The 72,089-nt window shown below is 45.1% G+C and overlaps 1 pseudogene across 1 annotated transcript; it reads left to right on the top strand.

The window, feature by feature from the left end:
* Positions 1–38,488: 38,488 nt before the first annotated feature.
* Positions 38,489–54,986, top strand: LOC147085043 (NACHT, LRR and PYD domains-containing protein 3-like; annotated as a pseudogene). Its single transcript, XR_015075905.1, has 5 exons — positions 38,489–38,554; positions 43,583–45,356; positions 48,226–48,312; positions 48,454–48,621; positions 52,846–54,986. The product of XR_015075905.1 is annotated as an NACHT, LRR and PYD domains-containing protein 3-like (transcript).
* The last annotated feature ends 17,103 nt before the right edge of the window (positions 54,987–72,089 follow it).

Here is a 72,089-nt window from a genome sequence, read left to right as displayed (position 1 = left end):
TGTCCATCCAAAATGCATCACCTCGCACTTTTCAGGGTTAAATTCCATTTGCCACTTTTGCGCCCAACTGACCAACCCGTCTATATCGTCCTGTAGCCTGAGGCTTTGCTCCTTGCAATTTACCACCCCACCAATTATTGTGTCATCTGCAAACTTACTGATCATCCCTTTTACATTCTCATCCAAATCATTTATGTAGATCACAAACAACAAGGGACCCAGCACCGATCCCTGAGGTACCCCACTGGACACAGGCTTCCAGTCACAAAAGCAACCTTCGACCATCACCCTCTGCCTCCTGCCACTCAGCCAGTTTAGGATCCAACGCGCCAAGGCACCCTGGATCCCATGGGCTCTTACCTTCTTGACCAGTCTCCTATGCGGGACTTTGTCAAAAGCTTTACTGAAGTCCATGTAAACCACATCCACAGCATTTCCCTCATCCACCACCCCAGTCACCCCCTCGAAAAAGTCAATCAGATTTGTCAGACATGATTTACCCTTGACAAAGCCATGCTGACTATCCCCGATTAATCCTTGCCTCTCCAAGTGGAGACAAATTTTGTCCCTCTGAATTTTTTCCAATAATTTCCCGACCACAGATGTTAGGCTCACTGGCCTGTAATTCCCTGGTTTGTCCCTGCTACCCTTCTTGTATAATGGTACTACATTAGCTGTTCTCCAGTCCTCTGGTACATCCACTGTGGCCAGAGAGGTTCTGAAAATTTGTGTCAGAGCCCCTGCAATCTCCTCCTTTGCCTCCCACAGCAGCCTGGGATACATCTCGTCCGAGCCTGGGGATTTATCCACTTTTTGGCCTGCTAAAACCGCTAGCACCTCCTCCCTCTCGATGCTAATATGTTCAAGTATGTCACAGTCCCCTTGCCCGATTTGTATGTCTGCATCGTCTTTCTCCATAGTGAACACAGATGCTAAAAATTAATTTAAAACCCCGCCTACATCATCTGGCTCTACACACAGATTGCCACTTTGGTCCCTAATGGGCCCTACCCTTTCCCTGGTTATCCTCTTGCCCTTAATATACTTATAAAACATCTTAGGATTTTCCTTTATTTTGCTCACCAGTGTTATTTCATGGCCCCTCCTCGCCCTCCTAATTTCTTTTTTAAGCATGCCCCTGCACTTTTTATACTCCTCTCGGGCTTCTTCCGTCTTTAGTCTTTTGTCACTGCCAAAAGCCCCCCTTTTATTTCTAATGCATTTTTGTATATCCCTTGTCATCCAAGGTTCCCTTTGCTTGTTGGCCCCACCCTTGACCTTTACAGGAACTTGTTGGCGCTGTAATCTCTATTTCCCTTCTGAAAGTCTCCCACTGTTTTGATGTGGATTTTCCTATAAGTAGCTGCTCCCAGTCCACTTTGGCCAGATCCTGCCTTATCGTATTAAAATCGGCCTTCCGCCAATTTAGAACCCTTATTTCCGTGCCGTCTTTGTCTTTTTCCATGACCACCTTAAATTTCACCGAATTATGGTCACTGTCGCCAAAATGCTCTCCTACTGATACTTCCACCACTTGCACGGCTACATTCCCCAGAATTAGGTGCAGTACCGCCCACTCTCTTGTAGGACTTTATACATGTTGGCTCAAAAAGCTCTCCTGGATGCACTTTAAGAATTCTGCACCCTGTAAGCCTTTCACACTCTGACTATCCCAATTTATATTGGGGAAGTTGAAATCCCCCACTATTATTACCCTATTATTTTCACACTTCTCCGAGATTTGCCTACATATCTGTTCCTCTATCTCCCCCTGACTTTTTGGGGGCCTATAGTACACTCCCAGCAAAGTGCTTGCCCCCTTTTTGTTTTTAAGTTCTACCCTTCTGGTTATAATCATTATATTCTTTAACTTCACCATGAAAATCAATTTACAAGCGGAGAATAGTAACAGTTAGTCAAGCAAACTAAGCATGGGTCTTTTGGTGCCGCCTGAACGAAGGAAAAACTTATATTTATACATTGTTTTCTTATCAAACTAGAGCAGGCATTGCCTAATATGCTAGTCCAGTGACACACGTCTCCATTTTCTTCAACATACATCAACAACGTTAGAAGCACATAAAAATCGTGGCCTTGCTGTGGTAACATATCCAAGGCCACAAACACCAGCTGTGGCTGAGTGAAATCCGTCTCTCCCTCTCTCTCTCCAATGATACCAACCACATGTTCTCCCTATATCGAATGAACTAAACATGAACCCCTTTCAGAAGCTGAATTAACCGAGTTCCATATGCCAACAGCCAAGCATCACAATTGTCACTGCTGCACTTTCTCAGGACTGCACCCTTGGTTAGGTACATTCATAAATGACTTTCTCTCTGTCATAAGTTCAGCAATCGATCAATTATCTGTCAATTCAACAGTGCTCTGCTCCATTTACAACTTCATCAATAATGAAGCAGCCCATGGCTGCCTAATTCACTACTAGAACATTTTCCAGGCTTACAAAAGGCAGGTATCATTTGTGCCATGTCAGTGCCGGGCAATTACCAGGTCCAACAGGAAAAGGCACAGCTCTTTCGTGACCGGTGGGCGCCGCGGGGTCTGGAGTGCGTACTCGATTTAAGGGGCCAAATTTTAATTTGATTTATCGGGTTTATTTTAAGGGTTTATTTGTTTAAGGGTTCTTTTGGGTTTTAAAATAAAGAGGAACAGGAAAAGGCACAACAAATCGCTCCATCATTTTGGGCAACAACATTACTTCCTGCCACCTCATCAACATCCTGGAAGTGCCCATTGACCAGAAGATAAACGGCACCAGCTGTGTCAACAATGCAGGTGAACGGCAGAGACTGGGTTCTCCATGCTAAGTGTCTCTCTTCCTGATCGACTGAAAGCCTCTTCACTAGGCCTCACGTTAGGAATGTGATGGAATAATCACCACTTGTCTTAAATGGATGCACCCACAACACCACTCAGAAAGCTCAGCGTCACCAAGGACAAAATATTTTATGTGATTCTAAGTCCATAATATAAATGGACGGGTCACATTGTCTGCATGCCCGATACAAGACTCCCAAAACAAGCGCTCTACTCGGGGCTCCCATAGCAAGAGAGCCCCAGGTGGGCAGAGGAAATGCTTCAAGGACACCCTCAAAGCCTCCTTAATAAAGTGGAACATCCCCACTGACACCTGGGAATCCCTGGCCCAAGACCGCACAAAGTAGAGGAGAAGCATCCGGGAAGGCACCGAACATCTCGAGTCTCTTCGCCGGGTGCAAGCAGAAGCCAAGCGCAAGCAGCGCAAGGAGCACCCACCCGCCCCTTCAACCACCGTCTGCCCCACCTGTGACAGAGACTGTAGGTCCCGCATTGGATTAATCAGCCACCTGCGAGCTCATTTTTAATGTGGAAGCAAGTCATCCTCAGTTCCGAGGGACTGCCTAAGAAGAAGAAGAATGATAATATAAACCCCGTCCACCAACAGTGCAGTCTGTCTTATCCACTGCAAATCACCAAGCTTAACCTGACATCACCGCTCAGACCTGCTCTCTCTATCACTGATAAGGATACGAGCAGAAATGTCGTGAGATACCCGCTGCTCCATAAGACCCCTTCAAATCACAGGCTATCCTGACCTGGACACAGATCAAGGTTACTTCATCGTTGCTGACTCAAAATCCTGCGATTGCATTGTTAACACAATCCGAGCAGCATCGTCACACAGCTTTGCTGCGGTTCAAAAAGGACAACCAGAAACTACTTGAGGCAGCGAGAGACAAAAGATAAAACCATCGGGTAGAATGAGAAACAATGGATTTTTTAATATGGAGATGTGTGAGCAAAAAGAAAGGAATATTGAAGAGAAACATGAGGCAGCTGATCACGTGATAGTGTAGGTACCATTTTCCCAATCGGTAACTGCATTCGGTGAAGTTAATATAAGAGGGACTCTGTAGGTTATGGGGGATTATGTGGACATTTAGTGTGAGGCTGGAGTACTTTGAATAGCTTTGATGTGTCCTTTGTGGTGAATGGGGAATCAGACTTGTAGCAGAATGGAGAGGGAAGCAGGCAAGATAATCAGGAATAGAACAGGTAGAAGGGAAAGGACAGGAAGCATCAGATATAGAGCCGGAGGGCGAATGAATGCAGGGGTTGAATCAGCAACTGCGCAGGAGAAGCGGAAGGTAAAGGGGAGAATTAGGATTGTAACAGGTGGGGAAGGGAAGGGAAAATCAGGAACAGAATAGGTGGGGAACCGAACATGAAGCACTGGAAGGAGCGGCACGGAGAAGGAGGAAGGGGAATGAGACATAGAGGAGTCGGGAGATATTTTATGAAGTTTATATTTATGTTAAATGCAAATTATAATTAGGAAATTGGTTTACTTTTAAGAGTTACTCAGTCTCATAATGAATTGAATTTGCTGCCCGCTATTTTAAGTGAAATTAAATGTAAATTTACAGCACTACCAATAACAGTTAACTGGCCAATGATACAAACGTTCACTTGTTTACCGCACACATTTGCTGATTCAGTTCCAGTAAGTGAAACATGGAGCCTGATACACCTGGGTGTGAACAACCTGATCAAGGCCCACACTGTTACTCATTAACTGGAGATTGTCTCCCGGATTTTATAATCGTTGCTTTGTTGCTAATAAATGAGCATCATTGGAAACTGACCGGTAACTAGTCATGTGACAGGAATTGGGAACTCCGTGTCAATCCAGATCAGGTGAACATTGTAAAAAGCCGGATACCCAGATTAATAGATCCGAGATCCTAATGATTTACATTTACACAGAGTTGGAATCGGGTCAAAGAAACAGCTAATGATCGAAAGGGAAGGTAATTGCAAAACATTAACGTGTTAACTCCGAGAGCTCACTCTGACCTTCCCTCTGATATTTGATCCCAATAAACTAACAGCGATCTTTGTCCCTGGCAATCTCTGCCCTTTTATACTCCGATAATAGTGAATATTTATGGTGAGTCATCAAATCGAGTTGTGACACGAAAGTGATTCCGGCTACAGAACGCGGTCTCTCCGCGGGGTCTTCTGAACCACAGGTGGAAGAGCTGGGGGGGAGACATAGTTGTTGTTGTCGCAATTAATATTAATGACTTTGGTTAAAAGATCAGTATTTCATCAGAACAATTCAATTCGAATAAAACCGTGTGTGATTCAGATCGAGCCCTGCACCAGAGAACAGGGCGGGCAGCGATTGTACTGATCAGGCTGAAGGTCGGCTTTATGATTGTGATGTGGAACTGATCTTTACTCAGGGTATGTTCAGTAACCTGCAGAACACACAACATTAACTTACCCGGAATCTCTGGAACCAGAATCAGGAGCCGCAGCACAAATAAGGACCTGGAATATACTAAGCACAATTATAGTGCTTTAATAAACCGGACTGGACTCATCATCTTGTTTTTTTGTGTAATTTTTCAATGATATTGAAATGCTGTAGAATCCATTTTGAGTAAGGTAAGAAAGGATTGTTTATTTCAGAAATTAACTTAATGGAAGCAGTGCCACTTAACAGATTAAAACCTCAAAATGGAAACTCCCATGCTAAAATTATACTACTGTAAACAGTATTAAAACATATATTTCCCATTTGTGACACGGATATGAGCCAAAACGTAGATCGAGACCCTTCCACATAACACAGTTATCATAACCATCACCGAAATCCAAAGTTTCCAGCCACGGGAGATTCACCTTTGACCCGCATTGACCTCAGGATGCTGGGGCTCCTTGGTGCTAAACCGAGTCAAATATCGTCTTGTTGTCGAGGGGATTAACGGTCACCTCTGCTTTGGTCTTTAACTCTTGTATCTGCGACCAAGTCGGGATCCGAGGATTTCAGGCACCACCCGAACTGAGCATCCCTGAGCAGGTTATTGGTGAGTGAATGTTGTTTGATGGCGCTATTGATGAGTTCATCCCTCACTTTGCTGATCATTGTGAGGTGGCTGGTAGGGCGCTAATTGGTTGGATTCTATCTGTTCTTCATTTTGTAGGTAGGACCTTGCTGGTCATCCAATATACATCCCTAAAGAGCAAGAATTCCAGTTGTACAGACAAACAACCATGGTCAGCATATGAGATAAGAAGCAGATTCAATCTAAAGGAAGTGACTCTCACTATTATCAATAAAAGCAGTAATCCAGAGGACTGGGAGAAATATAGAAACCAACAAAGGACACAAAGTAAATATTAAGATCTGAAAAAGGGAAATAGAACAAAAACTTGCAATTAATATAAAAACAAATAGTAAAAACTTATATAAATATATTAAGATTAAGAGGGTGTCTGAGGAAGATGTGTCCCATAAAAGAGAAACACAGATGATATGGTAATAGCTAACTAGCTCACAGCAGATTTATATAACTGATACTTTACGCTGGTTTCTACAATAGATGAAGAGGACAAATAATAGTGATAGAATGGAAAACAACATTAAATCAATGAGGGACTTACTGTATATATAACTGTAAAACTGTTGATGGAGAAAATAATGGGACTTAGGATAAATAAATCACTGGGAGCTGATGATTTCCACCAAAGGTTATTAAAGAGTGAGGGTGGAAAATGCAGAAGCGTTAGTTAGAATCTTTCACAGCTTTATTGATTCGGGAATTGTACTGTTAGACTGGAAATTGCTATCGTCACTCCAATATTTAAGATGGATGAGATAGAAAAATAGGTAACTACATGCATGCTAGTTTAATGTCGGTTGAGGAGAACCTACTAGAATTGGTCATTAAGGATAGAGTAAAATGAGCTGATCAGAGAGAGCATTCATGGCTTTATTAAAGCTCAGCCATGTCTGACTAATCTAGTTGAATATATTGAAGATATCACTAATAAGATGCCTAGGGATGTTATCAACGTGGGCCTGAAGTAGGCATTTGATAAGGGAACTCACATAAGGGTCCATCATTGGCAAAGATCAGAGCGCTTGGAAATGGAGGCATTCTTTTGGCTTGGATTAGAAATTGTTAGGGAATTAGGAGAACGAGTGGGGCTCAATGGTATGTAAACAGATTGACAGGTTACAAAAGCCTGGCATATATTCACTTCAGTATCGAGTGTTCAGGGCAATCTGACATAGGTGTTTAAAACGTTGAAAATCTTCGATAGGGTAGATAGAGAGAAAGGATTTCCTCTGATCTGGGAATCAAGACCGAGGGGGTATAACTGGACTTTAGAATGAGACCCTGACCGAGTGAAACTACAAAATAGACAAAGTACCACAAGTGGAATTTTTAACGGGAAGATGTGTGGTGAAACAAAAAGAATATTAAAGAAAACATTATCCAGCTGGGTAATGCTGCTGAATTATTGTCGGTATCATTTCTGGACAAGAGCTGGAAAGTGGGATTAAGCTCGATAACACTTTTTCCGTCGGCACACACACGATGGGTTCATCTGTGCCACAAATGTCTATGATCCTATTATATGATTTCTCGAGTTTGTAACAACAAACGGTGAAGATAGCATGGGATGGGTTTGGGGATTATGTGTATATTAGTGTGACGCTGGAGCACATTGAACAGCTTTGATGTATCCGGTGAGGTGGATGGGGAAATCAGACATGCAGCAGGAGGGGGAGCTAATCAGACTTGGGGCAGCTGGAAAGTAAAGTAGGGGGTGGAGAACACATAGCTTGAGGGCGAACTGATGTGGGATTGATCGGGCATGGAGCAGGAGAGAAGGAAGTGCAAGGGTAACAATAGGTTCGCAGCAGGTGGGGAAAGTAATAAAGGATTTGGGAACAGTTGGGGTGGAGGAAGGTTGTAGAGTTGGAGGGGGTTAAAGATGCAGGGGGCATTCAGGCATGGAGCAGGTGGGGTGGAAAATCTATCTGGAGAATTGAAGTTACGGCAGAATCAGAAATAGAGCTGGGGAGAAACAGATGTGGAGCCGGGGTGGGGGCTGAGGGAGTGGCGTCATGGGTGAGGTGGACGCAGACAGGTAAATGGCAAGGAATTTAGACATGGAGCAGGGGAAACTGTAAACAGACTGGGAGCGGCAGCTCAGAGAAGCAGGAAGGGGAACGAGACACGGAGCAGGGGGAGCTGTAAACAGACTGGGAGCGGCAGCACAGAGAAGCAGGAAGGGGAATGAGACACGGAGCAGGGGGAGCTGTAAACAGGCTGTGAGCGGCAGCACAGAGAAGCAGGAAGGGGAATGAGACACGGAGCAGGGGGAGCTGTAAACAGACTGGGAGCGGCAGCACAGAGAAGCAGGAAGGGGAACGAGACAAGGAGCAGGGGGATCTGTAAACAGACTGTGAGCGGCAGCACAGAGAAGCAGGAAGGGGAATGAGACACGGAGCAGGGGGAGCTGTAAACAGACTGTGAGCAGCAGCACAGAGAAGCAGGAAGGGGAATGAGACACGGAGCAGGGGGAGCTGTAAACAGACTGGGAGCGGCAGCACAGAGAAGCAGGAAGGGGAACGAGACACAGAGCATTTGCAAGAGGTAGCCTGAACTTTTACTCCTTATATTTAATACAAATACTAATTACCAAATGAGTTTAATGTGCAGAGTTTCCCATTCTCATAATAAATATAATCCGAAACTGCTAAAAGAAAGATTAAAATAAAATGTGAAATTACATCACGAGCACTAAAAGTTAACAGGGCAGTGTAGAAGACACCTCACTTGTTTAGCGCCCACATTGGCTGATTCAGTTCCAGTTACTGAAACCTGGAGCCTGATACTGACGGGTCTGACCATCCTGATCAATGACCAGACTGTTACTCATTAACTAGAGACTGTTTCTTGCAGATTCTCATCAGCGATCTTTGTCCCTTGGTATCTTTGGCCTTTTCTGGTCCGATAATAAACTGGTTTTATGGTGAGCAATGAAATCTAATTGAAGTTCTGAAACTGATTCCCGCTACAGGACAAGGTTTCACTGTCGGTTCTTCTGAACCGCAGATGGAAGAGCTGTGGGGAAATGTAGTCATTGTTACCACACAGAGGGTTAATGACTTTAATTAAAAGGTCAGCAATTTATCAGATCAATTCAAACTGAATGGAACCGTGTGTGGTTCTGATCGAGCCCTGTACCAGAGCACAGGGCGGGGAGGGATTGTACTGATCAGGCTGAAGGCGGTGTTTATAACTGTGAGGTGTAACTGATCTTTACCCAGGGTGTGTTCATTAACCTGCAGAACTCACAGCACTAACTTACCCGGACTCTCTGGAACCAGAATCAGGAGCCGCAGCACAAGGTAAGGATCCGAAACATACTGAGTAAAATTATTGTATTCTAAAATAGCGAAATCGCCGTTTATTTTACCAGTATTTCAAAGATAGAGACAAGTTAACATCACAATAGTGGACAAGTAACAGCGGATGTATTTCCAGAAATTAATTTACTGGGAGTTGTGCGATTTAACAGAATAAAACTTCCAAATGCAATTTCACACGCTAAATTGCTGCTGCTGTAAATAGTATTCAAGCACATTGATCAGGTAAAACACACTTAGGAACAAAGAGTCAGAGGTCGATGTCATGAAGCATAGAATCCTTCAGCTCAGAGGGCCCATCAATCCTGTGCCAGAACATTAAATGAGCAATCCAATTAGTCCGACTCCACTGCTCTCTCCCCTGAGCCCTACAACTTTCTCTACTTTTATTATTTATACAATTCCATTTTAAAAGTTACTATTGCATTTTCTTCTACCATCCTTTCAGGCATTGCATTCCAGTAACATCGTAACTCGATGCCTAAAAATCTCTCCTCATCTCTTTTGCCAATTGCATTAAATCTGTGACTTCTTTATACCGACCCTTTTGTCAGTCGATACAGTTTCTCCTTATTTATTCTATGAAAATAGCAAAACGTTTCATGATTTTAACGCCTCCATTAAATCTCGTCTTAACCTTCGCTGATTTAATGGAGAACAATTCCACCTCCTCCAGTCTCTTCATGTAACTGAAATCCCTCATTTTTGTTTCCATTCTAATAAATCTCTTCTGCACCCTCTGCAAGTCTCTGACAGCCTTCCTAAAGTGTGGTGTCCAGAATTGGACACAATGCTCTAGGTGAGGCCGAGCCACTGTTTGGTAAAGGTTTAGCATAATTTTCTTGCTTTGCACTCTCTGGGCACGACAGTGGCAGATGGAGATCAGCGTGGGAATGTGTCATGTCACTCACGTTGGACCTAAAAAGGAATGATCAGAGAATGTTCTAAATGGTCAGAAGTTAGGAACTGTGGATGAGCAGAGAGAACTCTGGATTCAAGTACATAAATCGCTAGAAGCTAGTTGATGGATACCACAAATAAGTAAAAGTCTAATGGAATGTTGGGCTTTATCTCGAGGGCTGGAATACAAAGGGGTAGAAGTTCTGTTCCAGCTGTACAGAGATATGGTTAGACCCATTTAGAGAACCACACCTCGGCAACAATATCTTGGCTTTGGAGGTGGTGCAGCTCAGATTCACCAGAATGATACTGGGGCTAAAAGCTTTAAATTATGAGGTTGGGTTGCATAGACGAAGCTTTTATTCCCTTGATTATACAATTTTAAGGGGTGATCTAATTGAGGGGTTTAAGATGATCAAAGTAATTGCTAGCATAGAAAGAGTTAATCTATGTCCTTTGGCGGACCAGTCCAGCAAAAGCGGCATAACCTTAAACGCAGAGCAAGGCCGTTCAGGGGTGATGTTAGAAAGCATTTCCTCAGACACACTGTAGTGGAAATCTGGAACACTCGCCCTCAAGAAGCTGTTGAGTTTCGGTCAATTGAAAATTACAAAACTGTGATTGATAGATTTGTGTTAGGCAATTGTATTAGGCTTACAGAACCAAGGCGGGTAGATGGAGTTAAGATACAGCTCAGCCATGTTCAAATTGAATGGAGGAACGAGCTCGAGTGAATGAGGGGCCTACTTCTGTTCCTATATTCCTATATTCCTCTATTATAAAGCTAATGGTCTCGTTTACTTCTCTAAAAGCTTTATCGTCCTGTCCTGCCACCTTCAAAGATTTCTCTATGCGTACTCCCAAGTTATTTTTTTCCTGAAACCCAGTTAAAATTGTAACATTTAGTTAATATTGCCTCATTCTTCCTTCCAAAGTGCATCACTTCACACTTCGCTGCATTAAATTTCACTTGCCATGCGTCTGCCCATTTCACCAGAGTGTCTATCTCCTCCTGAAGTCTGCCGCTAGCCTCCTCATGGTTTATGACTTTTCTGAGATTCGTGTCTTCAACATACTTTTAAATTGTGCCCTGTATACCTAGGTCCATGTCACTAAAATATATCAAAAAGAACAGCGGTCCTAATACTGACCCCTGGGAACACTGTAAACTTCCCTCCAGTGTGAACAATATCAGTTCACAACTACTGTCTGTTTTCTGTCCCTTCGCCAATTTAGTATCCACGCTGCCACTGCTCCTTTAATATCATTGGCTCCAATTTTGTTAACCAGTCTATTATGATATACTTTATTAAACGCCTTCTGAAAGTCCATATACAGAACATCAACTTCACCACCTTCATCAACCCTCTCCTATTTCATCCATTAGCTCATTCAAGTCAGCCAGGTTTGAATTGCCTTTACAAAAAATCCATTTTATCTGTTGCTAATGAACCCATGTTTTTCCAAGTGACAGTTAATTTTGTTTCAGAAATGTTGACCCGAGGAGTTTCCTCAACCCCGATGTTAAGCTGAGTCGCCTGTAGTTATTTTATTCATCACTCTCCTTTTTTGAACAGGGAAGTAACGTTTGCAGTCCTCCCTTCCTCTGGCACCTTTCCCATAACCAAAGATTGGAAGATTGTGGCAGAGCGGGTGGCATTTCTACTTTGAGCCCTGACAACCGATTTAGTCCATCATCCTAATCGATGTATATCCTGTCCAATTTCTCTACACTTCCTCCTTTACTGTACAATTGGCAGCATCCTCTCCTTTAGTGAATACGGAGGCAAAGTGTTAATTTACTACCTCAGTCATGTCCTCTGCTTCCACAAGATGATTGTCTTTTCAGTCCTTAATCGGCCCCACCTTTCCTTGGACTATTCTTTCACTATTTATATGTTGATAAAAGGCATTAGTGTTCCCTATTATGTTACCACTAATCATTTCTCATACATTGTCTTTGCACCTCTGTTGCTGTTGTGTGTTTATTACACTAGTGGCAGCGTTAGTGCAACAGCAATTTACAAAGACTCAAACTGGTACTGAATTAACTGAATCGCTTTTACGTTTCCACAGTGGGGAAAGGAAAGGCTGCTGATTGATAGTTTCAATGGACGCACGTGTGCGGGCACACACACAAATGGAGAATTATGATTGTAAAACAGCAGTCACATCCACCACTTGTATATTCATGGTGTTTTCTGAGATCCCAGAACTACCAGCTGCTGTACTGATGGGGGAGGAGGGACTTGATATCATGTTAAAAAGGCAATGTTCTCCTCATTTTAATATTTCCGTCTAACCCTCCTTTAATAAAATATTTGTTACAGAGCATCAGAGCCTGGGAACGCCTGTCACCACCATGGCTGAAGGTTCAGACAAGGGAGAAGTTCGAACATCTTCAACACGAATGAGAATGGACACAGGTTGGTTCAGATAATACTTTAAAATACAACTTCTATCCTGGCAAAAGGTCCAGATCTAGTGCCTGAACCTGCAGCTCACACAAGTAGATGGAGTAGGACAGGGTCTGAATAAAAAGAGGGAAGTGAGTGACCACCTAGAGGGATACCGCAGTCCCAGGTGGAAGGAACCCCTGAGTAATGGAACTATCCAATGGATACCTGACATTGGGGACTCTAAGGTGGATAGAGGCAGTGAATAAGAGGATCGTCTTCCTGAGCAACAGTGGCACCAGAGAGCAGGAGACCACCCCAAGTGGGGCAGGGGTGAGAGGCAGGTGGGGCACAGGAATAGGAGAGCTATACCGGTGGGAGATTCTATCATCAGTGGAATAGACAGACTCTTCTGCAGCCCTGAGCAGGTCAGGTATGATTAGTTACCTCCCTGGTGCCAGAGGGAAGAATATCATGATACGTATGGGACCATCTCAGGGAAGCAAAGGGGAGCAGAAAATAGCCATGTTCGGAACCAATAACATGGATAGAAATACATTTATAGAGTGACTATTAAGACTGAGGCATTAAACTAAGACACAAGGCCTCAAGCTGTTGAGCTCTGGATTGTTTTGCACTGGGCTGCTTAAGGCGGGTAATATGAGGCTGGTCATTGTGTGGCTGCAGGGCTGGATCAGGGGGAAAGTTTCACGATCTTGGGGCACTAGAGTGAGTTCAGTCGGGAGGCAAAGGACGGCCACGATCTGAACCGACCAACAGCAATGGATTTACAGAAAAGTTGAATGGAGAAGTGGGAGGGTATCGGCTGATATGACTGGAGGATGGGGAATGTCTTGATCTGAGACTAGACTGCCGAATTACAAAAACTGTTGAAACAGGAACATGTGGGTAGGGATTTCCATGATGTTTACCCAGCGATGATGATGATCGGCGATATATGTCCAAGGCAGGTCGGTGTGTGACTTGGAGGGGAAATGGGAGCCAATGGTGTTCCCATGCACCTTCTGCCTTTATCCTCCTGGGTGCTGTGATCGATTAACAATGAGACAGGACTGAGGATTGAATGGAACTCGGAGCGAAACGATCCTGATTATAACATTTTGAGGAGAGTGAAAATATAATTGTGGATGACAGTTTTACAAAAATTTCTATGTCCGCGCTGGATGTTTCCTGGAGTTATTTTAAGATAGAATCTATATGTATACAGCAAAGGAATAGGAAGGGGAATAGCACATGTTGCGGTGGGTTTTTGCAGGCTATCGAGCAGTAGAGATGAGACAGAGAGGGAGGACTGTTTTCTGTTGAGCAACCTCCTGGAAAATGTGTGCGCACCTGTGCAGGGAGACAGAGGAAAGTTAAGCAAGGATAGAAGCAAAAGACAGGAAGGTGAAAAGCAAAAGTGGCACTCAGAGAAATCAAGGGTTTAAATCAAACATGGCCACAGTAAATAATGATTCTAAAAGTTTTAAGAGTGTTAAAAAACAAGCCTGACGGATTTGTGTCTTAATACGAGGAGCATTAGTAATAAGGTGGATGAATTAGCTATGCAAATAGATGTAAACGGATATGATATAACTGGAATTACAGAGACATGGCTCCAGGGTGACCAAGGCTGGGAAATCAACATCCAGGGGTATTCAATATTCAAGAAAGACAGGCAAAAATGAAAAAGAGGTGGGGTAGCATTGCTGGTTAAAGAGGAGATTAACACAATAGTAAGGATGGATATTAGCTCTGATGACGTGGCATCTGTAAGAGTAGAACTGAGAAATACGAAGGGGCAGAAAACGTTAGTGGGAGTTGTATACAAACCACCAAACAGTAATGCTGAGTTTGGGGATGGCATTAAATGGTAAATTAGGGACGCGTGCAATAAGGGCACAGCAGTTATTATGGGTGACTTCAATTTACATATAGATTGGGCTAACCAAATTAGTAACAATACTGTGGAGGAGGAATTCCTGGACTGTATACGGGATGTTTTCCTGGACCAATATGTCGAGGAACCAACTGGAGATCAGGCCATCTTAGACTGGGTATTATGTAATGAGAAAGGATTAATTAGCAATGTTGTTGGGCACGGCACCTTGGGGCGGAACAATCATAATAAGAGAGAATTCTTCAGTAAGATGGAGAGTGAAGTATTTGAATCAGAGACAAGAATCCTGAATTTAAATAAAGGAAACTACAATGGTATGAGGCACGATTTGGCTAGGATGGATTGGGGAACGTTACTTAAAGGGTTGATAGTGGGTAAGCAATGGCAAACATTTAAAGATCGCATGGATGAACGACAGAATTTGTTGATCCCTGTTTGGCATAAAAATAAAACACAAAAGGTGACTCAGACGTGGCTAACAAGGGAAATTAGGGATAGCATAAGATCCAAGGAGAAGACATATAAATTGGCCAGAAAAAGCAGCAAACCTGAGGATTGGGTGCAGATTAGGATGCAGCAAAGTAGGACAAAGGGATTAATTAAGAGGGGGAAAATAGAGTATGAGAGTAAGCTTGCAGAGAACATAAAAACTGACTGTAAAAGCTTCTATAGATATGTGAAGAGAAAAAGATTGAAGTCAAGCATAGGTCCCTTGCAGTCAGAAACAGGGGAATTTATAATGTGGAAAAAAGAAAGGGCAGACCAATTAAATACATAATTTGGTTCTGTGTTCACAAAGGAGGACACAAGTAACCTCCCAGATATGCCAGAGAACACAGGGCCTGATGAGAGGAAGGAACTGAATGAAATCAATATTTGTAGGGAAATGGTGTAAGGGAAATTGACGGGATTGAAGGCCGATAAATCCCTTGGGCCTGATAATTTACATCCTATGGTACTTAAGGAAGTGGCCCTAGAAAGAGTAGATGCATTGCTGGTCATCTTCCAAAATTCTATAGACTCTGGAACAGTTCCCATGGATTGGAGTGTTGTTCATGTAAACCCACTATTCAAAAAAGGTGGTACAGAGAAAACAGGGGATTATAGACTGGTAAGCCTGACATCGGCAGTTGGGAAAATGCTAGAGCCCATTACAAAAGATTTAATAGCAGAGCATTTGGAAAACAGTGACAGGATTGGACAATGTCAACATGGATTAAGAAAGGTAAATCATGCTTGATAAATCTACTGGAATTTTTTGAGGATGTAACTGGTAGAATAGATAAGGGAGAACCAGTGGATGTGGTGCATTTGGACTTTCAGAAGGCTTTTGATAAGTTCCCGCCTAAGAGATTAACGTGTAAAGTTAAAGCACATGGGATTGGGTGTAAGGTACTGAATCGGATAAAGAATTGGTTGGCAGACAGGAAGCAAAGAGTTGGAATAAACAAGTATTTTTCCGAGTGGCAGCCAGTGACTAGTGGGGTACCGCAGTGATCGGTGCTAGGACCCCAGCTATTCACAATATATATTAATGATCTAGATGAGGGAACTAGTTGTAATATCTCCAAGTTTGCTGATGACACAAAGCTTGGTGGACGTGTGTGCTGTGAGGAGGATGCCGAGAAACTCCAGTATGATATGGACAGTTTGCGTGATTGTCAGATGCATGGCAGATGCGTTATTATGTGGATAAATGCGAGGTTATCCACTTTGCTGGAAAAAACAGGAAGGCAGATTATTATCTGACGGCAATAGACTGGGAGAAGGTGAAGTGCAACGAGACCTGGGTGTCCTTGTGCACCAGTCGCTGAAGGCAATCATGCAGGTGCAGCAGGCGGTTAAGAAGGCAAATGGTATGTTGGCCTTCATAGCGAGAGGGTTTGAGTATAGGAACAAGGATGTCTTGCTGCAGTTGTACAGGGCCTTGGTGAGACAACACCTTGAGTATTGTGTGCAGTTTTGGTTGCCTTATCTGAAGAAGGATGTTCTTGCCATGGAGGGTGTGCAGCAATAATTCCCCAGACTAATTCCTGGGATGGCAGGAATGATGTATGAGGAAAGATTGGGTCGATTAGGTTTATATTCGCTGGAGCTTAGAAGAATAAGAGGGGATCTCATTGAAACTTATAAAATTCTAACAGGACTAGACAGACTAGATGGCGGGGGAGTCAAGAACCAGGGGTCACAGTCTAATGATGAGGGGTAAGCCATTTAGGACAGAGATGAGGATGAATTTCTTCACCCAGAGAGTGGTGAACCTCTGGAATTCTCTACCACAGAAGGCAGTTGAGGCCAATTCATTAAATATATTCCAGAAGGAGTTAGACATACTTCTTAAGGCTAAAGGGAATGGAGAGAAAGCAGGGACAGTGGACTGAATTTGGAAGATCAGCGGCGGCGGAGCTAACAAAGCCGAGGCGGCAGGAGCAGGTAGGCCCCGCGGCAGACCTGGTGGAGTGAGGCGGCGGCGGAGTGAGCTAACCAGACCAATGCAGCTGCAGCATCAGCAGCAGGTAGGCCCACAGCAGCGGCGGACCTGGGTGGAGAGAGGCGGTCGCAGAGCGAGCTAACAAATCCGAGGCGGCAGCAGCAGGTAGGCCCAACAGCAGCGGCCGACCTAGGTGAGGCGGCAGCGGCGGAGTGAGCTAACAAAACTGAGGCGGCAGCAGCAGGTAAGCCCCACAGCGGCGGCGGACCTGGGTGGAGAGAGGCGGTCGCAGAGCGAGCTAACAAAACCGAGGCAGCAGCAGCAGGTACACACCCCAGCGGCGGCGGACCTGGGTGGAGAGAGGCGGTCGCGGAGCGAGCTAACACAACCGAGGCAGCAGCAGCAGGTAGGCCCCCCAGCAGCGGCGGACCTGGGTGGAGAGAGGCGGTCGCGGAGCGAGCTAACAAAACCAAGGCGGCAGCAGCAGGTAGGCCCCCCAGCAGCGGTGGACCTGGTAGAAGCGGCGGCGGCAGAGCTAACTTATAATCGAGGCGGCAGCAGCAGTTAGGCCCCACAGCGGTGGTGGGCCTGGGTGAAGTGAGAGCCTGAGGATACAAAGAGGCGGTGAGGAGCAGGTAGGCTTACCAATCTCAGAGCGGGAGAGAGAGAAGTAAAAAGTAATGGAAGTGTGACGTCACCAGAAAGCAGGTAAATGATTGGTTGGTGAATATTTCACTCTTCCTCCTTTTTTCCAAACTTAAACTCAGTGGTTTATAGTTTCTAAGTTCTCTCTGGTATAACGGGGACTGTTGGTAAACAAGGGCCCTTGAATATATCATTTAATTATACTGTAATTGGTGGTATTGATTGGAATTAATTCAATTTGAATTAATTAAAGGGTAAATCATGGCAGGAGAGCTTGGCCCCGTGGTATACTCCTGTGCTATGAGGGATATCAGCGACACTTCCTGTGTCCCTGACAACAATGTGTGCAGAAAGTGTATCCAGCTGCAGCTACTGGCAGACCGCATTGCAGCACTGGAGCTGTGAATGGATACATACTGGAGCATTCGCGAGGCTGAGGATGTCATTGATATCATTTTTAATCTGTTCGCCACACCGCAGGCAAAGGTTGCACAGGCAGAAAGGGAAGGGTTGACCACTAGGCAGAATAGTAGGTGCAGGCAGGTAGTGCAGAAGTCCTCTGTGGTCATCCCCCTCTCAAACAGATATACCACTTTGGATATTGTTGAAGGGGATGGCTTATCAAGGGAAGGCAGCAGCAGCCAACATCCTGGCACCAGGGGTGGTTCTGCTGCACAGGATGGGAGGAAAAAGAGGGGTAGAGCTACAGTAATAGGGGATTCTATTGTAAGGAGAATAGATAGGCGTTTCTGCGGCCGCAAATGAGACTCCAGGATGGTGTGTTGCCTCCCTGGTGCAAGGGTCAAGGATGTCTCAGAGCGGCTGCAGAACATTTTGGAAGGGGAGGGTGAACAGCCAGTTGGCATGGTGCATAAAGGTACCAACGATATAGGTAAAAAATGGGATGAGGTCCTAAAAGCTGAATATAGGGAGTTAGGAGGTAAATTTAAAAAATAGGACATCAAAGGTAGTAACCTCAGGATGGCTAACATTGCCACGTGCTAGTCAGAGTAGAAATAGAAGGATATTTCAGATGAATACATGGCTAGAGGATAGGTTCAAGTGGGAGGGATTCAAATTCCTGGGACATTGGAACCAGTTCTGGGGGATGAGGGACCAGTACAAACCGGACGGTTTACACCTGGGCAGGACCAGGACCGATGTCATAGGGGGAGATTTTGCTAGTGCTCTGCGGGAGGATTTAAACTAAAATGGCAGTGTGTTGGGAACCTGAGCAGGGAGACAGAGGAAAGGGAAACAAGGATAGAAGCAAAAGACAGGAAGGAGAAAAAAAAAGGTGGCAGTCAGAGAAATTAAGGGTTTTTAATCAAACATGGCCACAGTAAATAATAATTATAAAATGTCTAAGAGCATTACAACAACAAGCCTGAAGGCTTTGTGTCTTAATGCAAGGTGCATTCTTAATAAAGAGGATGAATTAGTTGCACAAATAGAGGTAAATGAACATGATATGATAGGGATTACGGAATCATGGCTCCTGGGTGGCCAAGGCTGGGAAGTCAATGGCCTAGAAATTGAATGTTCAGAAATTCCCTGGGGCCCTACCATCGGCGGTAGACCAGTTGCGCTGCGCCGGCACCGATGACGCCATCGGTGTGCGCAGCGTCCCGGTTGCCGTGGTGACGGGCCCCAGCGCCGAAATTGAGTTGCGGCCGCCTCGCCCGTGGCAGCCGCAACTAAGACTCTGGCAACCGAGTCTTACAGGAGTTTGCGCCGGCGCATTAAGGTCACGCGGCAGCCGGCCGCTTTCCCACCGGCCGCCTGCCCGCACCTCCCTCCCCGAACTCCTCCACACTCCCACCCCCACGGAACAGATGCTTCTGGGCTGCGAGCCTGGCACTTCCCCGAGGTGCCGGGCTCATTTTTGTGAAGATTTTACCGGCCAGCGGGCGGGTGCAGGCAGCTCCTCCTTAACTGAAGGAGGAGGCCTGCACTTCCCGAGACTGCCGCACCGCATCGGGCGCCGCAGCGCCGGAATAGCGCCGCAATGCAGCAGGTAGCGCCCATTTTCAGGTGCAAACACCCTTCAGTAGCGCCGGCAGCCGTTTGGGCGCGGCGCTACTGAATTTTTGGCGTGCGCAGGGGGACTTAGCGCCGGCGCTAACTTTCCGGAGCTAAAGCCCTGGCGCGGCGCCAACTGAATTTCTCGGCCAATATACAGGAAAGATAGGCAAAAAGGAAAAGGAGGTGGAGTAGCATTGCTGGATAAAGAGGGGATTAACACAATTGTAAGGAAGGATATTATCTCTGATGATGTGGAATCTGTATGGGTAGAACTGAGAAATACCAAGGGGCACAACTCGTTAGTGGGAGTGGTATATTGACCTCCAAACAGTAATGCGCAGGTTGGGGTGGCATTAAACGGAAAATTAGAGATGCGTGCAATAAGGGCACAGCAGTTATCATGGGTGACTTTAATCTGGGCTAACCAAATCAGTAACAATAATGTGGAGGAGGAATTCCTGGAGTGTATACGGGCTGGATTCCTGGACCAATATGTCGAGGAACCAACTAGAGATCAGGCCATCTTAGACTGGGTATTATGTAATGAGAAAGGATTAATTAGCAATCTTGTTGTGCGATGCCCCTTGGGTCAGAGCGATCATAATATTATAGAATTCTTCATTAAGATGGAGAGTGAAGTAGTTGACTCAGAGACTGGGGTCCTGAATTTAACTAAAGGAAACTACGATGGTATGAGGAGCGAGTTGGGTAGGATTGATTGGGGAATGTCATGCAAAGAGTTGACGGTGGATAGGCAACGGCAAACATTCAAAGTTCGCATTGATGAACTACAGAATTTGTTCATCCCAGTTTGGCATAAAAATAAAACAAAAAGGTGATTCAACCGTTGCTAACAAAGGAACTTAGGGATAGCATAAGATCCAAGGAGAGGACATATAAATTGTCCAGAGAAAGCAGTAAACCTGAGGATTGGGCGAAGTTTAGGATTCAACAAAGGAGGACAAAGGGATTAATTAAGAAGGGGAAAATAGAGTATGAGAGTAAGCTTGCAGGAAACATACAAACTGACTGTAAAAGCTTTTATAGGAATGTGAAGAGAAAAAGATTGGTAAAGTCAAGCGTAGGTCCCTTGCAGTCAGAATCAGGGGAATTTATAACGGGGAACTAAGAAGTGGCGGACCAATTAATTACATACTTTTGTTCTGTCTTCACAAAGGAGGACACACATAACTCCCAGAGATGTCGGGAACATAGGATCAAATGAGAGGGAGGAACTGAAAGAAATCAGTATATATAGGGAAATGGTGTTGGGGAAATTGATGGGATTGAAGGCCGATAAATCCCCAGTGCCTGATAATCTACATCGTAGGGCAGTTAAGGAAGGGGCCCTAGAAATAGTAGATGCATTGCTGGTCATCCTCCAAAATTCGATAGACTCTGGAACAGTACCCATGGATTGGAGGGTAGTTAAGGTACCACACTATTCAAAAAAGGTAGTAGAGAGTAAACGGGGAAGTATTGACCAGTAAGCCTGACATCGGTAGTGGGGAAAATGCTAGAGCCCATTATAAAATATGTAATAGCAGAGCAATTGGTAAACAGTGACAGGATCGGACAAAGTCAACATGGATTTACAAAAGGTAAATCATGCTGGACTAAGCAACAGGAAATTTTTGAGGATGTAACTGGTAAAATAGATAAGGGAGAACCAGTGGATGTGGTGTATTTGGAATTTCAGAAGGCTTTCGATAAGGTCCCGCATAAGAGATTAGCGTGTAAATTTAAGGCACATGGGATTGGGGGCAAGGTATTGACTTGGATAGAGAACTAGTTGGCAGACAGAAAGCAAAGAGTTGGAATAAATGGGTCTTTTTCCGAGTGGGAGGCAGTGACTACTGGGGTACCGCAGGGATCGGTGTTAGGACCCCAGCTATTCACAATATATATTAATGATCTAGATGAGGGAACTAGATGTAATATCTCCAAGTTTTTGGAAGACACAAAGCTGGGTGTGCGTATGTGCTGTGAGGAGGATGCCGAGAAACTTCCGTATGATTTGGACAGGTTGGGTGATTGGGCAGAAGCATGGCAGATGCAATATAACGTGGATAAATGCGAGGTCACCCACTTTGTTGTCAAAAACAGGAAGGCAGATTAGTATCTGAATGGCAATAGATTGGGAGAAGGGGAAGTGCAATGATACCTGGGTGTCCTTGTGCACCAGTCGCTGAAGGTAAGCATGCAGGTGCAGCAGGCGGTTAAGAAGGCATATGGTATGTTGGCCTTCATAGCGAGAGGGTTCAAGTACAGGAACAAGGATGTCTTGCTGCAGTTGTACAGGGCCTTGGTGAGACCACATCTTGACTATTGTGTGCAGTTTTGTTCGCCTTATCTGAGGAAGGATGTTCTTGCCATGGAGGGAGTGCAGCGAAGATTCACCAGCCTGATACCTGTGATGGCAGGAATGACGTATGAGGAGAGATTGGGTCGATTGGGCTTATACTCGCTGGAGTTTAGATGAATGAGAGGGGACCTCATTGAAACTTATATAATTCTAACAGGACTAGACAGACTAAATGCAGGATGGATGTTCCCGATGGCCGTGGAGTCCAGAACCAGGCGTCACAGTCTAAGGATAAGGGGTAAGCCATTTAGGACAGAGATGAGGGGGAATTTCTTCACTCAGAGATTGGTGAACCTGTGGAATTCTCTACCACAGAAGGCAGTAGAGGCCAATTCATTAAATATATTCAAGAAGGAGTTAGATACATTTCTTAAGGCTAAAGGGATCAAGGGATATGGAGAAGAGGCAGGGACAGGGTACTTAATTTCGATGATCAGCCACGATCTCATTGAATGGCGGAGCAGGTTCGAGGGGCCGATTGACCTACTCCTGCTTCTATCTTCTATGTTTCTATGTCTATGTTTCTATTAAAGAATACTTTGAGAATATGTACTGATACAGTGGATGATGGGGTGGCTGGAACCGATAAGCTGTCGATAAGTCATGTTTGACAAATCTGACTTTATAGATTGAGGAATGTAGCACATGCGATGTATGTGCGTTTTCAGGAGGTGTTTGTTAACGTGGTCCTTTGCGTTCACAGATCGGAACTCGACAATCAATATGTGCTTGACAAAGTGCAACGATTACCAGCTGTTCCAGTTGACGAAATTCTACCGGGACAGACTGGAACAGGCGGTTGAAGAGGGTGTGGAGGGACTCAGTCTCGGGTTAACAGGCGAGGACCATTTCAGTGGACCAGAGTATCAAGTGAGTGGGAGGGACACAGAATGAGTTTAGTTTATTCTACGTCACAGCGCTGACCGAATATCCTAACATAGGAACAAAGGAATTACTCGATGAGGTGTATGTAATTCCCCTACAAACATCCTGATAATCGAATGCTACAATTATAATAGAGTTGTTGACTAATCGATCTCTATCAATTAATCTACAACAGACCCAGACATGAGGTGAGGAAAACCCGAGAGGTGGCGAGCTTTGGGAACCGTAGAACCAAAGACACCTCTTCCTCCCAAGCATGCTACACTTACCACATCATATCTCAGATTACTCATATAAGGCAATCCCAAATGCGATTTTCTGAAATAAATCTATCTAATTTGCCGTTTAATGAATCAATACAAACTGTTTCTTCCATCTCTCTTGGGGGCCTGTCCCCCAGATTGACCACTCGCTCACTGAAATATTGTTTCCACAGATTAGTTTTGAATTTACCCTCCAAGCGCAGGCCGTGTCCTCTGATTGTAGTATACTGGACAAAGTGAAACAGCAATAATATTACCTCAAACTTCTCTTTTCCAGTGAGAACATGCCCAATTTACACATTAGCTCCTCTTAATCCAACCCCTCCACCCTCTCAATCACTCTAGTTGCTGTCTTCAATAGCTGTGATAGCGTTTCTGTACTGAGGCAAGCAGAACTGTACACCGTTGTCTCAGTGCGCTCACACCAATGATTAATAAAGTAGCGGGATTATCTCACTACATCTGCTTAATATTGATCTGTTAGCACATCCAAAATCAGATTTTCTTTCCTCACTGCCACTGAGAATTGTTGCAATATCAAATATTGGAAGCTGAGAATGTTACTGAATGGAATTGGCAAAATATCAAAGAAATGGATAAAACTGCAAATATTGTGAAACTGAAACAATGATACGAAGAGGTGTAAATACCAAGCGGAACCGTCAGTATCTGTACAAAGAACAGGGGAAAGGTTCTGGTATAACACTTGCGTGGACTGAATACAAAGGGAAACGGTTTTAGTGGGACTGGGAAAAGGAGAGACCAGAGGCAACAGACAGGAGTTAGAGGGAAGGCAATGAACTGAGTGACCAGGAAACTACTTAATATTAAATCGGGGAAATGTCAGATGGCACCAAAAAATCACCTCTGGGTTAATGAAAAGACATTAACAAACAGAGGAGCTCATATGGTGAAATATTGAGACACAAAGAAAGGAAACAAGACAAAAAAAGTAGTGTGGGGCTGGAAAAACCGGACTGTCCCCATTCAATAAAGTGCAATTGTTTCTTTTCTCCTCCGATTCACTGAGTCTAATCCCACCAATCTAATCCCAACCGCCTGCTCACTACCCATTACTGCAAATATCCCACCTAGTGTAATCACAACCTCCTGCTCACAACCCATTACCGTTAATATCCCACCTAGTGTAATCCCAACCTTCTGCTCACTGCCCATTACCGTTAATATCCCACCTAGTCTAATCCCAACCTCCTGCTCACTATCCATTACCGTTAATATCCCACCTAGTCTAATCCCAACCTCCTGCTCACTATCCATTACCGTTAATATCCCACCTAGTCTAATCCCATACTCCTGCTCACTACCCATTACCGTTAATATCCCACCTAGTCTAAACTCAACCTCCTGCTCACTGCCCATTACTGTTAATATCCCACCTAGTGTAATCCCAACCTCCTGCTCACTACCCATTACTGTTAATATCCCACCTAGTGTAATCCCAACCTCCTGCTCACTGCCCATTACCGTTAATATCCCACCTAGTGTAATCCCAACCTCCTGTTCTCTACCCATTACTGTAAATATCCCACCTAGTCTAAACTCAACCTCCTGCTCACTGCCCATTACCGTTAATATCCCACCTAGTCTAAACTCAACCTCCTGCTCACTACCCATTACTGTTAATATCCCACCTAGTGTAATCCCAACCTTCTGCTCACTGCCCATTACCGTTAATATCCCACCTAGTCTAATCCCAACCGCCTGCTCACTACCCATTACCGTTAATATCCCACCTAGTCTAAACTCAACCTCCTGCTCACTGCCCATTACTGTTAATATCCCACCTAGTCTAAACACAACCTCCTGCTCACTACCCATTACTGTTAATATCCCTCCAATCTAATCCCAACCTCCTGCTCACTGCCCATTACCGTTAATATCCCACCAATCTAATCCCAACCTCCTGCTCACTACCCATTACCGTTAATATCCCACCGAGTCTAATCCCAACCTTCTGCTCACTACCCATTACCGTTAATATCCCACCTAATTTAATCACAACATTCTGCTCACTACCCATTAGCGAGAATATCCCACCTAGTCTAATTCCTAACCTTCTGCTCACTACCCATTATCGTTCATTTCCCTCCTCGTCTAATCCCAACCTGCTGTTCACCACGCATTATCGTTCATATACCACCTGGTCTAATCCCAAACTTCTGATCAATGCCCATTACTGTTAATATCCCACCTAGTCTAATCAAAACGTCCTGTTCACTACCCATTACTGTTAATATCCCATCTAGTCAAATCCCAATCTCCTGCTCACTGCCTATTACTGTTAATATCACACCTAGTCTAATCCCAACCTGCTGCTCACTACCCAGTACCGTGAATATCCCACCTAGTCTAATCACAACCTCCTCCTCATTAGCCATTAGCGTGAATATCCTACCTAGTCTAATTCCCAACCTCCTGCTCACTCCCTATGACCGTGAGTATCCCACCCTGTCTTATCCCAAACTCCTGCTGACTGCCCATTACTGTTAATATCCCACCTAGTCTAATCCGAACCATCTGCTGACTACACATTACCGTTAAGATCCCAGTAGTCTAATCCCATCCTCCTGCCTGCTGTGCCTTACCAATAACATCCCACCCTGTCGAATCCCAACCTACTGCTCACTACCAATTACAGTTAATGTCAAACCTAGTCTAATCCCAACCTCCTGCTCACTACACATTACCATTAATATACCACCTAGTCTAATCCCAACCTCCTGCTCATTGCCCATTACCGTTAATATCTCACCTATTCTAATCCCAACCTCCTGTTCACTACCCATTATCGTTCATGCCCCACCTCGTATAATCCCAACCTTCGGCTCACTGCCCATTACCGTTAATATCTCACCTAGACTAATCCCAACCTCCTGTTCACTAACCATTATCGTTCATATCCCACTTCGTCTAATCCAAACCTCCTGTTCACTGCCCATTACCGTTAATATCCCACATAGCCTAATCCCATCCTCGTTCTCACTACCCATTACCATTAAAATCCCACCTAGTCAAATCCCAACCTCCTGCTCACTACACATTAACTTCAATATCCCACCTAGTCTAATCCCAAAATCCTGCTCACTAACATCCAACCTAGTCTAATCCCAAACTCCTCCTCACTACCCATTACCGTTAATATCCAACCTAGACTAATCCCAACCTCTGGTTCACTACCCATTACCGTTAATATCCCACCTAGTCTAATCCCAACCGCCTGCTCACTACCCATTACCGTAAATATCCCACCTAGTCTAATCCCAACCTGCTGCTCACTACCCATTACCATTAATATCCAACCTAGTCTAATCCCAACCTCCTGTTCACTACCCATTACTGTTAATATCTCGCCTATTCTAATCCCAACATCCTGCTCAAAACCCATTACTGTTAATATCGCAACTAGTCTAATCGCAACCTACTGCACACTACCAATTACTCTTAATACACCACCTAGTCTAATCCCAAACGCCTGCTCACTACCCATTACTGTTAAGATCGCAGCCAGTCTAATCCCAACCTACTGCTCATTACCCATTACTGTTAAGATCGCACCTAGGCTAATCCCAAGCTCCAGCTCACTACCCATTACCGTGAATATCCCAACTAGTCTAATCCGAACCATCTGCTCAATACCCATTACCGCTAATGTCCAACTAGTCTAATCCCATTCTCCTGCCCTCTGCCCATTACCGATAACATCCCACCCAGTCGATGCCCAACATCCTGCTCACTACCAATTACAGTTAATATCCTACCTAGTCTAATCCCAACCTCCTGCTCACTACCCATTACCGTTAATATCCCACCTACTCTAATCCCAACCTCCTGCTCACTACCCATTACCGTTAATATCCCACCTACTCTAATCCCAACCTCCTGCTCACTACCCATTACTGTAAATGTCCCTAAAATCAAATCTCAGCCTGCTGCTCACTGCCCATTACTGTTAACATCCCACCTAGTCTAATCCCAACCTCCTGCTCACTATCCATTACAGTTAATATCCCACCTAGTCTAATCGCAACCTCGTGCTCACTACCCATTACTGTTAATATCCCACCTAATCTAATCCCAACCTCCTGCACAATATCCATTACCGTTAATATACCACCTTTCTAATCCCAACCTCCTGCTCACTGCCCATTACCGTTAATATCCCACCTGGTCTAATTCCAACCACTTGTTCACTATCCATAACAGTTAATATCCCACCTAGTCGAATCCAAACATCCTGCTCACTATCCAATACCGTTAATATCCCACCAAGTCTAATCACAAACTCCTGCTCTCCGCCCATTACCGTTAATATCCCACCTACTCTACTCCCAACCTCCTGTTCACTGCCCATTACTGTTAATATCCCAACTAGTCTAATCGCAACCTTCTGCTCACAACCCATTACCGTGAATATCCCACCCAGTCTTATCCCAAACTGCTGCTCACTGCCCATGACCGTTAATATCCCACTAGTCGAATCCCATCCTCCTGCCCGCAGCCCATTACCGTTAATATCCCACCTAGTCTAAACCCAACATCCTGCTCACTAACCAATACCGTTAATATCCCACCCAGTCGAATCCCAACCTCCTGCTCACTACCCATTATCGTTCATAACCCAACTCTACTAATCCCAACCTCCGGCTCACTGCCCATTACCGTTAATATCCCACCTAATCTAAACCCAACCTCCTGTTCACTACCCATTATCATACATATCCCTCCTCGTCTAATAAGAACCTTCTGTTCACTACCCATTACTGTAAATATCCCACCTACTCTAATCCCAACCTCCTGCTCACTACCCATTACCGTAAATATCCCTAAAATCAAATCTCAGCCTCCTGCTCACTGCCCATTACTGTTAACATCCCACCTAGTCTAATCCCAACCTGCTGCTCACTATCCATTAGTTAATATCCCACCTAGTCTAATCGCAACCTCCTGCTCACTACCCATTACAGTTAATTTCCCAGCTAGTCTAATCCCAACCTCCTGATCATTAGCCATGACTGTTAATATCCTACCTAGTCTAATCCCAACCTCCTGCTCACTACCCATTACTGTTAATATCCCACCTAGACTAATCCCAACCTCCTGCGCAATATCCATTACCGTTAATATCCCACCTAGTCAAATCGCAACCTCCTGCTCACTGCCCATTCCTGTTAATATCCCACCTGGTCTAACCCCAACCTCTAGTTCACTATCCATAACAGTTAATATCCCACCTAGTCTAATCCCAACAACCTGCTCACTGCCCATTACCGTTAATATCCCACCTACTCTACTCCCAACCTCCTGTTCACTGCCCATTACTGTTAATACCCCAACTAGTCTAATCGCAACCTCCTACTCACTACCCATTAAGGTGAATATCCCACCTAGTCTAATCACAACCTCCTGCTCACTACCCATTACCATGAATATCCCACCCAGTCTTCTCCCAAACTGCTGCTCACTGCCCATTACCGTTAATATCCCACTAGTCTAATCCCATCCTCCTGCCTGCAGCCGATTACCATTAATATCCCACCTAGTCTAAACCCAACATCTTGCTCACTAACCAATACCGTTAATATCCCACCCAGTCAAATCCCAACCTCCTGCTCACTACCCATTATCATTAATATCCCACCTCTACTAATCCCAACCTCCGGCGCACTGCCCATTACCGTTAATATCCCACCTACTCTAATCCCAACCTCCTGCTCACTACCCATCACTGTTAATATCCCACCTAGTCTAATCCCAATCTCATGCTCTCTACCCATTACAGTTAATATCCCACCTAGTCTAATCCCAACCTTCTGCTCACTGCCCATTACTGTTAATATCCCACCTATTCTATCAACATCCTGCTCACTGCCCATTACCATTAATATCCCACCTGGTCTAATCCCAACCCCTTGTTCACTACCCATTACCGTTAATATCACACCAAGTCTAATCCCAACCTCCTGCTCACTGCCCATTACCGTTAATATCCCACCTACTCTACTCCCAACCTCCTGCTCACTGCCCATTACTGTTAATATCCCGCCTATTCTAATCCCAACATCCTGCTCAAAACCCATTACTGTTAATATCCCAACTAGTCTAATCGCAAACTCCTGCACACTACCAATTACTCTTAATACACCACCTAGTCTAATCCCAAACGCCTGCTCACTACCCATTACTGTTAAGATCGCACCCAGTCTAATCCCAACCTACTGCTCATTACCCATTACCGTGAATATCCCACCTAGTCTAATCCGAACCATCTGCTCAATACCCATTACCTTTAATATCCAACTAGTCTAATCCCATTCTCCTGCCCACTGCCCATTACCGATAACATCCCACCCAGTCGATGCCCAACCTCCTGCTCACTACCAATTACAGTTAATATCCCAACTAGTCTAATCCCAACCTTCTGCTCACTACCCATTACCGTTAATATCCCATCTAGTCTAATCCAAACCTGCTGCTCATTACCATTACCATTAATATCCCACCTAGTCTAATCCCAGCCTCCTGCTCACTACCCATGTCCGGTAATATCCCACCTACTCTAATCCCAACCTCCTGCTCACTACACATTACCGTAAATATCCCTCCAATCAAATCTCAGCCTCCTGCTCACTGCCCATTACTGTTAATATCCCACCTAGTCTAATCCCAACCTCCTGCTCACTATCCATTACAGTTAATATCCCACCTAGACTAATCGCAACCTCCTGCTCACTACCCATTACAGTTAATTTCCCAGCTAGTCTAATCCCAAACTCCTGCTCAATATCCATTACCTTTAATATCCCACCTATTCTATCACAACATCCTGCTCACTGCCCATTACCGTTAATATCCCACCTGGTCTAATCCCAACCACTTGTTCACTATCCATAAAAGTTAATATCCCACCTAGTCTAATCAAAACATCCTGCTCACTATCCAATACCGTTAATATCCCAACTAGTCTAATCGCAACCTCCTTCTCACTACACATTAGGGTGAATATCCCACTTAGTCTAATCACAACCTCCTGCTCACCACCCATTACCGTGAATATCCCACCCAGTCTTATCCCAAATTGCTGCTCACTGCCCAATACCGTTAATATCCCACTAGTCTAATCCCATCCTCCTGCCCGCAGCCCATTACCGTTAATATCCCACCTAGTCTAGCCCAACATCCTGCTCACTAACCAATACCGTTAATATCCCACCCAGTCGAATCCCAACCTCCTGCTCACTACCCATTATCGTTCATATCCCAACTCTACTAATCCCAACCTCCTGCTCACTGCCCATTACTGTTATTATCCCACCTAGTCTAATCCTATCCTCCTGCTCATTACCAATTACCATTAATATCCCACCTACTCTAATCCCAACCTCCTTCTCACTACCCATCACTGTTAATATCCCACCTAGTCTAATCCCTACCTCCTGCTCACTGCCCATTACTGTTAATATCCCACCTGGTCTAATCCCAACCCCTTGTTCACTACCCATTACCGTTAATATCCCACCAAGTATAATCCCAACCTCCTGCTCACTGCCCATTACCATTAATATCCCAACTAGTCTAATCGCAACCTCCTGCTTACTAACCATTAGGGTGAATATCCCACCTAGTCTAATCACAACCTCCTGCTCACTACACATTACCGTGAATATCCCACCCAGTCTTATCCCAAACTCCTGCTCACTGCCCATTACCATTAATATCCCAATAGTATAATCCAATCCTCCTGCCCGCAGCCCATTACCGTTAATATCCAACCTAGTCTAATCCCAACATCCTGCTCACTATCCAATACCATTAATATCCCACCCAGTCGCATCCCAACCTCCTGCTCACTACCAATTACTGTTAATATCCCACCTAGTCTAATCCCAACCTACTGCTCACTATCCATTACTGTTAATATCCCACCTAATCTAATCGCAACCTCCTGCTCACTACCCATTAGCGAGAATATCCCACCTAGTCTAAACCCAACCTCCTGTTCACTACCCATTATCATACATATCCCTCCTCCTCTAATCCGATCCTTCTGTTCACTACCCATTATCGTTCATATACCACCTCGTCTAATCACAACCTGCTGTTCACTACACATTATCGTTCATATCCCACCTGGTCTAATCCCAAACTCCTGCTCAATGCCCATTTCTGTTAATATCCCACCTACTCTAATCCCAACCTCCTGCTCACTACCCATTACCGTAAATATCCCTAAAATGAAATCTCAGCCTCCTGCTCACTGCCCATTACTGTTAATATCCCACCTAGTCTAATCCCAACCTCCTGTTCACTATCCATTAGTTAATATCCCACCTAGTCTAATCGCAACCTTCTCCTCACTACCCATTACAGTTAATTTCCCGGCTAGTCTAATCCAAACCTCCTGATCACTAGCCATGACTGTTAATATCCTACCTAGTCTAATCCCAACCTCCTGCTCACTACCCATTACTGTTAATATCCCACCTAGACTAATCCCAACCTCCTGCTCAATATCCATTACCGTTAATATCCCACCTAGTCTAATTGCAACCTCCTGCTCACTGCCCATTACTGTTAATATCCCACCTGGTCTAATCCCAACCTCCTATTCACTGCCCATTACTGTTAATATCCCAACTAGTCTAATCGCAACCTCCTGCTCACTCCCCACTAGGGTGAATATCACACCTAGTCTAATCACAACCTTCTGCTCACTACCCATTACCGTGAATATCCCAGCCAGTCTTATCCCAAACTGCTGCTCACTGCCCATTACCTTTAATATCCCACTAGACTAATCCCATCCTCCTGCCCGCAGCCGATTACCATTAATATCCCACCTAGCCTAAACCCAACATCCTGCTCACTAGCCATTACTGTTAATATCCCACCTAGTCTAATCCCAACCTCCTGCTCTCTACCAATTACCGTTAATATCCCACCTGCTCTAATCCCAACCTCCTGCTCACTACCCATCACTGTTAATATCCCACCTAGTCTAATCCCAACCTCCTGCTCTCTACCAATTACTGTTAATATCCCTCCTGGTCTAATTCCAATCTCATGCTCTCTACCCATTACAGTTAATATTCCACCTAGTCTAATCCCAACCTCCTGCTCACTGCCCATTACTGTTCATATCCCACCTATTCTATCAACATCCTGCTCACTGCCCATTACCATTAATATCCCACCTGGTCTAATCCCAACCCCTTGTTCACTACCCATTACCCTTAATATCACACCAAGTCTAATCCCAACCTCCTGCTCACTGCCCATTACCGTTAATATCCCACCTACTCTACTCCCAGCCTCCTGCTCACTGCCCACTACTGTTAATATCCCAACTAGTCTAATCGCAACCTCCTGCTTACTAACCATTACCGTGAGTATCCCACCCAGTCTTATCCCAAACTCCTGCTCCCTGCCCATTACGATTAATATCCCAATAGTGTAATCCAATCCTCCTGCCCGCAGCCCATTACCGTTAATATCCCACCTAGTCTAATCCCAACATCCTGCTCACTATCCAATACCGTTAATATCCCACCTAGTCTAATCCCAACCTCCTGCTCACTACCCATTACTGTCAATATCCCACCTAGTCTAATCCCAACCTCATGGTCACTACCCAAAACCGTTAATATCCCACCTAGTCTAATCCCAACCTCCTGCTCACTGCCCATTACCGTGAATAACCCACCTAGTCTAATACCAAATGCGTGCTCACCACCCATTACCGTTAATATCCCACTTAGTCTAATCCCAACCACCTGCTCACTGCCCATTACACTTAATATCCCACCAAATCTAATCCCAACCTCCTGCTCACTGCCCATTACTGTTTATATCCAAACTAATCTAATCGCAACCTCCTGCTCACTTCCCATTAGGGTGAATATCCCACCTAGACTAATCACAACCTCCTGCTCACTACACATTACCGTGAATATTCCACTCAGTCTTATCCCAAACTCCTGCTCACTGCCCATTAATGTTAAGATCCCACAAGTCTAATCCATCCTTCTGCCCGCCCCCCATTACCGTTAATATCCCACCTAGTCTAATACCAACAAGCTGCTCACTATCCAATACCGTTAATATCCCACCCAGTCGAAACCCAACCTGCTGATCACTACCCATTACTGTTAATTTACCACCTAGTCTAATCGCAACCTCATGCTCTCTACCCATTACTGTTAATGTCCCACATGCTCTAACCCCAACCTCCTGCTCACTACCCATTACTGTTAATATCCCGCCATTCTAATCCCAACCTCCTGCTCACTGCCCATTACTGTTAAAATCCCACCTAGTCTAATCCAAACCTCCTGCTCACTACTTATTGACGTTAATATCCCACCTAGTCTCATCCCAACCTCCTGCTCATTACCCGTTACTGTTAATATCCCACCTAGTCTAATCCCAACCTCCTGCTCATTACCCATTACTGTTAATATCCCAGCTAGTCTAATCCCAACCTCCTGCTCATTACCCATTACTGTTAATATCCCACCTAGTCTAAACGCAACCTCATGCTCTCTACCCATTTCTGTAAATATCCAACCTGGTCTAATCCCAACCTCCTGCTCACTATCCATTACTGTTAATATCCAACCTAGTCTAATCCCAACATCCTGCCCTCTACCCATTACTGTTAATATCCAACCATTCTAATCCCAACCTCCTGCTCACTACCCATTATTTTTAATATCCCACCTGGTCTAATCCCAACCTCCTGCTCACCGCCCATTACCATTAATATCCCACCTAGTCTAATGCCAACCTTTTGCTCACTAGCCATTACTGTGAATATCCCACCTAGTCTAATCCCAACGTCCTGCTCACTATCAATTAGCATGAATATCCCACCTAGTCTAATCCCAACCTCCTGCTCACTAACCGTTTACCGTGAATATCCCACCCAGGCATATCCCAAACTCCTGCTCACTGAATATTACTGTTACCATCCCACCTAGTCTAATCCTAACATCCTGCGCACTTCCCATTACTGTTAATATCCCAACTAGCATAATCCCAACCTTCTGCTCTCTACCCATTACCTCGATTATCCCACCCAGTCTTATCTCAAAATCCTGACCACTTCCCATTACCATAAATATCCCACGAGTCTAATCCCATTCTCCTGCACGCTGCTAATTACCATTAATATCGCACCCAGTGGAATCCCAACCTCCTGCTCACTACCAATTACAGTTTATATCCCACCTAATCTCTTCCCAACCTCCTGCTCACCACCCGTTACAATGAGTATCCCACCTAGTCTAATCCCAATCTCCTGCTCATTACCGTTAATATCCCACCTAGCCTAAACCCAACCTACTGCTCACTGCTCATTACCGTTAATATCCCACCTTGTCTAATCCCAACCTACTGCTCACTGCTCATTACTGTTAATATCCCACCTTGTCTAATCCCAACCTGCTGCTCACTACCCATTACTGCTAATATCCCACCTAGTCCAATCCCACACTCCTGTTCTCTACCCATTACTGTTAATATCCCATCTAGCCTAATCCCAACCTCCTGCTCACTGCCCATTACTGTTAATATCCCACCTAGTCTAATCCCCACCTCCTGCTCACTGCCCATTACTGTTAATATCCCACCAATCTAATCCCAACCTCCTGCTCACTACCCATTACTGCTAATATCCCACCTAGTCCAATCCCAAACTCCTGTTCACTGCCCATTGCCTTTAATATCCCAATTTATCTAATCCCAACCTCCTGCTCACTGCCCCTCATTGTTCATATCCCACCTAGTCTGAGCCCAAGCTGCTGCTCCCTACCCATTACCGTGATTAACCTACCTAGACTAATCCCAACCTCCTGCTCACCACCCATTACCATTAATACGCCACCAAGTGTAATTACAACCGCCTGCTCACGAACCATTACTGTTAATATCCCACCAATCTAATCACAACCGCTTGCTCACTACCCATTACTGTGTATATCCCACCGAGTCTAATCCCAACCTCCTGCTCTCCACCCATTACCATTAATATTCCACCTAGTCTAATCCCAAACTCCTGCTCACTACCCATTACTGTTAATATCCCACCTAGTCTAATTCCAACCTCCTGCTCACTGCCCATTACAGCTAATATCCCACCTAGTCCAATCCCAAACTCCTGTTCTCTACCCATTACTGTTAATATTCCACCTAGTCTAACCCCAACCTCCTGCTCACTACCCATTACTGTTAATATCCCACCAATCTAATCCCAACCTGCTGCTCACTACCCATTACTGCTAATATCCCACCTAGTCCAATCCCAACCTCCTGTTCACTACCCATTACTGTTAATATCCCACCTAGTCTAACCCCAACCTCCTGCTCACTACCCATTACTGTTAATATCCCACCTAGTCTAATCCCCACCTCCTGTTCACTGCCCATTACTATTAATATCTGACCTAGTCCAATCCCAACCTGCTGTTCACTACCCATTACTGTTAATATCCCACCTAGTCTAATCCCAACCTCCTGCTAACGACCCGTGATTTTTCATACCCCACCTTGTCTAATCCCAACATCGTACTCACTGCCCATTACCGTTAATATCCCAACTAGTCTAATCCCAACGTCCTGCTCACTACCCATTTCCATTCATATCCCATCGTGTGTAAATCCAACCTTCTGCTCACTGCCCATTACCATTAGTATTCAACCTTGTCTAATCTAAATAGCCTGTTCACTACCCATTACCGTTCATACCCCACCAACTCTAATATCAACATCCTGCTCACTACCCATTATCATTAGATCCCATCTAGTCTAATCCCAGCCTCTTGATCCCTATGCATTACTGATAATATCGCACCGAGTCAAATCCCAACCTGCTGCTCACTGCCCATTCCTGTTAATGTCCCTCCTAGTCTAATTCCCAACCTGCTGCTCACTACCATTACTGCTAATATCCCACCTAGTCCAATCCCAACCTCCTGCTCACTACCCATTACTGTTAATATCCAACCTAGTCTAATCACAATGCCCTGCTCACTACACATTACCGTTAATATCCCACCTAGTCCAATCCTAACCTCCTGCTCACTAAACTTTACCGTTAATATCCCACCTAGTCTAATCTCAACCTCCTGCTCAGTATCCATTACAGTTAATATCCTACCTAGTCTAATCCCAACATGCTGCGAACTACCCAATACCGTTAATAACAGACCTAATCTAATCCCAACATGCTGCTCACTATCCGATACCTTTAATAACCAACCTAATCTAATCCCAACCTGCTGTTCACCCCATGAACTCTAACAATCTTTTTTCTTCAAAACGATCGAATTATTCGTTTAAAGTAATTCATCGACTTGCTTCCTCACTCTTAATACTCTGAATAAGCCCTTTGACCAAACAGTGGAAACAATCTGCAAACATTTCTTTCATCATAAGCTCAGAGAAACTGAAGACTTCCATCAACTCCTCGCCAAATCTGCTGAACTAGTGTAGCATGAGCCCTAACTTCTCAAATCCCCTCTATAACAGGAATTCCACATCCCAGTGAACCTGCTGAGCAGTTTTTCGAGGTATTTTATTTCCTTCCTATAATTGAGTTTCCAAATCTCTATGCATCTGGGTAAATTACCTGCAACAGCGCTCTTGGTGTGGAATGTCACTCCCCATTTACCTCCAGTTAAACATTGGGAAGACTGATGCCACCGTCTGCTTCCCCACCACAAATTCCATTGCCTCATCGCTTGAGTCCATCTCCCTCCCTGGCCACTGCCAGAGACTAAGCCAGGCTGTTTGCAATCTCCGCATCCAACCTTGAGCTGAACTCCCTGCACCATATACCCGCCATCACAAAGATCCCCTACTTCTATCCCCGTAACATTGCCCGCCCCTGCCTCAACCCATCTCTAAACCCGACTGTCCCAATGCTCCCCTGGCCGGCCTCGCTCCTTGCACCCTCTCTAATGTTCAGCAACTCCTAAATGCTGCTGCCAGCAACCTGCCCAGGTGTCATTCAGATATCACTCGTGTGCTCACACAACTTTCATGGCGCCCGCTCCTGGAATGCCTTCAGTTTAGAATTCCCATTCTTCTCTTTAAATAACATTAGGACCTCGACCCTTCCTATCTCTGTAACCCACTACAGCCCTACAACCTCCTGTGCAAATGGAATTCTCCGTTGCTCTGACTCTGGCCTCTTGTGCACCCAGTCCTTCACACCGCCACTGGTGGCTGAGCGTTCAATTGTCTCAGGTCCCACCCTCAGGAATTCACTCCATCAAACCCTCTGCCTCTCCACCTCTCTCTACTCCTTAAACCTTACCTTTCCTCCAGCTTCTGGCCACCTCTGCTATTTTATCCTGCCATGTCTCGGGTTCATTGTCTGATTCCGCCTCTCTGAAACACCCTGGGACTAGTTTCTACTTTAAAAGCCCTATAAAAATGTAAGTTGGTGATTGAAGCCCTGACTATCCATTGGTGGACACGTGCTCCCAGTTACTGGGGTTTCATACCGGCAGCGATTGTGCAAGAAATTAAGTGTCTTTCATTTCAATTGCTGAAGAAGCATGCTATTGGAGTGACTGGATTTGTCATCATTATTATTGTTATTATTGGTCGATTCTGCTGACCAATATACCAAGAGTGGTTGTTTTGATTAGTCGGTGTAATTTCTCAGGCAGTTTTCTAGCTGCTTCCCTCACTTCCGTGTCGTCCCTTCCCTGCCACTGGAGCTCTGATTCGCTGTGTTTTATTTCTAAGTAAATAACAAAGTGTGACAGCAGGAAGTAAGTGTGAGAAGCAAGTGTATCATATTGTCAATCAGGAATCTGATGTCATGTTGGACACTGAGGGAGAGAGAGAACTAATCCCATTAAACCTATTGCTGATACTCAGTGATTCCTCACTCTCCTAGAACAAGATTTCTGATTTCTTTTTTCCTTCTATCTTATTTATTTCCCGTGAATGAGTGAATCAAGATGTTTACAGAAAATTCAGCCCATGTTCAGAATGGACCAGTACCCGTCCCAGTGATTACTTTCTGTGCTCAAAACAATGGGGAGATCCCATCATTGTGTAGATCCTTTCCTTCTCGTTAACAGTATTCATCTTCCACTCCGCTCCTCAATACATTCATTATTATTCTTTACAGAAAATCACTGAGCTCACAGAGAAGGGAAACCGGGGAGACAGTTCCAAACTTCTCCTAAATCTGGTGATGGAGAAAGGCTCTGGGGCCCGAAGGGTGATGTGGGAATCCTTTGTGAAAATGCGCCACAGATTACCAAAGCTGAACAATATACTGAAAGAAATAGAGGAACATGGTACGGTAAAATCACACATGGAATGCAAATTCAGATTCAAACACTGCAGAGTTTACTATAATATCACACAGATCTGATTTCATGAAAGTTCATTGATTTCAACAGGTTGTGACACATTTGTTTACATGAACATTGCACAAGGTTTATCCGAAGTACCCAGTCACCTGAAAGGTAAGTGAGAAAAGGGAAATGTCAATGTTTATTTCACAGGAGAATCAGAATGTTTGACTGTATCCGTTTGTGAGAGGTTGTCAGAATCTGGCAGTCAGAGGAACAAAGGCTGGAGATACAGCATTAAACATCATTTGGATTCGTGATTAATCCACAAAAGATCTGCATAGGTTCAATTTACATTTAACACCGATTTTGGAATTATTGGCAAATTTACAGGTCTTCTATTCTCCAGTTAATCCAACTGCACATTGCAAACACGTGACAGGATCCTGATACACTGAGAAACCCCATACACACCTGGCAGGATCCTGATACACTGAAACCCCATACACACCTGGCAGGATCCTGATACACTGTGAAACACCATACACACCTGGCAGGATCCTGATACACTGTGAAACCACATACACACCTGGCAGGATCCTGATACACTGTGAAACCCCATCCACACCTGGCAGGATCCTGATACACTGTGAAACCCCATACACACCTGGCAGGATCCTGATACACTGAAACTCCATAAACACCTGGCAGGATCCTGATACACTGTGAAACCCCATACACACCTGGCAGGATCCTGATACACTGTCAAACCCCATACACACCTGGCAGAATTCTGATACACTGTGAAACCCCATAAACACCTGGCAGGATCCTGTTATAATGTGAAACCCCATACACACCTGGCAGGATCCTGATACACTGAAACCCCATACACACCATGCAGGATCCTGATACACTGTGAAACCCCATACGCTCCTGGCAGGATCCTGATGCACTGTGGAACCCCATACACAACTGGCAGGATCCTGATACACTGTGAAATCCCGTACAAACCTGGCAGGATCCTGATTCACTGTGAAACCCCATACACAGCTGGCAGGACCCTGATTCACCGTGAAACCCCATACATACCTGGCAGGATCCTGATACACTTTGAAACCCTATACACACCTGGCAGGATCCTGATACACTGTGAAAATCCATAAACATCTGTCAGGATCCTGAAACACTGTGAAACGCCATACACATCTGTCAGGATCCTGATAAACTGTGAAAACCCATAAACACCTGGCAGGATCATTATACACTGCGAATCAACATACACACCTGGCAGGATCCTGGTAACTGTGAAATCGCATACAAACCAGGCAGGTTCACGAAACAGCATCAAAGGTGCGTTGACAGTTGCCCACAAAGATTTGACCGTCTTTAGACTTGCTGCCACGAGTTGTATTTTCCAGTGTAGTGCCCTCTACAGGGTATCTGTGGACTGTGAGCAGGGGAAGAAACAGCGCGGCTCTTCAGCCAGTCACAGGGAAGGATCCTCACTGAGACACAGATTCCAGACCAGGAATCATAAAACAGGAAATATAAATTACATTTATATCAAGTAGAGCAAATGAAATAAAGTTTGAGCAATGTACATGGGATTAAGGAAGAGAGATAAAGGAGACAAGCAGAAAATGTAAATATGCACATATTAAATCTGCAACATTAATTTTCTTCTGTTGGTGTGAGACTCCACACATATATATTAATTTTTTTCAGGGCCAGAGAGATTGTTCAGCAGTAATTATCACTTATTAGGCCGTTAAAAATCTCACTTAATCCTGAATGCCCTAGCCCTAACTCTTTCAGCCGTCTTCAGTGTGGAATTAATGGGTAAGTACCCCAAGTTTACGCCGTTGCAGTGATTTCAATGCCGACTATCGGCGAGGACTGCAACAGCGCCTCTTCTGGGAGAGGAGGGTATCTCTGACAGCAACTACTGGATTTCCGTGTTTAACCACACATGTGAGACACAAGAAGTTGCTGTCAATTTTATCCAGTAACAACGGCGAGCGCTGACAGTCTCCCCATTATTATTACAGCAAAATCCAGGCCAATGTTCAAGCTGATTAGGTTATTAAGTAGCTTCGCAATTGCAGTGAAAGAGCGAACATTATTCTACTCAAAGAATAGTCCTTCAATTCCCGAGTCTTTTTAGACCCAATGTAATGACTAATGGAAATATGTTAGTTCCCAAACCTGCAGTATAGGAAACTAAGACCAACATTAAACAACAGAGTATGATTATTGGTAGAACATTTCAAATGAACTGTCAATGTTTTCTGCACTAACATTACACTGAGTGAAGTGGGCTATAGTTCTATTACTGTTTCTAATCAGTGATATGACAGGATTGTTATAAAACACATTCAATAAACCTATGTAGAAAACTGCTGAAAAAATGATCGCAATTTCTGATAAACAATGGCCCTGAATTTCCGATCCGAGTCTTCCTGCCTGCGGATGCCTCAGATCGGAAAAAATCTACGAACCTAACTGTTGGTTCCATAGACCCCGAGGCTGGGCCTCTCCGGGTCCGCGCCGGGCCTCTCCGGGTCCGCGCCGGGCCTCTCTGGGTCCACGCTGGTAGAGGCCCCCGTATCCCAGGGGCGCAAGTGGTTCGCACACCACTGGGATCACGTGGGCTAGGTGAACAAATTAAAGAACGGGATCCCCCTTCATACTTTTGACAGGTCTGTACACACAGAATTGTGTCAGAGTTATACAGCACAGAAAGAGGCCCATCTTGTCTGTGCTGGCCGTCAAACCCTGTCTATTCTAATCCCATTGTCCAGCACTTGGACTGTAGCCTTGTATGCTATGGCGTTATCAAATTAAATTTTTCTATTTTTCAACATTCTTAAGCTGATAAAAGCAGGCCTTACACCTGCTTTTACCAGGCATAGGTATTCCATGGCCTTTCAGCGGGCGGATGTTGTGCAAAAAGCGCATTTCTCCACCCGCAGAGGCAATTTTCCTGGGCAGGCGGACCTTGACAGATCGCCAGTGCCGGTTTTCAGCACATGCGCTTCTATTGCCTGAAACCGACACTTGCGAGATGCCTATGGGTGCGTACACACCTCGTAAGCAACCGTAGGGGTCGGAAAATCATGCCCATTATAACAGGAGAATGATTAGGTGCAGAAAATGTGTATTTGAACCAAAATAAGCCTGTCCCTGTTAGAGATGACCCACTTACCCCTCCTTCCTGTGTATCTACACAAACTCATTCAATAGTCCCTACCCCGTCTAACGCGGCCCACCCGATGAATTACACTATGGATGACAAAAATACCCTGAGATACCCTCTTACTTTCAATTCACTCCGTTGTTAATTATTTTGCTAATTGTGAGCCTGCTTCCTGCATTCATTTTGTGAAATCCATTAAAACATTTCAATACCGAAGTCTCCTGACCAAACAAAACTCATCAAACCCAGTAACCCTTCTTACAGCCTAAACTCTGAATACTTTCAATCACCTTTCTCAGTGCACACAATACATCGGATAACCTGCACAATTTATGAAACAATAGCAATCTACCTGCGGCCTATTCACAGTCGGTCCCTCTCTCAGTCACACAATACCCCAGATAACCTGCCCAAACCCTGAGACATTTGCAGTGAACCTTTTGTTAAGGGAGGGAAATGATAAGGGTGCTAATTCCTGAGCTCAGCGCCCTGGAAGCTGAAGCACAGCCGTCAATGATGGAACAATGTAAACCTGGTATGTGAAAGGGGCATGAATTGCAGGCGCACAGTTACCTCGGTGGATTGTGTGGCTGGAGGAGGTTACGGAGGTAACGAGGGGGCTAGGACATGGAGGAATTCGAAAATAAGAATGAGAATGTTTAAGTCCAGACGTTGCCTGACCAGGAGCCAATGTAGCCCATGGGTAATGGGTAAACAGGATTGATGCGAATTCGGATATGGGCACCAGAGTTTCAAATGAGCTTATTTATGGAGGGTGTAAGGTGGGAGGCCAGCCAGGAGACCATTGGAATAATCGAGTCCGGAAGTAACGAGGAGCATGGATGAGTGCTACAGCAGCAGCTGAGCGAAGGCAAGGGTGGAGATTGAGCATATGGCAGAGGTGGAAGTAGGCAAACTTTGTGATGGTGAGGATATGGGGTCGGAAGCTCAGTTAATGGTTCAATAGAATGCAGAGTGGAACATCCATCCATTCACAGTCTGTCCCACTCCCAATTCACACAATCCCCCAGATAACTTGCCCAAGGTCTGATACAATAACAGTGGGACACTTGACCACTCACAGTCTGTCCCACTCCCAATTCACACAATGACCCAGATAACGTGCCCAAGGTCTGATACAGTAACAGTGGGCACTTGACCATTCACAATCTGTCCCACTCCCAATTCACACAATGTCCCAGATAACCTGCCCAAGGTCTGATGCAATAACAGTGGGCACTTGACCATTCATAGTCTTTCCCACTCCCAATTCACACAATACCACAGATAATCTGCCCAAGGTCTGATACAATAACTGTGGGACATCCATCCATTCAGTCTGTCCCATTCCCAATTCAAACAATGCCCTAGATAACCTGCCCAATGACTGATACAGTAACAGTGGGACACTTGACCATTCATAGTCTGTCCCACTCCCAATTCACACAATGCCCCAGATAACCTGCCCAAGGTCTGATACAGTAACAGTGGGACACTTGACCATTCATAGTCTGTCCCACTCCCAATTCACACAATGCCCCAGATAACCTGCCCAAGGTCTGATACAATAACAGTTGGACACTTGACCATTCACAGTCTGTCTCTCTCCCAATTCACACAATGCCCCAGATAACCTGCCCAAGGTCTCATACAGAAGCAGTGGGACAATTGACCATTCACAGTCTGTCCCACTCCCAATTCACACAATGCCCCAGATAGCCTGCCCAAGGTCTGGTACAATAAAAGTGGTACATTTGACCATTCGTACTCTGTCCATATCCCAGTAATATCCTGTGCCCTATTTCCCAGTAAATATTAGAATCACGTGAGGATTTGAAACAGTTCTCAGCGACTAACTGAGTTTTAATTTCTACACGCACCTCTATCGAAATTGCCAATTAAATCTTGCGTTATTTTACTTAATAGTGAAATGGTATTGAAAAGTTATTTTTATGTCAATACAAATAATACTGAGAACCATTTTATGTCTGTTCTAATCGGAGATGTTCAGCAGAAGCACAAGGAAACACTCCGGGTACAAACTGAAAAACTGAGAGTGAACACTATCCTAATAAGGGAGAAGGTTAAGATTTTCCAGCTGGTTGATCGATACGCTGAGCTAACGGTAATTTCTACTGTTCGAGATCGGACACTTGTAGAACATGAACTGCTGGCAAGAGGCCGAGACCATGAAGACTGGAGAGAGAAACACCTCCGGGGAGTGCTGGAAAAAATCCGAACTGATCAATTGTTCCAGAGCTGTTTTTCTCAGAGTGGAGGTTTGTTTCCGAAAATCAAGGGTAACGTCCAGCGATCCAAGTCTGCGAGTTAAGCAGCAGTGAGCGGAGTCCCGGGAATTGGAAAAACAACAATGGTACAAAAGATTGTCCATGACTGGGCCACTGGGAAAATATACCCACACTTTCAATTTGTTTTCAGTTTTAAATTCCGGGATTTGAACGCTATTAACTGTAGAATAAATCTGAGGAATTTGATACTGGATCTGTATCCTTACTTTGGGAATATTCTGGGAGAGCTCTGGAAGAATCCAAAGGGATTGCTGTTTATATTCGATGGTTTGGATGAATTCAACGACAGGATCGATTTTGCTGACAATCGGAGAAATACAGAACCTCAGCACATGTGCACAGATCCTGAAGACTGGTGTGAAGTGTCTGACATTGTGTACAGTTTAATACAGCACAAGCTGCTCCCAGGATGTTCAGTGCTAGTGACCAGCCGCCCCACTGCATTACATTTATTGGAAATGGCTGAGATCGGTGTCTGGGCTGAAATCCTGGGATTTGTTGGTGAAGAACAGAAGGAATATTTCAACAAGTTTTTTGAAGATCAGATGGTGGCAGCAGCTGTTTTTAAACACGTGGAGGAGAACGAGATCCTGTACACCATGTGCTACAACCCTTCCCACTGCTGGATCCTCGGTCTGTCACTGGGCCCCTTCTTTACACAAAGAGACAGGAATCAGAAGCAAGTTCCCAAGACAATCACTCAACTATATTCCTACTATATTTACAACATTCTTAAAAACCATGGCCGAGAGATTGAAAGCTCCCGTGATGTGTTACTGAAGATTGGTGAGATGGCCTTCACAGGAGTCTCCGAGAAGAAGATTGTGTTTGGAAATGGAGATTTGATCAAGTACAATCTACAACCTTCCCAGTTCCTGTCTGGGTTCATGATGGAACTTTTGGAGAGAGATGAATCTGCCCAGAGCGCGGTGTACACATTCCCGCACCTCACCATCCAAGAGTTTGTAGCCGCACTCGCACAATTCCTGACTCCAGATCCCGGGGACATCCTGAAACTCCTCAGAGAAGCCCACAGCAAGGAAGATGGGCGATTTGAGATATTTCTCCATTTTGTTGCTGATCTCTCCTCCCCACAGGCAGCTCGGCCCCTGGAGGAGTTTCTGGGTCCATTTCTTCATCAAACCACCTGCCGAGTGATTGATTGGGTGAAGGAGAAGATTGAAGGACAGATTGGAAACACAACGAGTGAAACTGGTAAAAGGAACCTCCTGAATATATTCCACTACCTGTTTGAGTCTCAGAATAAAGCACTGGCTCAGACCACAGTGGGATCTGTGAAAACACTTACATTTAGTGGATTGCCATTGACTCCGATTGACTGTGCAGTCCTGTCTCATGTCATTGGACTCTGTGATACGATAAAATAACTCGGTCTAGAGAACTGCAACATTCTGTGTGAAGGACTCCAGCGGCTGGGCCCCGTGCTGCACAAATGCCGGGTGTTGAGGTAACAGTTTATTTGTCTCTAACTGTTGGGTGAATTGTAGAACAGTCAGGCATTGTGTTGCTGCTCCGTAATGTAGGGAAACAAACAGTTCAGTTAAACCAGAGAGAAGCGGATTCAACACAAATATGACCAATAATAAGAGGATCGGTCAGTAATTCCCTAAGGACTGGAGAATCTAAAATGGATCCTTGTGAACAAGTAGGGATCAGCAGATACAGGTCACTGAGAGTCTGATAATTTAATTACAATAAATAATATTTAATAAGGCTGGACAGCGGAATGTAAACATAAAATATAAACAGTCAGTAAAGATAAAATTAATTTTAAATGTTTTCCACATCCACCATATCAACTGGAAACAGGAGAGAAACCCGAGTTTAAATCTCTAACAGTTCGACATTTACTCCAATACTGTGCCCTGTCGAGGGGGTAGTTTCCTGGATTGGGAATATTGGGGGATCGGGAATTCTTTCAGCTGTAAATGTTTACAACTATACACATTCTTAAAGATTTAGTAGATTGATATTCAGGATCTTAAACCTGCTGGTGAAAAGGTTCCAATCTAAGCGGAGTACAGACACACACCGGCCAGCGGTGGGGCCTCGCACACAGCGGGCGGCTCCTGGGTAAACTGGGGGCAGTGAACCCGGGAATTCCCCATAATCTGCCCCCATGTGAGTGAGGCCCCGCTCGGGGAGGGAACTTCCGAAAATTCCCTAAAAACTGTCGAGCCAGTTACACCTGAAATAAATGTAGAGCCAGTTTAATGGCAATAAAGTGAGAGACTATCCTCCCCTATAAACTAGGAGCACAGGGACATTTAAAACTTGTAACGGGACAGAATAAACTCTATTGCTGCTATTGACAAGCATTCACTATAAGCCCTCTGACTCCCACAGCTACCTGGAATACACTTCCTCACACCTCGCTTCCTGTAAGGACGCTGGTCCATTCTCCCAGTTTTTCTGTCCCTGCCGCATTTGCTCTGACCATGCCACCTTCCATATTAGTGCTTCCGACATGTCTTCCCTTTTCCTCAACCGAGGATTCCCCTCTACCGTGGTTGACACGGCTCTTGACCGTGTCCATTCTATCTCCTGCACTTCTGCTCTCACCCCTTCCCATCCCACCCGGAACTACGATAGTGTTCACCTTGTTCTCACCTTTCACCCCACCAGCCTCCGCATTCAATGGATCATCCTCCACCATTTCCGTCACATCCAGCGTGATCCCACCACCAAACACTTCTTCCCCTCACCTCCCCTTTCAGCATTCTGAAGGGACCACTCCCTCCGCGACACCCTGGTTCACTCCTCAATCACCCCAACATCCCTTCCCTTTCCCCTTCACAAGGCACCATCCCATGCAAGCGCAGGAGATGCAACACCTGCCCTTTTGACTCTTCCCTTCCCACTGTCCAGTGCCCAAAACACTCCTTCCAGGTAAAACAGTGATTTACTTATACTTCTTGCCATTCAGTATATTGTATTCACTGCTCACGATGCGGTCTCCTCTACATTAGGGAGAGCAAACGCAGATTGGGTGACCGCTTTGCGGAACACCTCCGCTCAGTCCGTAAGGGTGACCCCGAGCTTCTGGTCACCTGTCACTTTATTCTCTGCTCCACTCCCACTCTGATCTCTCCGTTCGCGGCCTCTTACACCCTTCCAACAAAGTACAACATAAGATCGAGGAATAGCACCTCATCTTTCAATGAGGCACTTTACAGCCTTCTGGACTCAATATCGTGTTCAACAATTTCAGACGATAAACTCAGCCTCTATTTTATTCGTTTCATTATTGATTTTCCTTTTCCCTTGTTTTTCTCTCGCATGTCAGCTGTTGATGACTTTGCCATTGACATTTACACCTTAGCTAGATTCATCATTTGATTTTTAACTTGTCCCATTACCATCACCTTTTGCTTGCACCATTATCCCTTTTGTCTTTTAATCTCTCCTGTCTTCCACCCTATCACAGACCTTCCCTTTTGTTCTTTCCTCCGCTCCCCCCACCTTTCCTGGCCCCTACACTTGCTTAAACATCTGTTACATCTGTAACTTGTTCCAGTTCTGACGAAGGGTCCTTGTCCTGAAACATTAACTCTGTTTCTCTCTCTACAGATGCTGCCTGACCTGCTGGGTATTTCCAGCATTTCCTGTTTTAATTTCAGCATAAATTCTCCTTGTTATATAAAATCCTGGGGGACGGATTTTACAGCAGCATTTATCATTTCACAATATAACTCACCCCGAGATATTATACAGCTTAATATAATGCACAGAGTATAAAGTACAGGGATTCACCGCTTTATTATTTAATTCTGGGAAAATAACCCCATTCCCATAAAATCCGGGATTTACAGAGCAGCAGAAATGGGACAAATTTCTCCAAATATGACGAGGCCGGTCACTGAGCTCCGGGAGGGTAATTCTGATCATCAGGGAATGAGACCGGACTGAGGGACATTTTAAAGGCTTCACACAGACAGCACTTTATTTAATAAATACATTTACGGACAGTCCCTGAATATATGGGCAGTTGGACAGAGTGAGGTACATTCCCAGTGAGGGGGGAATTTAACAGGTCAGCGGGCGCCATCAGTGGCGGGTTCGTTGGGACCCCGACCTTACCCGACCCGACCCCACCCCCACACAACCTGGCCCCAACCGACCCGACCCGACCCCGGCCCCTGCCCCCACCGACCCCGACCCGGCCCCACACGACCCGCCCAGGTGGGAAATCGCGGGCGGAAACCAGGTTATTGATTTCCTGAAGTATTTTGTGATTGCTGTAATATCCCAGAGAGAAAATTATATCAGATCCGGGCTTTGATTCAGTTTTTCTCTCTCTCTCTGTTTGTTTTTAGACTGGGTTATAATAAACTGGGAGATTCAGGAGTGAAACTATTGTTTGCTGCTCTGAGGAACCCGGACTGTAAAATACAGAAACTGGAGTAAGTACCAGACTGTGAGAGATTGTGTTTATAATAACTGGATGTCTGACACTGTACATTAATATTTGTATCAGTAATGTTGTTATTAATAAACCCTGGGGATTTACCCTGATTCCTGTTATTTCTCTTTCTGATCCCCAGTCTATGGGTTGTCGGTCTCACAGATTCTTGTGCCGAGGATCTCTCCTCCGCTCTCAGTACAAACTGCTCACTGACGGATCTGTCCATGGAATTCAACTCCTTCACAGACCGATCTGTTCCGGCTCTCAGCCACCTCATACTGAACTGCAGGAGTCTGGAGCGGATCTGGTGAGTGTTTGTGTTAATGTTTAATGTAATACATAGAAACATAGAAACATAAATGATAGGAGCAGGAGTAGGCCATTCGGCCCTTCGAGCCTGCTCCGCCATTCAATGAGATCATGGCTGATCATCCAAATTCAGTAATCTGTCCCTGCCTTCTCCCCATATCCCTTGATCCCTTTAGCCTCAAGAAATATATCCAATTCTTTCTTGAATATATTTAATGAACTGGCCTCCACCGCCCTCTGTGGCAGAGAATTCCACAGGTTCACCATTCTCTGGGTGAAGAAATTCCTCCTCATTTCAGTCCTAAATGGCTTACCCCTTATGCTTAGACTATGAGCCCTGGTTCTGGACTCCCCGGCCATCAGAAACATCCTTCCTGCATCTAGTCTGTCCAGACCTGACAGAATTTTATAGGTTTCGATGAGATCCCCTCTCAAATTTCTCAACTCCAGTGAGTATAAGCACAATCGACACAATCTCTCCTCATACGTCATTCCTGCCATCCCAGGTATCAGCCTGGTGAATCTTCGCTGCACTCCCTCCATGGTAAGAACGTCTTTCCTCAGGTAAGTTGACCAAAACTGCACACAATACACGAGGTGCGGTCTCATCAAGGCCCTGTACAACTGTAGCAAGACATCCTTGTTCCTTTACTCGAACCCTCTTGCTACGAAGGCCAACATACCATTTGCCTTCTTAACCGCCTGCTGCACCTGCATGCTTACCTTCAGCGACTAGTGCACAAGGACACCCAGGACTCTTTTCACTTCCCCTTCTCCCAATCTATTGCCATTCAAATAATAATCTGCCTTACTGTTTTTGCCACCAAAGTGGATAACCTCACATTTATCCACGTTATAGTGCATTTGCCATGTTTCTGCCCAATCACCCAACCTGTCCAAATCGTATAGGAATTTCACAACATCCTCCTCACAGCTTACCCTCCCACCCAGCTTTGTGTTGTCTGCAAATTTGGAGATATTACATCCAATTCCCTCGTCCAGATCATTAATATATATTGTGAACAGCTGGGGTCCTAGGACCGATCCTTGCGGTACCCCACTAGTCACTGCCTGCCACTCGGAAAACGACCCGTTTATTCCAACTCTTTGCTTTCTGTCCGCCAACCAGTTCTCTATCCAAGTCAATACCTTGCCCCCAATCCCATGTGCCTTAACTTTACACGCTAATCTCTTATGTGGGACCTTATCGAAAGCCTTCTGAAAGTCCAAATACACCACATCCACTGGTTCTCCCTTAACTTTTTACCAGTTACATCCTCAAAAAATTCCAGTAGATTAGTCAAGCATGATTTACCTTTTGTAAATCCATGTTGACTTTGCCCGATCCTGTCACTGCTTTCCAGGTGCTCTGCTATTACATCTTTTATAATAGGTGCTAGCATTTTCCCACTACCGATGTCAGGCTTACCGGTCTATATTTCCCCGCTTTTTCTCTGCCACCTTTTTTGAATAGTGGGGTAACATTAGCTACCCTCCAATGCATGGGTACCGTTCCAGAGTCTATCGAGTTCTGGAAGATGACCAGCAATGCATCTACTATCTGTAGGGCCACCTCATTAAGTACCCTGGGATGTAGACCATCAGGCCCTGGGGATTTATTGACCTTCAGTCCCATCAATTAACCTAACACCATTTCCCTACAAATGCTGATTTATTTCATTTCCTCCCTTTCATCAGACCCTATGTTCCCTGGCATCTCTGTGAGGTTATTTCTGACCTCCTTTGTGAAGACGGAACCAAAGTATGTATTTAATTGGTCTGCCATTTCCTTGTTTCCCAAGATAAATTCCCCTGTTTCTGACTGTAAGGGACCTATGCTTGACTTCACCAATCTTTTTCTCTTCACATATCTATAAAAGCTTTTAAAGTCAGTTTATATGTTCCCTGATAGCTTACTCTCATATTCTATTTTCCCTTTCTTAATTAATCCCTTTGTCCTCCTTTGTTGACTCCTAAACTGCTCCCAATTCTCAGGATTATTGCTTTTTCTAGCCAATTTATATGTCCTCTCCTTGGATATTATGCTATCCCTAATTTCCCTTGTTAGCCACGGTTGAGTCACCTTTTTTTGTTTTATTTATATGCCAAACTGTTATGAACAAATTCTGTAGCTCATCCATTCGGTCTTTGAATGTTTGCCATTGCCTATCCACCATGAACCCTTTGAGTGCCATTCCCCAATCAATGCTAACCAACTCGCTCCTCAGACCATCGTAGTTTCCTTTATTTAAATTGAGGACCCTTGTCTCTGAGTCAACTACTTCATTCTCCATCTTAATGAACAATTCGAACATATTATGATCGCTCCAACCCAAGGGGCCTCGTACAAGATTGCTAATTAATCCTTTCTCGTTACATAATACCCAGTCTAGGATGGCCTGATCTCTGGTTGGTTCCTCGACATATTGGTCCAGGAAACCATCCCGTAAACACTCCAGGAATTCCTCCTCCACAGTATTGTTACTAATTTAGTTGGCCCAATCAAAATGTAGATTAAAGTCACCCATGATGACTGCTGTGCCCTTATTGCACGCTTCTTTAGTTTCCCTTTTAATGCCATCCCCAAACTCCGCCTTACTGTTTGGAGGTCTATATAGTGCTCCCACTAATGTTTTTTTCCCCTTTGTATTTCTCAATTCTACCCATACAGATTCCACATCATCAGAGCTAATATCCTTCATTACAATTGTATTAATCCCTTCTTTAACCAGTAATGCTACCCCACCTCCCTTTGCTTTTTGCCTATCTTTCCTGAATATCGAATACCCCTGGATGTTGAGTTCCCAGTCTTGGCCATCCTTGAGCCACGTTTCCGTAATCCCAAACAAATCATATTCGTTTACCTCTATTAGCGCAGCCAATTCATCAACCTTATTACAAATGCTCCTCGCATTAAGACACAAAGCCTTGCGGCTTGTTTTTTTAACGCTCTTAGACCTATTAGAATTATTATTTATTGTGGCCACGTTTGATTTAAACCGTTGATTTCTCTGACTGCCACTTTTGTTTTTCTGCTTCCTATCTTTTGCTTTTATCCCTGTTTTCCTTTCCTCTGTCTCCCTGCTCAGGTTCCCAAACCCCTGCCATTTTAGTTTAAACAACCCCCCCACAAACAGTGCTAGCAAACCTCCCCGCAAGGATATTTGTCCCGCTCTGGTTCAGGTGCAACCCGTCCGACTTGTACAAGTCCCGCCTTCCCCAGAAGCAGGCCCAGTGATCCAGGAAACTAAAGCCCTCCCTCCTGCACCAACTCTAGCCACGCATTCACCTGCTCTATCCTTCTATTCCTATACTCACTAGCATGTGGCATTGGGAGTAATCCAGGGATTACAACCTTTGAGGTCCTACCCTTTAATCTGCTACCTAGCTCCCTAAATTTTTGCTGCAGGACCTCATCCCGCTTCCTACCTATGTCGTTGGTCCCAATGTGAACCACGACCTCTGCCTGTTCACCCTCCCCCTTCAGAATGCCCTGCAGCCGTTCAGTGACATCCTTGACCCTGGCACCAGGGAGGCAACAAACCATCCTGGAGTCACGTCTATGGCCACAGAAACGCCTATCTGTTCCCCTAAAGATAGAATCCCCTACCACTATTGCTCTCCCACTCTTATTCCTCCCTTCCTGAGCAGCAGAAGCACCCCTGGTGCCAGGAAGTTGGCTGCTGCTGCCTTCACCTGGTGAGTCATCCACCTCAACAGTATCCAAATTGGTATACCTGTTTGAAAGCGGGTTGGCCACAGGGGTCCCCTGCACTACCTGCCTGCTTCTATTGCTCCGCCTGGTGGTCACCCATTTCCCTGCTGCCTGTGCAGCCCTACCCTGCAGCGTGACCAACTCATCAAATGTGTAATCCACGACCCTCTCAGCATCATGAATGCTCCACAACCCATCCATCCGCAAATCCAGCGCCTCAATACGGCCCATTAGTAGCTGCAGCTGGATGCATTTCTGGCACACGTGGTCGTCAGGGACACTGGCAGCGTCCCTGAATTCCCACATAGAGCAAGAGGAGCATAACACGGGGCTGGGCTCTCCTGGCATGACTTAACCCTTTAATTAAGTAAAATATCAATGGGATTCAGTCACTTTTCTCGGTAATATTTGTCTGTAATTATTATTGTAATATTAAGCCCAGTCTCGCGGTTATTTACATTGCTGTTCAATCTATTTATTTCCTGATTAGTCTTCAATCTGTTTCAGGCTGTTGGATAATCAGTTCAGTTTAACCGGACAGAGACACCTGAGGGCACTGCAGGAAACGAGACCCGGACTGAAAGTGGGGGTGTGAACAGTCCAAGTGATTGACGCCACTGCTACCATTGTGCGACTATTGCAAGTGGTGACGTCACTGTTCCCATTGTGTGAACATTCCAAGTGATGACGTCACTGTTCCCATTGTGTGACCATTCAAAGTGATGACATCACTGCTCCCATTGTGTGAACATTCCAATTGATGACGTCACTGCTCCCATTGTGTGAACATTCCAATTGATGACGTCACTGCTCCCATTGCGTGACCATTTCCGGCCGTTGATTTGATTTCAATTTAATTTAAGGGTTTCCAGCTCGAACTGATCGCGTCATCTCCCATTTTGAGGTCAGAGGCCCAGCCACAGGGTCACGTGACTCAGCTGCTCCCCAGGCTGCACCCTTTTCAAAATGGATGTGTGAGTTTCTGCAAATTGCCGAGTCTCTGATTGTGTCTGTATGTGCGTGGGTGTCTGTGTCTGCAAATTGCAGAGTCTGAGAGTGTGTGTCATGTTACTGTAAATTTTAGTTCAATGTGGGTGGGAGGGAGAATGTGAGTAGCAGACAGACAGAGAGTCAGTCTTCTTATCATGTCCACGGAGAGTCTATACATAGCCCAGCCAGAACTGGACACATTTTTGTGCCTTGTTGTTGAATTTGGCAAGATCTTCAACAGTGCAGGGTTCCTCTAATGATGAACATTGCAGGAGATGTTGCATAGTCTGTGCCTCCATTCCACATTCACAAGTTGTCGGGCTGGTTGAATATCCCCATTTGCTTAGTGACACCTTTGAGCAACCTACACTGGTCCTAAGTCTGTTAAGGCACTTCCAGGTTGCCCAGTTGCAATTAGCTCCTGGGGGAAGGCTTTCATCAAGTAAAATTTCCATCGCTGGGGGTTGTTCAAGACTGGCGAGCCGGTCTTTCCACAAGGCGATGTGGGCTTCAGATGAGGTTGATTGTAATGGAACAACACTGTTCATGAAGCTCTTTGTTGACTTTAGGCGGCTGGGTGTAGGTGTATGACAATGCAGAGGGTGTCTCTCATCTGATGTTTGACGGAGTCGCTCTTTCTTGCTGGCTACCTTCTTAAATCAGGGGGAGCGATACCCACCAGGATATATAGGCTGTTGGTGTTTGTTGGTTTTAAGCAACCTGTGATAAATCGGCAGCTGGCATTCAGAACAGCATCCATCTTCATGGCATGAGTAGACCTTTCCCATGCAGGGCAGGCGTATTCAGCAGTGGAATAGCAAAGAGCACGTGCACTGGTTCGCAATGTTTTCGGGCTTGTTCCCCATCTTTTGTTATTGAGCTTATTCAGGATGTTGTTTCGTACGCTCACTTTTGCCTTTGTCTTCTCGATGTGGTTCTTGAAGGTGAGGCATCAGTCAAGCATGCCTCCTAAGTAGATAGGGTGCTCGCAATGCGTCAGTGTTGCTCCACACCAGGTTACTTTCAGCTGACGTTTGGCTTCACGGTTTCTGAGGTGGAATGAACAAACTTGCGTCTTTGATGGGTTTGCGCGAAGGTGGTTTTCTTCATAGTAGGATTTTAGTCCCTCCAAGGCCTCAAAGTGTTTTCTCCACAGCGTTAAAATCAGTGCTTTGGGCAGTGAAACATAAGTCATCATCAGCATATATAAAACGGCGTGTAACACCGTCTATAGGTTGGTCATTCGTGTAGATGTTGTACAGCAGCAGTGCAAGCATGCTTCCCTGAGGAAGACCATTCTTCTGAATACGCCACCTGCTGCGCTTCCCACCTAGTTCATCATAGAACCGGCGATTCTGAAGCATGCTTTCTAACAGCTCTGTTAAGTGAATCTCTTTTGTCATCTCTAGAATCTTGCAGAGGAGACGTCTATGGTTCACTGTATCGTAGGCTGCTGACAGGTCTACAAAAACAGCACCTGTTACCATCCCTTGCTCAAAACCATCTTCGATGTGTTGTGTGAGGTTGAGCAGTTGGCTTGTTGATTTGCCAGGGTGGAAACCTGCTTGCTCTGGAATGATCTTCTCATCTACAGTTGGTGCTATCCTATTGAGTATCAGGTGTTCAAACAGCTTAGAGGTGTGGCAAAGCAGTGAAATTGGCTGAAAACTCATAGGATCTGAGGGATCCTTTCCAGGCTTTAATAGTGCTATTACATGTGCCTTCTGCCAGATATTAGGTAGCTTGCGTGTTGCCAGACAGTGGTTGAACAATTGTAGGAGCTATCTCTTTGCTTTCTGTCCAAAATGCTTTATCTGCTCCGTTGCTATGTTGTCAAGACCAATTGCTTTCCCGTGTTTTAGACTAGATATACCAGTTTCTAGCTCTTCCATGGTGAATGGTCTAGTGAAGCCAGGATCATCGCTGTACTTCTTCCTATCTAGTTGTGCTCTTGCTTGTTTCTTGTTGATTTTTCCATTTAGGAGCAACTGGTGTGCAACTTGGTTAGCAGATACATTTGGACGTTGGGCAGCTTTCTTGGGATCACCTCCAAGTTTGCGTATGAGAGACCATGCCTTCTTGCTGTTTTTTGTAAGATCTGTTGTCTCTATCAAAGTGTTCCAGGTGTTTTGACGTTCTTGAGAGATACTTAACATCACCCTCTCTCCGGTAGATATTGTTTCCTACGAGAAGGGGTCAGATTCAAACATTGAGACCTACTCCCAGTAGAGTTCAGCATTCTCCTTGGTGAGACCAGGGATGTAGTGTACTCTGCAACCTCGGGGGATCTACCTTCTAGCTGTTTTTTGGACAGCTTTTGCAAAGAGGTTGTAGTGCTCAGGTAATAGTTTAATGCGTTTAACCTTGCGGTCAAGTGCTCGTGTAAAACTGTTCCAATCGGCCTTCTTGAAGTTGAAGCGCCTTTTGAATGGTACGACGGTTGGTAACACTGCTGCATTTACCTGGATGCCAATAGGATGGTGTTGTGTCTGTGGTATTGGGTCTGTGACAAGCTTCTTGCAGAGGCCAGCGATGTCGTTGCTGGCAATGGCAAGATCTGGATTATATCTATATTTCCAGAGGGCACTGTGGAAGGAGGCTGGCAATTTAGGATCGTGGATGAGACTAAGCTGGTTAGCGTCCATCCATTGTTCGACTGCTTCTCCATCGTTGTTAGTCTCCTTGTACCCGCATTGTGTACTGTGGCTATTAAAGTCTCCAATGATGATCTGTGGTTTATTGTGCATGTTGGGTACAGGGTTAGAAAGGCTGAAATCTGTGCCAGGTGGCTTGTACACTGAGGTCACTAGTACTTTGTTCCGCTCTACGGTTAGAATTTCGATGTTGTCCTCCTCTGTTTTAGAAGTGGCTTCTACAACTGAACCAGCTCTAACAAATACAGCACTGCCATATTGTTGATGAGGTCTTTCAATAGCCAGGACCATTCCTGGTATTTTTGGGTGGTTGTTCTCACTTCCTCTATGTGTCTCCTGCAGGCAGAGGACATCACATTCCAACTCATTGCATAATGTAGTGAGGATGTTTTGTTTAGCTATAGAGAACCCTTCAACGTTAGCAGATATAACAGTCAATGCCGGTCATGAAAAAGACCCGTGTTTCTGACATCGACGACTACTTCCGTCTTCAGGCATGCTGTGTGTGGTGGTAGTAGAATTGGTTGAAACAGGGCCGCGATATGAACGCTTCTACCTTAACCCCAGACAGTCAGTGCGAGTGAGAGAAACATGAAATCAAAAGGCAAGTTGCAGAATAGAAAGCCTGTTTCTGTAGGCCACAAAGTGAAAAGATAAGATACTGAAAAGTGCCTTTTTGGTTTAAATCTTCCAACACGGCAGTCATCGCTCTGCAGCCTGGCCAAGCTGTGAGTGTGTGTGTGTGAGAGAAACAGAGGGCAATAGCTGATGTTTGTGTGAGATGTGGTTTGCTGTCTTATTACCTGCTGTTGTTGTATTAAACCCTATTGATTCCATTCTGGCCTGGTCCACATGTAATGCTGTTGTGTATCACTTCATTGCACTTTTTTCACTTCACTTCACTTCAAGACAGACAGTCAGTCAGTGAGATACTGAAAAATATCTTTTTGGACTGTCTGCGAATAAAAGCTGCTCTGGGATCTTTACATTCATGTTATTCCACTCCACTCAAATCAAGACAAGGCTGGCAGGCAGTGAGAGAGACACATGAAATCAAGACAACAGGCAGAATAGAAATAAAAGCAGACAATGCTGGAAATACTCAGTATGTTAGGCAGCATCAGTGGAGATACAGAGAAACAGAGTAAATGTTTCAGCTCGATGACCTTTCGACAGGACCTTGCCAGAATCTGACAAAAGGTAAATGAGCTGAAACATTGACACAATTTCAATCTCCACAGATGCTGCCTTACCTGCTGAATATTTCCAAAATTTTCTGTTTTTATTTCAGATTTCTCACATCCACAGCATTTGCTTTTGATGCAGAATAGAAAGCCTGTTTCTGTAGGCTGCAAAATGAAAAGATAAAATACTAAAAACTGACTGACTGCTTTTAAACTGCCAAACAGAGCAGAGCAATGATAAAATTCAACTTTCTTTCATTGCTGACAGTGACTTGTGGCAATTTTAAGGCTGGCCTGTGTGTGTGTGTGTGTGTGTGTGTGTGTGTGTGAGAGAGCGACAGACAGACAGACAGCAAAAGCTGGTGTGTATGCAGGGCTTGTCTGTGTTCAAGTTATCTGCCATGTGCATTGGTACTGCATCTCTTGTCGGAAGAAAACAGAAAGTATACAACATTAGATCATACTGATTTTAATCCAGACTGCACTGCTGTGGGATCTTACTTTCCGTTTCTTTCAAGAATTTTGTAAAAAGCAAATGTACATATATACATCAAGCCATTTGATATTTCTCTGGGCTAGACTTTATAGGGGAATGTTTGTGGAGTGTTTCATGGCATGTCCTGCTGTGCGATCTTACTCTCCCCTTCAGCCCAACCCAAACAAGACAAGATATTTGTAAAAAAAAAATCATATATTTTATTTTTAAAATTATTTTCAGAACAATCCATTTTATTTTTTTCTGGACTGGGCTTTATTGGGGAATGTGCTTGGGATGTTTTCAGAGCAAAAGCTGCTGTGCGATCATTCCATTCAGTTTATTACACTCCAGGCAAACCACAGACAGGCAGACATTTAATTAACAGAAGTATATATATTATTATTTATTCCTGATTGTATTTACATCTTTTCACCCTCCTGGGCTTTCATTTCCTCTCGGGGACCCAGATTTCAGGGGCCTCGGCTTCACTACTTCCTGTTGGATTGACCTCATCAAACATGGCCGCACAGCCAGGAAGGGACATCATCAAAAGTAGACACTCCCAGGCTGCGTCCCTTTCAAAATGGATGTGTGAGTTTCTGCAAATTGCAGAGTCTGTGTGAGTGTGTCTGTATGTGAGTGGGTGTCTGTGTGTCTGCAAATTGCAGTGTCTGTCTGAGTGTGTCTGTATATGAGTGGGTGTCTGTGTGTCTGCAAATTGCAGTGTCTGTGTGAGTGTGTGTGTCATGTTACTGTAAATTTTAGTTCAACGTGGGTGGGTGGGAGACTGAGTGGCAGACAGACAGACAGTCAGCGAGCGTGAGAGAGACATGAAATCAAAAGGCAAGTTGCAGATTAGAAAGCCTGTTTCTGTAGGCCACAAAGTGAAATGATAAGATACAGAAAAGTGTCTTTTTGGTTTTAATCTTCCAACACGGCAGTCATTGCTCTGCAGGCTGGCCAGGCTGTGAGTGTGTGTGTGAGAGAGAGGGCAATAGCTGGTGTTTGTGTGAGGTGTGGTCTGCTGTCTTACTACCTGCTGTTGTTGTATTAAACCCTATTGATTTCATGCTTGCCTGGTCCATTTAATGCTGTTGTGTATCACTTTATTGCACTTTATTTCACTTCACTTCAAGGCAGACAGTCAGTGAGACACTGAAAAATGTATTTTTATAATTTCTGACAAAAGCTGCTCTGGGATCTTTGCATTCTTTTTATTCCACCCTTCTCAAATCAAGACCAGGCAGGCAGGTTGGCAGGCAGTGAGAGAGACACATGGAATCAAGACAACAGGCAGAAAAGAAATAAAAACAGAAAATGCTGGAAATACTCAGTATGTTAGTCAGCATCAGTGGAGGCACAGAGAAACAGAGTAAATGTTTCAGCTCGATGACCTTTCGTCAGAACCTTGCCAGCATCTGACAAAAGGTAATCGAGCTGAAACGATGGCCCAGAAATTCGGGTCGGGGTCTTCCCGCGGGTGCAAGCCCCCGACCTACACTTACCTATCGCGCTGACATTTGAAGACTGGGCCTGCGTGGATTTCCGGTCTGTGGCCCGGTTCAGCTCCCGGCGCGCTGTGCGTGCGTGATCCAGCGGCGTACTTAGTGCGATGAGCCGGCTGGGATCACGTGAGCACTGGGCAACAAATGGGAGTTTACAAAAGTCCATTCATGAGTTAGACATAAGACCTGTCAAACTCATGAAAAGTACGGGCACCCAAAACACTACTTAAACTTTAAATAAAAGTTAAAAAAACATTCCAATAATTAAATTAACTATTAATAACTTTAAAAAACTAATTTAAACAATTAATCAAATTTTTTTTTCAAGAAATCTGGTTCAAAAATTAACTTACCTTGCTGTAAATTCTTAAAAATAATAAAGCTGTGGAAAAAAAATTCTAACTTTAATTATTAGACCACTTTCCTTATAAAACTAAGTCCTTACGTCTGCTTTTTAAATTCGTAAAAAGTGGAGGCATTCACGTACAGACAAACCTGTCAAAAAAACCGAAGTTCAACGCGTACACGCTGCCCCAAACGTCGCTAGGGAACCGCCTCTTAACCCCTTGGGTCAGAGGAGAGGAAATACCGGTTTCCCGCGCATGCGCTGTGCATGCTGAAATCCGGCACTTCCAATGGGCCCACGTGTGAGTACCCCGTCCGTACTCACGCGTTGGGACCGGGATTACTGGGCCATTAACTCTGTTTCTCTCTGTCTCTCTCTCCACAGATGCTGCCTTACCTGCTGAATGTTTCCAGCATGTTCTGATTTTATTTCAGATGTCTCACATCCACAGCATTTGCTTTTGATGCAGAATGGAAAGCCTGTTTCTGTAGGCCGCAAAATGAAAAGATAAAATACTGAAAACTGTCTGCTTTTAAACTGCCGAACATAGCAGAGCAATGATAGAAATCAACTTTGCTTCATTGCTGACAGTGATTTGTGGCAATATTAAGGCTGGTCTGTGTGTGTGTGTGTGTGTGTGAGAGAGAGACAGACAGCAAAAGCTGGTGTGTATGCAGGGCTTGTCTGTGTTCCAGTTATCTGCCGTGTGCATTGGTACTGCATCTCATGCCGGAAGAAAACAGAAAGTATACACCTTTAGATCATACTGATTTCATTGCAGACTGCACTGCTTTGGGATCTTACTTTGCCTTTTGTTCAAGAATTTTGTAAAAAGCAAATCTACATTTATAGATCAAGCCATTTGATATTTTTCTGGACTAGACTTCATAGGGGAATGTTTGTGGAGTGTTTCATGGCAGATCCTGCTGTGGGATCTTACTCTCCCCTTCAGCCCAACTCAAACACGACAAGAAATTTTCTTAAAAAACAAGTATATTTTACATTTTTTAAATTATATTCAGGATAATCCATTTGGTTTTTTTCTGGACTGGGCTTTATTGGGGAATGTGCTTGGGTTTTTTTCAGAGCAAAAGCTGCTGTGCGATCATTCCATTCAGTTTATTACACTCCAGGAAAACCACAGACAGGCAGACATTTAATTAACAGAAGTAAAGTATATATATATTATTATTTATTCCTGATTGTATTTATATCATTTCACCCTCCCGGGCTTTCATTTCCTCTCGGGGACCCGGATTTCTGGGGCTTCGGCTTAACTACTTCCTGTTGGATTGACCTCATCAAACGTGGCTGCACAGCCAGGAAGTGACATCATCAAAAGGAGACACTCCCAGGCTGCACCCCTTTCAAAATGGATGTGTGAGTGTGAGTTTCTGCAAATTGCAGAGTCTGTGTGTGTGTCTGTATGTGAGTGGGTGTCTGTGTGTCTGCAAATTGTAGAGTCTGTGTGAGTGTGTCTGTATGTGAGTGGATGTTTGTGTGTCTGTAAATTGCAGAGTCTGTGTGAGTGTGTCTGTATGTGAGTGGGTGTCTGTGTGTCTGTAAATTGTAGGGTCTGTGTGAGTGATTGCAGGGTCTGTGTGAGTGTGTCTGTATGTGAGTGGGTGTCTGCAAATTGCAGTGTCTGAGAGTGTCTGTGAGTGGGTGTCTGCAAATTGCAGAGTCTGAGTGTTTCTGTATGTGAGTGGGTGTCTGTGTGTCTGCAAATTGCAGAGTCTGTGTGAGTGTGTATATCATGTTACTGTAAATTTTATTTCAATGTGGGTGGGAGGGACAGACAGACAGTCAGTGAGAGCGAGAGAGACATGGAATCAAAAGGCAAGTAGCAGAATAAAAAGCCTGTTTCTGTAGGCCACAAAGTGAAAAGATAAGATACTGAAAAGTGTCTTTTTGGTTTTAATCTTCCAACACGGCAGTCATCCATCTGCAGGCTGGCCAGGCTGTGAGTGTGTGTGTGAGAGAGAGAGAGGGCAATAGCTGGTGTTTGTGTGAGGTGTGGTCTGCTGTCTTATTACCTGCTGTTGTTGTATTAAACCCTATTGATTTCATTGTGGCCTGGTCCACATGTAATGCTGTTGTGTATCACTTTATTGCACTTTTTTCACTTCACTTCACTTCAAGACAGACTGTCAGTCAGTGAGATACTGAAAAATATCTCTTTGGACTGTCTGAGAATAAAAGCTGCTCTGGGATCTTTGCATTCATGTTATTCCACTCCACTCAAATCAAGACAAGGCTGGCAGGCAGTGAGAGAGACACATGGAATCAAGACAACCTGCAGAATAGAAATAAAAACAGGAAATGCTGGAAATACTCAGTAGGTTAGGCAGAATCAGTGGAGATACAGAGAAACAGAGTAAATGTTCCAGCTCGATGACCTTTCGTCAGAACCTTGCCAGAATCTGACCAAAGGTCATCGAGCTGAAACATTAACTCTGTTTCCCTCTCTCTCCACAGATGCTGCCTTACCTGCTGAGTATTTCCAGCATTTTCTGTTTTTATTTCAGATTTCCCACATCCACAACATTTGTTTCTGTAGGCCGCAAAATGATAAGTTAAAATACTGAAAACTGTCGGTTTGCTTTTAAACTGCCGAACAGAGGAATGATAGAAATCAACTTTCTTTGATTTGTGGCAATTTTAAGGCTGGTCTTTGTGTGTGTGTGAGAGAGAGACAGACAGACAGATAGACAGACAGCAAAAGCTGGTGTGTATGCAGGGCTTGTCTGTGTTCAAGTTATCTGCCGTGTGCATTGGTATTGCATCTCATGTCTGAAAAAAACGGAAAGTCTACACCATTAGATCATACTGATTCAATTCCAGACTGCGCTGCTGTGGGATCTTACGTTGCTTTTCCCAAGAATTTTGTAAAATGCCAATCTACATATATATATCAAGGCATTTGATATTTTTCAGGACTGGACTTTAGAGAGGAATGTTTGTGGAGTGTTTCATGGCATATCCTGCTTTGTGGGATCTTACTGTCCCCTTCAGCCCAACTCAAACAAGACAAGACATTTGTAAAATAAAAGTATATATTACATTTTAAAAATTATTTTCAGAACAATCCATTTGATTTTTTTCTGGACTGGACTTTATTGGGGAATGTGCTTGGGATGTTTTCAGAGCAAAAGCTGCTGTGCGATCTTTCCATTCATTTTATTACACTCCAGGCAAACCACAGACAGGCAGACATTTAATTAACAGAAGTAAAGTATATATATTATTATTTATTCCTGATTGTATTTACTTCTTTTCACCCTCCCGGGCTTTCATTTCCTCTCGGGGACCCAGATTTCTGGGGCCTCGGCTTCACTACTTCCTGTTAGATTGACCTCATCAAACGTGGCCGCACAGCCAGGAATGGACATCATCAAAAGTAGACACTCCCAGGCTGCACCCCTTTCAAAATGGATGTGTGAGTGTGAGTTTCTGCAAATTGCAGAGTCTGTGTGAGTGTGTCTGTATGTGAGTGGGTGTCTGTGTGTCTGCAAATTGCTGAGTCTGACATTGTGTGTGTCAAGTTTCTGTAAGTTTTAGTTCATGCAACATAAAAAGTTAGTATGCAGGTGCAGCAGGTGATCAGGAAGGCCAATGGATTCTTGGCTTTTATTGCAAGGGGGATGGATTATAAAAACAGGGAAGTCTTGCTGCAGTTATAAGGGTACTGGTGAGGCCACACCTGGAATACTGCGTATAGTTTTGGTTTCCATATTTAAGAAAAGATATACTTGCTCTCGAGGCGGTTCAGAGAAGGTTCACTCGGCTGATTCCGGAGATGAGGTGTTTAAAGTATGAGGAAAGGTTGAGTAGGTTGGGACTCTACTCATTGGAGTTCAGAAGAATGAGAGGCGATCTTATCGAAACATATAAGATTAGGAGGGGGCTTGATCGGGTGGATGTGGTGAGGATGTTTCCACTGATGGGTGAGACTAAAACTAGGGAGCATAATCTTAGAATAAGGGGCTGCCCTTTCAAAACTGAGATGAGGAGAAACTTCTTCACTCAGAGGGTAGTAAATCTATGGAATTTGCTACCTCAGAGTGCTGTGGAAGCTGCAACATTAAATAAATTTAAAATGGAGATGGACAGTTTCCTAGCAGATAAGGGAATTAGGGGTTACGGGGAGAGGGCAGGGAAGTGGACGTGAGTCTAGATTCGGATCAGCCATGATCCTATTGAATGGCGGAGCAGGCCCAAGGGACCGTATGGCCTACTCCTACTTCTTATGTTCTTATGTTCAGTGTGGGTGGGACGAAGACCATGTGAGTGAGAGACAGACAGTCAGTGAGAGTGAGAGAGACATGAAATCACAAGGCAAGTAGCCGAATAGAAAGCCTGTTTCTATAGGCCACAAAGTGAAAAGATAAGATACTAAAATTTGCCTGTTTGGTTTTAATCTTCCAACACGGCAGTCATCCCTCTGCAGGCTGGCCAGGCTGTGAGTGTGTGTGTGAGAGAGAGAGAGGGCAAAAGCTGGTGTTTGTGTGAGATGTATTCTGCTGTCTTATTTCCTGCTGTTGTTGTATTAAACCCTATTGATTTCATTCTGGTCTGGTCCACATGCAATGCTGCTGTGTATCACTTTATTGCACTTCACTTCACTTCAATACACAGTCAGTCAGTGAGATACTGAAAAATATCTTTTTGTACATTCTGACAGTAAAAGCTGCTCTGGGAATTTTGCATTCATTTTATTCCACCCTGCTCAAATCAAGATAAGGCTGGCAGGCAGTGAGAGAGACGCATGAACTCAAGACAACCTGCAGAATAGAAATAAAAACAGAAAATGCTGGAAATACTCAGTGTGTTAGGCAGCATCAGTGGAGATACAGAGAAACAGAATAAATGTTTCAGCTCGATGACCTTTCGTCAAAACCTTGCCAGAATCTGACAAAAGATCATCGAGCTGAAACATTAACTCTGTTTCCCTCTCTCTCCACAGATGCTGCCTTACCTGCTGAGTATTTCAGCATTTTCCGTTTTTATTTCAGATTTCCCACATCCACAGCATTTGTTTCTGTAGGCTGCAAAATGATAAGTTAAAATACTGAAAACGGTCGGTGATGTGTCGCAATGAATCCGAGACTTGACGTTAACGAAGCAAAGCAAGGCTTTTATTAACTCAGAAAGTAATGCACATTGGAGAAGTGTCTCTCATCCAGAGATCTGCTGTACTGCTGTGAGACACGCTGGGGCTTGCTTAAGTAGGGGCCAGGTATGGGCGGAGCCCTACACACAATACAATACAGGTAAGGAAATGAAACTGAAACTAAACTAAACACAGGGAATACAGTGCCTGATGAATGGCATATTTCATCACATTCACCCCTTCTACAGATTTAGTCTGTTCAGGGGTTTGATAGTCCTCTGTGACCGACATGGCTGTTGTGGTGCCGCGGGTGTCGGCTGGGTGTCCCCGGTGGCCTCCTGGGTCTCTGCCGGGGGCACTGCCAGGGTTGTTGAAGGATTAGTTGGTGGGGGCACCGTTGGTCGACGTTCTTCCGGGGGTGGTGAAAGGATAGTGGGTGGGTAAGAATTGCTTTGATTATTGTTGCTGTTGTTGTCGTGGTTGTTGTCGTTGCCGGCTGGGGCGACGTCTTTTATGGACACGGTGTCCTCCCTTCCGTCGGCGTGCTGGACATACGCGTATTGGGGGTTGGCGTGGAGTCGCTGCACTGACTCCACGAGGGGGTCCGTCTTGTGGCCCCTCACATGCCTTCGTACAAATACCGGACCTGGGGTGGAGAGCCATGACGGCATGGATACGCCTGAGGTGGATTTCCGGGAAAAGACAAACATTTGTTCATGAGGCGTGGCATTAGTGGCAGTACACAATAGCGACCGTATCAAATGGAGCCCATCTGGGAGGACTTCCTGCCAGCGGGAGATAGGGAGGCCCTTGGTCCTTAGAGCTAGAGTGACTGCTTTCCTTACTGTCCCGTTCTCTCACTCCACCTGGCCGTTACCCTGGGGGTTGTAGCTGGTGGTACGGCTTGTGGCGATCCCCCTGGACAGCATGTACTGGCGTAGCTCTTCACTCATGAAGGACACCCCCCTATCTGTATGGATGTAGCTCGGCATACCGAACAGGCAGAAGAGGCTGTTAAGGCATTTAATGGCCGTGGCACTGGTCATGTCAGGGCAGGGGAAGGCGAATGGGAAATGGGAGTATTCGTCCACAATGTTCAGGAAGTAAACATTGCAGTCGACTGATGGGAGGGGGCCCTTGACATCTAAGCTGAGCTGCTCAAAGGGCCGTGTAGCTTTGATTAAGTGGGCCCTATCTGGGCGGTAGAACCGAGGCTTGCACTGAGCGCAACTGCGGCAGTTCCTGGTCAGAGACCGAACTTCCTCAATCGAGTAGGGTAAGTTGCGGGACTTTATGAAGTGGAACAGCCGTGTGACCCCTGGGTGGCAGAGGTCGTTGTGGAGGGTCTGTAGCCGATCCCCGGTGGCGCTGGCACACATCCCTCGTGAGAGGGCGTCGGGGGATTCGTTAAGGGCCCCTGGCTGGTAAATGATGTCATACTCGAAGGTGGAGAGCTCGATTCGCCACTTAAGAATCTTATCATTTTTAATCTTTGCCCTCTGCTTATTATTGAACATAAACGCTACCGACCGCTGGTCGGTAAGTAGGGTGAAGCGTTTGCCGACTAGGTAGTGCCGCAAGTGGCACACTGCCTCCACGATGGGTTGGGCCTCCTTTTCCATGGAGGAGTGTCTGATCTCGGGCCCTTGGAGGGTCCTCGAGAAGTAAGCTACGGGCCGCCCCACCTGGTTGAGGGTGGCCACCAAGGCAAAGTCAGACGCATCACTTTCCACTTGAAAGGGAGTGTTCTCATCCACTGCCTGTAGCGTGGCCCGCTCAATATCCCGCTTAATGCTTTTGAAGGCGGCGTGGGCCTCAGCAGAGAGCGGAAAAGAGGATGCTTTCAAGAGGGGGTGGGCTTTGTCGGAGTAGTTGGGGACCCATTGGGAAAAATAAGAAAATAACCCCAGGCACCTTTTCAGCGCTTTGGGAGTGTTGGGCAGGGGGAGCTCCCGTAGGGGGCGCAATCGGTCAGAGTCTGGTCCGATTTCCCCATTCTCCACCACGCTGCCTAGTATGCAGAGGTGTGTGGTGTTGAAAACGCACTTGTCCTCGTTGTACATGAGGTTGAGTTTTTGTGCGGTTTTCAGGAACCTCTCGAGGTTCGAATCGTGATACTGCTGGTTGTGACCGCAGATGGTGACGTTGTCGAGGTAGGGAAAGGTTGCCTGCAAGTGGTGGTCATCGACCATGTGGTCCATCTCCCTCTGGAAGACCGAGACCCCATTCGTCACCCCAAAGGGGACTCTGAGGAATTGGTAAAGGCGTCCGTTCGCCTCGAAGGCGGGGTACGGGCGGTCCTCTGGTCTGATAGGGAGCTGGTGGTATGCTGACTTGAGGTCGATGGTGGAGAACACCCGGTATTGGGTGATTTGGTTCACCATCTTGGATATGCGGGGTAGCGGGTAGGCGTCTAGCTGGGTGTATAGATTAACCGTCTGGTTATAATCTAGCACCATCCGCTTCTTCTCGCTACCCCTCACCACCATCACTTGGGCACGCCACGGGCTGTTGCTGTGTTCGATAATGCGCTCCCTCAGGAGCCTGTCTACCTCGGTCGCGATAAACCGCCTGTCCTCCCAGCTGTACCTCCTGCTTTTGGTCGCTATTGGCCGGCAGTTGGGAGTAAGGTTCGCGAATAGCGAAGGCGGCTTTACCTTCAGGGTAGCCAGACCACACACTGTGAGGGGCGGTTGGGACCCACCGTAATTGAGCGTGATGCTTTGGTGGTGGCTCTGGAAATCCAGGCCCAAGATCACACTCGCACATAGACTCTTCATGATTAGTAATTTAAAATTATCGTATACAGTTCCGTTAACGGACAATTGTACAGCGCAGTAACCCATAATGGTCGATGTCTGGGTTTTATCAGCCATAGAGATGGTGCCCCGAGCAGGGACCACCGCTAGAGAGAGTTGTTGTGCTAGTTCAGGGTGGATAAAACTCTCCGTGCTTCCACTGTCAATTAAACATTTAACCCCGCACCCGTTTACATCGATGTCCACCATTGATTTGGATAGCGGGTGCGGTCTCGTCTGGTCCACTGTGACCGATGCCACTGTAGGGCCCTGATCGAGACAAGATGGCGTCCACGCTGTCTGCTCACAAGATGGCGGACCCCAAAAGGTCGGGCAAGATGGCATCCAAGATGGCCGCTCCCACGGCGCACACGCGGCGGTGGCGGGTTTTCCAGCGGGGTACCCTCTGCACACCTTCCCGAAGTGCCCCTTCTTACCGCACTTAAAGCAGGCGGTGCCTTTCGCCGGGCACAGGTTTCTGATGTGCTTCGGCTGCCCGCAGAAGTAGCAGTTGGGGCTCCGACGCGTCGCGGCTGTTGTAGGGCTTCTGGGGGGAGAGCGGGGTCCCGACGGTGTCGGGCTGCCGGGCGGGGAAGATGCCTTCCAAGCTGGCAGCACCCTTGGTGCACACATGGCGGCGTGGGTGGCGCGGGCCGAAGAGTAGGCGTCCGAGTTTCTCTGGGCCACATCCAGGGATCGCGCTGTGTCCACAGCCGGTTTCAGGTCCAATCCCGTTTTTTCCAGTAGTCTCTGCCGGATGTAAGTGGAGCTGAGGCCAGTGATAAAGGCATCACGAACAAGCTCGTCAGTGTACACTGCGGCTTTTACATCTTGGCACTTGCAGTCTTTGCCAAGCATTTTCAGGGTGACTAGGAACTCATCCAGCGATTCCCCAGGTCGCTGTGTGCGAGTAGCGAGCAGATGCCTAGCGTAGACCTCGTTCGTAGGCTGCTGGTAATGCGCCTTTAGGATGTCGCAGGTGGCCGGGTACGTGTCGGCGTCTTGGATGAGGGGGTAAACCCGGTGGCTTACCCAATTCTGCAGTATTCCGAGTTTCATACTCTCAGCGTCCGTAGCACCTGTGATGGCTGTGGAATTGTCCAGGAAGAACTCCATACACTTAAACCAGTGTCCGAACCGTGCCGATGCGTTTGAAGCATGCGGGTCCAAATCCAAACGTTCGGGTTTCAAGAGTTGGTCCATTGCGTTGAAAATTGAGTTAATAAAATTGATGTGCCTCAATGAATCTGAGACTCGATGTTAACGGAGCAAAGCAAGGCTTTTATTAACTCAGAAAGTAATACACATTGGAGAAGTGCCTCTCATCCAGAGATCTGCTGTACTGCTGTGAGACACACTGGGGCTTGCTTAAGTAGGGGCCAGGTATGGGCGGAGCCCTACACACAATACAATACAGGTAAGGAAATGAAACTGAAACTAAACTAAACACAGGGAATACAGTGCCTGAGGAATGGCATATTTCATCACAGTCGGTTTGCTTTTAAACTGCCGAACAGAGCAGAGGAATGAGAGAAATCAACTTTCTTTCATTGTTGACAGTGATTTGTGGCAATTTTAAGGCTGGTCTTTGTGTGTGTGAGAGAGAGACAGACAGATAGACAGACAGCAAAAGCTGGTGTGTATGCAGGGCTTGTCTGTGTTCCAGTTATCTGCCGTGTGCATTGTTATTGCATCTCATGTCTGAAAGAAACAGAAAGTCTACACCATTAGATCATACTGATTCAATTCCAGACTGCGCTGCTGTGGGATCTTACTTTGCTTTTCCCAAGCATTTTGTAAAATGCAAATCTACATATATATATCAAGGCATTTGATATTTTTCAGGACTGGACTTTAGAGGGGCATGTTTGTGGAGTGTTTATGGCATATCCTGCTTTGTGGGATCTTACTGTCCCCTTCAGCCCAACTCAAACATGACAAGAAATTTGTAAAATAAAAGTATATATTACATTTTTAAAATTATTTTCAGAACAATCCGTTTGATTTTTTCTGGACTGGGCTTTATTGGGGAATGTGCTTGGGATGTTTTCAGAGCAAAAGCTGCTGAGCGATCTTTCCATTCATTTTATTACACTCCAGGCAAACCACAGACAGGCAGACATTTAGTTAACAGAAGTAAAGTATATATATTATTATTTATTCCTGATTGTATTTACTTCTTTTCACCCTCCCGGGCTTTCATTTCCTCTCGGGGACCCAGATTTCTGGGGCCTCGGCTTCACTTCTTCCTGTTGGATTGACCTCATCAAACGTGGCTGCACAGCCAGGAAGGGACATCATCAAAAGTAAACACTCCCAGGCTGCACCCCTTTCAAAATGGATGTGTGAGTGTGAGTTTCTGCAAATAGCAGAGACTGTGTGAGTGTGTCTGTATGTGAGTGGGTGTCTATGTGTCTGCAAATTGCAGAGTCAGTGTGTGTCTGTGTGTCATGTTACTGTAAGTCTTAGTTCGCTGTGGATGGGAGGGAGAGTGTGTGAGTGGGAGACAGACAGATAGATAGCCAGTGAGAGAGTGAGACCTGAAATCAAAAGGCAAGATTCAGAACAGAAAGCATTTTTCTGTAGGCCACAAAGTGAAAATATAAGATACAGAAATGTGTAATTTTGGTTTAAATTTTCCAACATGGCAGTCATCATTCTGCAGGCTGGCCGGGGAGCAGGGGGGCTGTGCGTGTATGTGAGGGAGGGAGAGATCAAAAGCTGGTGTTTGTGTGAGATGTGGTCTGCTGTCTTATTACCTGCTGTTGTTGTATTAAACCCTATTGATTTCATTCTTGCCTGGTCCACATGTAATGCTGCTGTGTATCACTTTATTGCATTTTGTTTCACTTCACTTCACTTCAAGACAGACAGCCAGTCAGTGAGATACTGAAAAATGTCTTGTGGACTATCTGAAAGTAAAAGCTGCTCTGCGATCTTTGCATTCTTTTTATCCCACTCCACTCAAATCATGATAAGACAGGCAGGCAATGAGAGAGACACATGAAATTAAGACAACAAGCAAATAGATATCAAAACAAAATGCTGGAAATGATCAGCAGGTCAGGCAGCATCTGCAGAGAGAGGGAGAAGCATAGTTAACGTTTGAGTTTGATGACCTGACGTAATTCTGTTTCTCTCGCTCTCTCCACAGATGCTGCCTGACCTGCTGAGTATTTGCAGCATTTTCTGTTTGAATTTCAGATTTCCAGCATCCGCAGTATTTTGCTTTTGATGCAGAATAGAAAGCCTAATTCTGTAGGCTGCAACATGAAAAGATAAGGTACTGAAAAGTGTTTTTTGTACTTTTAAACTGCCAAACAAAGCAGAGCAATGAAAGCAATCAACTTGCTTTCTTTGCTGACACTGTTGTGTGGCAATTTTGCAGGCAGGCCTGTGTGTGTGTGTGAGAAAGAGAGACAGCCAGCAATAGCTGGTGTGTATGCAGGGCTTGTCTGTGTTCAAGTTATCTGCCGTGTGCATTGGTGCTGCATCTCATGTCTGAAAAAAGAGAAAGTATACACCATTAGATCATACTGATTTCATTCCAGACTGCACTGCTGTGGGATCTTACTTTGCTTCTCTTTCAGGACTCGTAAAAATCAAAGCTACATATATACAACAAGCCCTTTAATGTTCTTCTGGATTGGACTTTATGGGGGAATATTTGTGGGAAGTGTCAAAGCATATCCTGCTGTGGTACCTTACTCTCCCTTTAATTCCCAACTCACCTAAGACAAGACAAAGCTTTTGTAAAACCAATGTATATATATATATATATTATACTTATATTATTATTATTTTCAGAGTATTACATGTGATATTTTTCTGGACTGGGCTCTATTGGAGAATGTTTATGGAGTGTTTTCAGAGCAAAAGCTGCTGTGGGATCTTTCTATTCACTTTATTCCACGCCACTCAAATCACAGAATGCAGACATTTCATAGAAACATAGAAGATAGGAGCAGGAGTCGGCCATTTGGCCCCTCGAGCCTGCTCCACCATTCAATGCGATCATGGCTGATCAACCAAATTCAGTACCCAGTCCCTACTTTCTCCACATACCCCTTGAACCCTTTAGCCTTAAGAAATATATCCAACTCCTTCTTGAATATATTTAATGAATTGGCCTCTACTGCCTTCTGTGGTAGAGAATTCCACAGGTTCACCACTCTCTGGGTGAAGAAATTCCTACTAATTTCTGTCGCAAATGGCCTACCCCTTATCCTTAGACTGTGACCCCTGGTTCTGGACTCCCGACCATTGGGAAAATCCTTCCTGCATCTAGTCTGTCCAGTCCTGCCAGAATTTTATAAAATTCAATGAGATCCTCTCTCATTCTTCTAAACTGCAGCGAGTACAAGCCCAATCGACCCAATCTCTCCTCATACGTCATTCCTGCCATCCCAGGTATCAGCCTGGTGAATCTTCGCTGAACTCCTTCCATGGCAAGAACATCCTTTCTCAGATAAGGCGACCAAAACTGCACACAATACTCAAGATGTGGTCTCACCAAGGCCCCGTATAACTGTAGCACGACATCCTTGTTCCTGTACTCGAATCCTCTCGCTACAAATGCCAACTTACCATTTACCTTCTTAACCGCCTGCTGCACCTGCATGTTTACCTTCAGTGACTGGTGCACAAGGATGCCCAGGTCTCTTTGCACTTCCCCTTCTCCCA

Source organism: Somniosus microcephalus, unplaced genomic scaffold (genome assembly GCF_052327205.1).
Source record: "Somniosus microcephalus isolate GS21.2 unplaced genomic scaffold, FLI_Smic_1.0 unresolved_chr9, whole genome shotgun sequence".
In the NCBI taxonomy this organism is placed as follows: domain Eukaryota; kingdom Metazoa; phylum Chordata; class Chondrichthyes; order Squaliformes; family Somniosidae; genus Somniosus; species Somniosus microcephalus.
This window is presented reverse-complemented; position numbering and strand designations above follow the sequence as displayed.